This window comes from Amborella trichopoda, chromosome 9 (genome assembly GCF_054954075.1).
Source record: "Amborella trichopoda isolate Santa Cruz 75 chromosome 9, AtrichopodaSantaCruz75HAP2 v2.0, whole genome shotgun sequence".
In the NCBI taxonomy this organism is placed as follows: Eukaryota; Viridiplantae; Streptophyta; class Magnoliopsida; order Amborellales; family Amborellaceae; genus Amborella; species Amborella trichopoda.
In genome coordinates this window covers 36,976,960-37,049,048 of record NC_142344.1, presented here as the reverse complement: position 1 = coordinate 37,049,048, position 72,089 = coordinate 36,976,960, and the positions used below count along the sequence as shown (strand labels likewise).

At 35.3% G+C, this 72,089-nt stretch overlaps 1 protein-coding gene across 7 annotated transcripts; it reads right to left on the bottom strand.

Annotated features, from left to right (window-relative positions):
* Positions 1-16,023: 16,023 nt before the first annotated feature.
* Positions 16,024-57,913, bottom strand: LOC18425689 (DEA(D/H)-box RNA helicase family protein). 7 transcript variants are annotated; one of them, XM_006830238.4, is made up of 19 exons: positions 57,358-57,913; positions 54,972-55,151; positions 52,706-52,774; positions 52,441-52,547; positions 42,874-42,952; positions 42,117-42,290; positions 39,649-39,797; positions 35,002-35,097; positions 30,438-30,540; positions 28,848-28,910; positions 28,642-28,703; positions 27,677-27,773; positions 27,238-27,356; positions 27,050-27,092; positions 26,774-26,875; positions 23,854-23,949; positions 23,648-23,737; positions 21,946-22,226; positions 16,024-16,208 (listed from the first exon to the last, which is right to left on the bottom strand). In XM_006830238.4, the coding sequence occupies exons 1-19, from the start codon at positions 57,667-57,669 to the stop codon at positions 16,190-16,192; spliced, it is 2,241 nt and encodes a 746-aa protein (XP_006830301.2). In that variant the 5' UTR covers positions 57,670-57,913; the 3' UTR covers positions 16,024-16,189. The 7 variants fall into 7 exon arrangements, with proteins under 7 accessions (XP_006830301.2, XP_088703979.1, XP_088703978.1 ...); XM_088847853.1 differs by lacking the exon at positions 57,358-57,913 and having other exon boundaries at positions 39,649-39,805; positions 54,972-55,139; XM_088847852.1 differs by lacking the exon at positions 57,358-57,913 and having other exon boundaries at positions 42,874-42,914; positions 54,972-55,139.
* Positions 57,914-72,089: the final 14,176 nt, after the last annotated feature.

Genomic DNA, 72,089 nt, shown 5'->3' with positions numbered 1-72,089 from the left:
AACCGGACCCAAGCTCAATATATCTCTTGGAAGAGCAATAAACAAAGAACATGAAAGTCAAGGGCCTACTTCAGCATTAATTAAACACATTTACATTGTTGACAATGATGGGCCGTCACTTGGTGCGACTATAGTTAGTAAGTAGGGGACTTTTAATAAAAACGACTTACTTTAAAATAAAAAAAAATTTGTTTTTATTTTAAGAAGTCAAGTAAGAAAAGCGGATACAAAATACGAATCGGTAAAAATACTTAATGTTAAGATATCACTAATATACCGGACTAGGCTCAAAAAATTGGAGTAAAAAAATCAGATAAATACATATCAAAAAAATACACCATATCAAACGTACTTAAATACATATAAAAAATATATACCTTATAAAGAGAAGCTAGATCCAGCCGAAATATTACAGGGTTTGATAGCAATTCCCCCTTCTCTCTAGAAATTTTCGGATTCTCTAATTTTCAGATTAAACTTCTATGAAAAATCAAACTATTTTTTTAGACAGAGAGATGATTAACATTACTAAAAAACCTCAACTTTATCTTACTGGGATTGATTATGGGAAAGATACCATAATTCTTTATCCAAGATGAGAGGCAAAATCTCACGTATTTTTTTAGAGAGAGAGGGACTTTAAGAAGAAACTCAACTTTATCTTGGGTCTTGAAGAAGAAACTCAACTTTATCTTGGGTTTTGAAGAAGAAACTCAATTCAGGTTTGTAGAAGGTTTTGAAGAAGAAAAACAAATTTCTTTTTTTTTTTTTCTTTTGGTTTAGTTAGATTTCTCAAAATCCTCTTTGGATTAAACTTTGAATTTGAATTTTGCAGAGAAGATTCTAAGGTTCCAACTACGAAATAGTGAGAAAGATTCAAATCCATTAGAGCTCGAAATGGTACTTTTCGGGCTTGATCTATCTTATCTATAACTTTATCACCCACTCCCCTTCTTGGAACCTCAAGATCTGCCATTGATGCAAATTCAAAGCACTGTAATAGTAAACTAGCGCAAGACTCAGAGCCACCATTAAAGCCACTTTAAAGCTCCAAAACCTAAATCAAACCATTTTTTCGAAGATGATTTGATAGAGTTCTTTACAAAAGGGAAAAGGAGTACCAAGATTTGAGCTGGGCTTTTTCACAAAGGTTTGATAGCAGTTCCCCCTTCTCTCTCTAAAAATTTTCGGAATCACTAATTCATATTGAGAGTTTTTTAATTCTGTTAGGATAAGACCATTTTTTTACAGTGGTTATAGGAGAGAAACATAGCCCTTTCATTTTTTCACAGATATTTTTTTGGACTCGTTTTATTTATTTTTCAAAAAATCGTGTTTTTAATGGTATTATGAAAAATACACCTTTTTGAACGAACTTTTAAAAAAAACGACGTTAAAAACGTTTACCAAAAATTAGCCGACTTTTTAAAAAATTCGGCGATTAATCGCCGAATTGCTAACTATGGGGGAGACGATAACAATCTCAGGTAGCCAACACAAAAGTACGATTCGACGATAACAATCTCAGGTAGCCAACACAAAAGTACGGATTCGAGTCCTGGGAGTGGCGACCTTTTGTATGAGCCAAAAGTTATAACCCTTTCCAGCTCTCGGTTAAAGCCTTTATATTGTTGACAATGATAGAACTAATTTTTGGAAGGAATAGTTATTCATCAGTGGCACAATAGCCCGCTGACTCACCGATGTCCATCTTTGATAAAAAATCCACCGGCCTAAAATAATTACGGAGGATGTAAAAATATCCTTAAAAAATTACATTTTAAATGTTGAAAATTTTATTTTTTTCATATTCATAATCACCTTAACCTAGATAATGAATCTCTAAAATTGATTAAAAACCATCTTGAGGAAAGATTTGAGAGGGGACCCGCATATATACAATATGAGTCGACATGACTCGTAGAAACCCATCCTTTTTTAAATTTTCAGCAAATTCTTTGATAAAGTTTATTTTTTAACCATTCATTTTATTTCTTCTTAAATAATTTGCTTTTAAAGTTTAAATTGCATTTCTTTTCTTTTTTTTGTCAAGATTGTTGACATGTAAAAATTTTAATCCAATACTCACATCTAAGATGAATTTTCACACTTTAAACTTTTCTTTTATTATATTGGTAAAAGGTCCTATTTAAATGGAATCCCCCTCTAAACATCTATTCTTATTGATAGACTAAGTTGTGCATTTCGGGTTTTGGCCTATGATTTTGTGGCTCAACATCTAGTCCAGACTCCAGACCTCATGACCTAAAGAATAAAACAAATGCTGATGAACAGTCTAATATATAGTTTAAACCTAAAGAATAAAACAAATGCTGATGAACAGTATAATATATAGTTTAAAGAACAATTGTTTCATGCAGGCTGGACTGCATTTCTATATTAAATATGGATACAAATAGGTAGTCCATCTAAAAACAATTGTAACTAACAGTCCAAATGTTTTTTTAATATCATTATTATTTCTAGTTTTAAAAAAAAAACATTCATATTCAGGATCTCCATGTTAAAGATTATATATACTCTAAAAATTAAGATCAAAATTCGATTTCCCATTTTCAAAATTCAATTTTTTTTAGATGAGAATTTCAATGGCCGATATTATCCTCCTATATGTTTTTTAGGTCCAAAATTCGTCGAAAAGAATTTTGAAAGTGACCACACTTAGATAATCATTTAGAAAGAACGAAATTTAGATGTCGAAATTAAACCCATTGTGGTTAACATGAATTCTCCATCCTCAATTGGTTTTGTAAACCTCGGAGAGTCCCACAGCAAAGTGAAATGTGCTGCAATAATAATAAATTTTCCCTTAATTGGAAATTTCTGTCCGTACTATTTTTATTTCCCAATATAATAGAAAAGTCCACAAATATGTGTTATTTATGTGGAGGTCTTTCCGGGCAAATTTTTTTATTTTTCTCAAATTTATCTTCAGTCCGATGCTTCAAACTTTAAAACGCTTATTACATTTTTCTTTTTCTTTTTTTTTATGTTCACGTGATTGTCTATCGCCAAAAAAAACTTGGAATAGGCCCATGCGTAGGGATGTCCAGTGATTTAAACATCGGATTATTTATTACTATTTTTTATTTTTTTCTAGCGCGTTCCAGCTGCTATAGCAGCAAAAAATTCTTATAAATTTTGAAAAAACAAACAAAAAAAAAAAAAAAAAGCCCAAAAATATACGGAAATATATGTTTAATTTTCGCAAAAATTTAAAGGCAAAAAAAAAAAAAAGGAAATATTCAGTTTCTCCAAAAATTCATCATAGATTTTGGAGCTAAAATTTCACAGATATATATTCTCAATCGTTATGATCATGAATCCAAAAAATTAAAACATGAATCTTGAGATTAGAGTTTTTTATAGGTCTTAAAATGAAGGTAAAACCATAGCCCAAAAACGGAATTCGAATAATTTTTATTTATGAGAGTCAAATTTTCATTCTTGTTTTCAGATTCATTCTTGTTTTCATATTCATAAAATAATTGTTGTTGTTTTATTTTTATTTTAAAAAATGAATGCACATGAATTATTTATATTCCACGAATTGAGAGTTTAAATACCCAGTTTGAATCGGTCCCCCACCATATCTCTCCCGATAGATGATTCTCATACCGGAGAGCAACTCTCTTATGTCAAAAAAATATAAAAATAAACAATAAAACACATAAAATGAGATTCCATTTGGGAATTGGCCTTCGTGCATGCCGAAATACGATTGGAATCGGCAATTCTTTATGCACATCAACGATTTTCTAAGCTCTATTTTCAAATTTCAAATCTAAAAGCCATGTGGATTCAATGATAGCGTAAGGTATTGCTTCTAACAAAGTATTTTGTTCAAAGTAAGGGCCCGTTTGGATAGGAGATAATTAAGAATCTTGGATATCTAAAATCCAAGAAAATCCATGGATTTTCATTATGATTCTTATCATGGATTCCTTAAATCTCTTGTTTAGGTGATAAAGGAAAAATATTTCTATACACTAAGTTTAATTTCTCAATAGAACAAAGGTTTCAAAATATATTTCGTGAGATAGAGATCTCATGTTAAACCAACTTTACCTATCTTTTTAGACCAAACAAAAGTTCAAAACATATATCTTTTTTTTCCATTTCTTTCTAAACCCCTTTCTTTCAAAATATCTTTTTTATTTAATATTGAAAAAAAAATAGAGTGAGAGAGGTTTGGAGAGAAACACAAGAATAGTGAGGAATTTAGAAAGAACTATAAAAAATGATGTATTTTGAACTTTGTTTGGGATAAAAAGATGGGTAAAGTTGATTTAAAGGGGTAGAAGATATAATATATGAGATCTCTATATTAAGAAAATGGGCTGGGGTCGTGGTGCTAGCATCCCTAGATCTAGTTACCACGTCGTGTTATTCATTCCCACCACTGACACCCCCCAATTTATTGAAAAAAAAAAAAAACTTGGTTGTGTTGAGAAATGATACTTAAAAAGATAATGTATGGATATATTTTTTCTTAAATAAACTATACAAAATTCATGGATTCCTTATAATCATTTCCATGTTTTTTTTTTTTTGACAGAAGTTATCGAAATTTCATTGTTAAAAGAGAGATTACAATGAGGTTACATAATTTCTAACTAAATTAGAATCAAGAGTTACTCTTTTCTTGGCTAGACCATCCGCTAAAGAGTTAGCCCCCCTATAAACATGAATAAAAGATAAAGTCAAACCAGAAACCAAATCCATGACTTGGCACCAAATCATTCTCAAATCCCATGGTACTCTTTAAAATTGTTTGGAAACAAAATTTGATACAATTTCTCTATCTAAAATTTTAATATACTTTTTCTCTCTAAAACTCAAAATTTGGGATATTCTCTATCTAAAAATTTGAGATAGTTTCTCTCTAAAATTTTAATATATTTTCTCTCCAAACTTTAACATTTGAAATTTTTTCTAAATATTTTGATATAGTTTCTCTTTCTAAAATTTTCAAATGCTTTCTCTCTAAAATTTAATATTGTTTCTCTCCCTAAAATTTTAAGATACTTTGGCTCTAAAACTAAAAATTTGAGATAGTTTCCCTCTCTAATAATTTTGAGATAGTTTCTCTCTCCAAAAAAAATTAGGCAGTTTCTCTCTCTAAAATGCAATAGTTTGTTTCTCTAAAATTTTAAGACACTTTCTCTATTTAAAATTTAAAATTTGAGATAATTTCTCTCTAAAAATTTTGAGATAGTATCTAAAACTTTTTACGTACTTTCTGTCTCGCAACTTTAATATAGTTATTATCTCTTAAATTTTAATATGCTTTCTCGCTCTAAAACTTAAAATTTGATATACTTTCTCTATCTAAAATTTTGATATAGTATCTCTCTTTAAAATTAGATATAGTTTCTCTCTAAAATTTTAATTACTCTCTCTCTCGCTCAAACTTAAAATTTGAAATAGTTTTTCTCTATATAAATTTTAAGATAGTTTCTCTCTCTAAAAATTTTAGGTAATTTTTATTCTAAAAGTTGATATAGTTTCTTTTTCTAAAGTTTTTAAAATACTTTCTCTCTCTAGAACATAAAGTCTTTTGATAGATTCCCTCTAAAAATTTTGAGATCATTTCTCTCTTTAAATCTTTTTAGGTAGTTTCTCTTTCTAAAATTTGGTATAATTTACATCTCTAAAATTTTAATATATTTTCTCGCTCCAAAACTTAAATTTTGAGATATTTTCTATCTCTAAAGAATTTGAGATATTTCTCCCTCCAAATTTTTTTTTGATAATTCTCTTTCTAAAATTTGTTGTAGTTCCTCTCTCTAAAATTATAAGGATACTTTCTCTCTTAAAAACTTGAGATTTCAAATAGTTTCTCTCACTACAAATTTTGTGATAGTTTCTATCTCTAAAATTTTTAGGTACTTTATCTAAATTTTGATGTAGTTTCTCTCTCAAAAACTTTCAAGTATTTTCTCTTTCTAAATTTGATATGGTTTCTCTCTCTAAAATTTTATGATATTTTCTCTCTCTAAAACTTAAAATTTAAGATGGTTTCCCTGTCTCAAAATTTTGAGATGGTTTTTTTCTCAATGACTTTTTGAGGTAGTTTCTATATCTAAAACTTCATATAGCTTCTAGGGTAATTATTGTAAATATACTTATATTTTAGCTTAATTAAGAAAAAAAAAAGAAAACCCAACTTTCAAAAACCTCGTTTACACTTTTTTTCTTTATTTTCGGGTTTTTTTAGACAAAAATGACCTGCACGGTAGTCATTTTATCATATTCATATTAAGTTTTACGGTAATTAAAATATCATAATAACTTGAAGCAGTATTAAGGTAATTAAAATACCGTAATAACTTGAAGTAGTAGTACGTATTATGGTACTTTAAGTACTGTAGTAGATATCATTTTCTTTACGGCATTCTTTCTACTGTAATTAGGCACCATGTATGGCTTCCTTCTTGACCAATGAGGGAGAGGAGAGAGATGAGACTTGGGAGAGAGAGGGATTTTACATGTGAGAGAGAGATTTGAGAAAAAAGAAGGAGAGAAAAGTGGCGTGGAGTGAAACAAAGAAAGTTTATAAGCGGATGGTGATGAAATAGAGATAAGGACGGGCGCAGGAGAGTTGACAGAGAAAGAGATGGCTTGTTGGGGGGATTGAGAGAGATAGAGGATGAAAGTTGAGAGAAAGAGGGGTACATGAGATTAAAAGTACCGTATAAAATGAGTTAGACATTACGGTAGTTAAAGTACTGTATAAAATAGAAACATTACGATAGAAAGAATGTCGTAAAGAAAATATTATCTATTACGGTACTTAAAGTACCGTAATACTACTTCAAGTTATTACGGTATTTTAATTATCGTAATACTACTTCAAGTTATTATGGTATTTTAATTACCGTAAAACTTAATAGGACTTATGAAGGTTATTTTCGTCCAAAAAAACCTGAAAATAGGGTGTAGACGAGGTTTTTGAAAGTTGGGGTTTTTTTTACAAATGAACTAAAATATAGGTATATTTGCGATAATAACTCTTGTTTCTATCTCTAAATTTTTAATATATTTTCTCTATCTAAAACTTAAAATTTGATATAATTTATCTATGGAAAGTTTGAAATATTTATCACTCTAAAAAAATTTAGGTAGTTTCTCTGTTGAAAATTTGATATAATTTCTATCTCAAAAAATTTAATATACTTTCTCTCTCTAAAACTTAGGTTTGGAGATAGTTTCACTCTCTAAAACTTTGAGATAGTTTCTATCTCTAAAAATTTTTAGGTACTCTCTCTAAAATATTATATATTTTCTCTCTCTAAAACTTTAAATTTGAGATAGCGTCTCTCGAAAAATTTGATATAGTTTCTCTCTCTAAAAATTTTCATGTATTTTTTTCTCTAAAATTTGATAGAGTTTCTATCTCTAAAGCTTAAAATTTGAGATAGTTTCTCTCTCTAAAAAATTTGAAATAGATTATCTCTCTAAAAAAATGTAGGTACTTTATCTCTCTAAAAATTTAACATACTTTCTCTCTCTAAAAATTAAAATTTGAGATAGTTTCTCTCTCTAAAAAAATTGAGATAATTTGTCTTTAAAAATTTTGGGTACTTCCTCTCTCTAAAATTTTCATATCTACCAAATGTGCCATATGTTTTGGGTCGAGGGGGCCAAAAAGTGGAATCCATGGACCTTGAAAATTAAAAAAAATAGATCTTGGTGTGGAAACGGAATCATGGAAAAATTAGGTGATTTTTCAATATTTAATTTCCATAAAATTTTAATATCCTTGCCATTAAACAAACCAAATGATGGATTTCAATAATATCCAAAATATTAAAACTCTATGCCCCAAAACCCATGGGCCGAAATGGGCCCTAAGGTTTTTGTGTTATTATACCTAAGAGAGGCTACTGGTTGGAGGTATGGGACGTTCCTATCCCTTTCAAGAAAATTACAAATTTGCTTATGATGATGTCATTGACCAAAGAGATAACACAATTACTCCACTGGTGAGTCCACAAAAGCCCTAGTTTAAATTGAAAAAAGAATCCTCCAAAATATGTAGTTTCGGTATTGAAATACAAATGAGCGACAGGGTGTGTCAAAGGTGGATGTTAGGTTAAACTTAAAAACTTTGGTATTGCAAATTGTTCTGAAAATCAGACCACATGAGAGATAGTCTCCACCTATTCATAGAAGTGGTGAGTTAAATTTCGATGGGAACTCTTTGGGAACCCAATAAGTGTTGATGGGATAATCTCAAATTCTGATGTACTCCTTATTTTTTCATATTCATACCCTTGTGGTGAGAATACTGCTAATAAAGCTCAAATTTTGGTTTTGTTACGAGGCTTGAAACTTTTTAAAAGAGAGGTTGGGTAGTGAAAGGGGATTCTTCAAATGTTATCAATTGGTACAACCATATAAGAAAACCACCATAGAATCTAAGGGAAGCTTGGATAGAAATTCTAGATATATATCGGTCCGATGCCATCTCTTTCATCATATCCACCGTGAGGAAAAATGATAAGACATACTCTTTGGTTAAAGCAGCAGTCCTCTTACATGCTATAGCCATCACTTCTTTCAATTTGTAATTATCTTGTAGTTATCCTTTATCAATAAATTTTCAGTGCTCTTGTCAAAAAAAAAAAAAAAAACCAGCTTGGAAAAGAACTAGGGAGGTGTTATATGTCCATATTAGTGCATATGCGCACCCGATATTATTTGTCACTTGAGCTATCTGGCAATTCTTACGGCTGTTGGAAGATCGGACACAACCTTAGACGTTGAAGAATTTTAATAAGCATAAAAATACTACCCAAAGTTGAAACCAAATATATACATTTATTTCAAGGGTGCCGTTGGCATACGGATGCATCCGTAGCTGCAGAGGTAAGGTGCACCTTCAAATTTTATCATGATATATAAATTTGATGTAAAATGTTCCTATGTTTATCTCAAAATCTAATTTTGTATGTAATTATAAAATTTTAAATTTCAAAAATGGTTAAAATCAAGTAGATCTATAAACATATAAAATTTTTGAAAATGGACGGTGTAGGTAATATGTTGTAAAATGCACTATTTCTAAGACTTAAAATCTTTTTATTTTTCATGGTCATGCATCTCAATGTCGAGATGATCAATCAAAAGGGTTTTTCAACATTAAAAGTACCTTTTCCGATGGATTTTTTAGGTGAATCCGCAGTTCTACATTATAAGGTTGCATCTTTATATAAACTTTTTCCTTATATTAAACAAATAATAAAAAAAAGTTTATATAGGAAAATGTTTATATAAAGTGTCATCCTAGCATTATAGAAGTAAGGCGTACCTTAAAAACCCACAAAATGTTGTTTCGATTTAGAAAAAACCCTCCAATGATGTATGAATATAAAAAGAATAAAAACCTAAATCCTGAAAATAGTATGCTTATAACGCAATATCTGGATCGTTAATTTTCAAGATTTCAAATATTTGTTAGATCTACTTGATCTGCGCTATTTTTCTTGAGCTTTATATTCTGCTTTCCAACACTAAGTTGCATTTGAAGTTCACCTTACTTTGATTGTTTAGGACTGCCTTGTAGGAACCACAACAATTAATAACATTCACTTCCCTTGCAAACAGAAAAACTCAACCAAAGCAACTCAGACACGCCCCCAAGTAACTCGGATTCTCTACCATAGCAAGTCTGAGTATTCCTGAGTTGGGTGGTCCAAAACTTAGATATCTTAACAAAAAAATTAAGAACATTATAAAAATCTAAAAAATAAAAAAAATATTTTTAATATGTTTTGTTATATTTTCTATTATTTTGGCAGATTGTGTATTTGTTGAAATTATATCATTTTAATACCTTAAAATTTTGGTAATGTCATGGTTGTTGAAATCAGTGGGAGTAAAAGAATGACATGACTCTATGATCATGGCGCACTGGGACCACGAGTCATGAAACCCCGAGAGAGTCATGAGCAGGATTTTTATGTATGCAAAATGTTGAGAGGGTTGACGATTCTTGTAGTCATGGCCGATTATTGTTAGTGATCCTCATGATGGGCCAGGGTGATGTATTTTATGTGATTTATGTGAGTGATGATATGAGCCTCGAAGACCAAATTAGTCATGTATAGGAAGGTTAAGGCTAACAACGGGCATTGGCTTAAAACCCTGAATCTTAGAAGCTTCTCATAGCATGTACATAAAGAATCGTAAAGCATAACAAATTGTAAAGCATGGAAAGCTTCTCTTCTTGGGATCCACTTGTAAGAGGTATGCACAAGTGCCAAGAGAGCAACCCATGCACCATGAGTCTGCATATCCTCCAAGGGGTGCACCTGAAATCCACTAGTACTTGGGAATTCAGGGTCACTCATTGGTTTGACTTTGATAAGCTATATCATGAGCCCCTGATTATAAATTGTGGGTCATGCATTTGTTGGGCCACATCGAGGAGGTGGCTTAGGATTCCGAGTTAGTCAAGTGGAATGCTTTGATTCTTGATTTAGCTCCATATGATCCTAATTCCCCTTGGAAATATTTTTAAACAGATTTAAAATGATTTATTTTGATAAAAATAATTAAAATAAGTTTTTTGAATTTTTTTAGTTTTAGCAAAATTATTCTGGGTAAGAAAATGTGTTTTTGGAAATTTCTTATGCAAAATAACGATCAAAGGAAGATCCCCCAAGATCCACATGAAGCTATAGCGGTTCAGGGCCCGGCCAAGATTTTCAACTCTTCCTCTGATGAGAACTGCTTACGCGTTTCTCCCTCACAAAACGCGGGGAAAGCATAAACCACTGGTCGATTCATTTCCTTCCTTAATACGCCCGCTCCTTTATTCGTTTCCCCCGGTCCAAAGAAGGCATGAGCAAAATTCACGCTCAAGACAAGCCATATCAATGACAAGTTCTACCAAAGCCACCTCCCGCACGAACGACTACAAGAACCCAAGCTTGGAACGCTCCTAATGCTCCACCTAAATGGCCAATAGGTGTCTACGTGGGTAGGAGGGTTCCACATCAGCCCACAGTGGGTGTGATGTCAACTCCCATGGAGATCCCCTTGTCCTTTGGTGAATTCTTGTTTTAAGTAGTGGGCGTTTAAATTAGGAAATTTTTATATAGAGCTAAGGCTCTAAACAATCAAATTAGGGCCTACCTCAGAAATTTCACTAGAAGAAGTTGTTTTGATGCCCAAATATCCTCAAATTGATCATCTTGAAATCAATATGCATGGTCATGAGAAAAAAATGTATTTCAAGTTTTGGAAATAGTGACCATCAATTTTTTAAGATTTTCAGGTTTTCATAGATCTGCCCGATCTACACTATTTTTAAAGCTTTAAATTTTATAATTACAGATGAAAATATATTTTAAGGCTATAACAAAGATTTCTAATATTGAAACCACATTTCTCGACACTAGTTGAAGGTGTGCTTCACTTTGATTGTTTAGAACCTCGGCTCTATACAAACTGCACCCTTTAAATTATGCTATTTTAAAAACTAGAAAATTATTTTAGGCTCATGTTAATGTGAAAAACAAGTAGTATGTACAAATGTGTGAGTCGTTCTAGAAGGAGCATAGAATTTTATATTTCAATTAGAACCCCAAGTGTATGTGGTAATTGTGTAGTTCACCAACTTGCACATGTGACATCTTATGGTTGGCTACACGTGCTCTTTCAAAATAGAGAAAAAGTTTTAAATTTGATTTTTGCTAGAATTATGCCTATTACCTCACAGGTATACGTTCAGACTTGGTTTTAAGTTTAATTATTAGAAAAGAGTGAGGGTGTTTTTATTCAAGAGGAATTTGGAGTGAATTATAATTTTTAAAAAGATGTTTAAATCTATACAACCCATCAAGATGGCATGAGGGTAGATGATGGATTAGGATCAAGCCTCTATTTGTAGTGATAGGATGATGATGTGAAATATGTAAATTCATCTATCTCGAAGCATTTATACACTTGGTGACTAAAAGCCTATAAATACACCCTCACTGAATCATTCCCACACACTTGAGTCCACAGTTTCTCTCTAAGTAGCACACCACTCTCTTATCTCCCAGTGTGGCATGCCCAAGCCAATTTCTCTTTCTCTCTCTTCACCCATGAGATCAAACTTAAGTGAACAATCAATTCTAGTGAGAGAGCTTCATTGATGGCTCCATTGATGATCAAATTCAAGCTCAATTAAAGTCATGGATGATCTAGCCACCAAGTTCTTAAATTGAGTAATATCCAATCCTTCTTCCACTGATTTTGAAGTTCTTTCTTGTTGTAAAATCCAAAATTTACAACATTTCTTGATTTCTAAAGTTCTTGATTAATAATTAATTGATCCAAGATTGATCCATATAGTTAATGGCTTCTTCCATGCTTGATTGATCCATTTCCATGAGATTTATTTTGTGGCTTGTGGTGTTTAATTGACTGATATTTTTCAAAGATTCGACATTAAGAACAATCAATTAAAACTCTTAATTGATGGATCTAAATGATGATTTCACATCCATATAGTTGATGGTCCATGCTTGATTGATCTAGTTTTTATGAGTTTTTCTTTATGAATCAAGGATATTAATTGACTGATATTTCTTTGATATTTTGAAATCAAAATCAATCGAAGTATATATCATATTTGATGGATCTAACTGGTGAGTTTTTAAGGAGAGACTATGGAGAAATTTCTTCTTATCATACTGGTTTAATTTGAAACTGGTTTTATAATCTAGTGTCTCCTTTTTTCCCACGTGCCCACTATTAATTTGATAATTTTGATTTTTGAAAAGCCTTCCATCTTTTCAAGTATATAACAGTAGATGTTTCGCTTCCCACCTTTGATAAATTGAATTTGGCCAGAATATGAGATATGCAATCACATATCACTTATGGCACATAGCTAATACATAAGTGGGACTCAAGAGGTCCGATTGGCTTCCATTAATCATGTTGCACTGTTTACTTGAGCATTTGTGTATTTGTGATATGGAGATCATGATTTGGTGGGTTTTATGGTATTCCATGATGTATAATTTTGTAATGTAAAACTGTATGGTGCTAAATTTCTAAAAAGTGTCTCATACAAGTATTGTATGTAGATCTTAGTCTTTATTAGAGTATGTTTATCTTTATTGATATAGATCCTTATGAATACATAATGAGATATGTATATGTATGTATATATATATCTTTTAGGTGTCTCTTGGTTATGATAAGATTAGTTAATAGTTATCCATTACCGTTGGTATTTATCATTAATTATTACTGGGCATATATTTATACTATAGGTAGTTATCTTTAATTGTTACTGGCCGTATATTTATACAAGTCTTGTATATTCTTAATCAATCAATAAAGAGAGAGTTCTCAGCAGTATTTTAAAATAATCTTTCTTAGGGCTTAAAGCCCAAATATACAGAAATACAGTTTCTAAAATGGTATCAAAGTTGTCTTCAAAGCCAATCTCCGTCAAAGCAAATTGTTCCATCTTATCGCTTCCTCTCGAGCAACTTGGTACAACCAAGAGTTCTGAGCAAATAGAAACTTGCAAACAAAATCTTCTCATTCGCGAGCAATTTATTGCATCCTTTGCAAGCAATAGAAACAGTTGTAGCAGCGTGCGGTCGTGCATTGTTTGCGCTTGCTGCATCTGTTGAAGGTCCGCAACTGCTGCTTATAATTAGTTTGCTAGCAAATCTTGCAAAAGCTTCTCCATAAATCTATGCATCAAAAGACCGCAATTGCACCTATTGTTTTGCAAGCAAATCTTACAAAAGCTTCTTCATGGTGCTTTGCATCAAAAGACCTTTTTCTTTTAAAAGGAGTTGACGTCAAGCAAAGATTTCGCCTTTGCATCACTAGGCCCTTGCTTTACAAATCTCCATCAATTTTTGCAAGCAAATCTTCGTGTAGTTCAAAACTATTTATGTGCGTCTTATCAAAAGCTTTCTATTGACAATCTCTGTCAACAAACTGTTGCACCAGTTTGTGTGATCTTCGTCAAAGCTACGTGAATTCTTAGGTGGCTACAGAGGTGTTTGCTGCCCACAGTCTTCATCCACCTCTAAAAATGGCCTCTGAAAATGGCCGATATGCGCTATCCGCAGAGTCTTTTTTTTACTATCCACCGAATCGTTCTTCGACTATCCGTCGAGTCGTTCTTCGACTATCTGCCGAATTGTTTTTCGACTATCCATCAAGTCGTTCTTCGACTCTCTGCAGAGTCCTTCGACTCTGCTGTTTCTTCGACTCTCTACAAAATAGCCTTTGTCTTTATTCTGGCCTGTATTCTAGACTACGAGTTGCTGAATCTGTCTTGGATCCTTACCGCATTATGTTGGCTCTTCCAAGAGACCACTACTTCCTCTGTGCTTCTTCTTCAAGCAAGAGACCACTGTTTCCTCTGTGCTTCTTCTTCAAACAGGAGACCATTGTTTCCATTGCTCCTATTCGTCACGTCATGCACACTTAAAGATCCAACTCGTTCATTTATGCAACTTGTTGCTCTAACTCCAGCGGCTTTGTGTAAAAACATCTTGAGTTTGAAAGGGAGTGTTAGAATATGTTTATCTTTATTGATATACATCCTTATGAATGCATAATGAGATTTGTATATGCATGGATATATCTCTTAGATGTCTCTTGATTATGATAAGATTAGTTAGTAGTTATCTATAACCGTTGCTATTTATCTTTAATTGTTACTGGTTGTATATTTATACCATTGGTATTTATCTTTAATTGTTACTGCCCGTATATTTATACCGATCTTGTATATTCTTGATCAATCAATAAAGAGAGAGTTCTCTACAGTATTCTAAAATAATCTTCCATGAGAGCCTAAAGCCCAAATATACAGAAATACAGTTTCTAACTGTCTTAAATTGTCTTGGACAAGGAACCCAAATTAAATTGTATCCTCTTTATTTTGAATGTATAAGAAGTGTTTGATAATTGTAATTTCATTGATGTGCACGTAATTGAAGCTTGAAACCTGTAAAAATTTTAAGTTGTACTGTCAAGATTATCATTGTCGATGCAAGTTCTTATATTTTAGTTCTTACACTCGGTTTTAGCTATGAATATTTATTTTTACGTTTGCCCGTCTTATAAGATTATTTCTAAATAACCCCATCACAAATTGATTTTTTTAAGAATCCATTTTTTCCCTACTCTTTTTACCGTATTGTTTAGTTTAATTTTACTTATTCTCATACTTTTCCAATTTTTTGGAATTTTATAACAGTTTTTGGCCTTGCTGGCTGGACTCAACCCGACTTGGGCCGAGTCCGAGTTACTCGAGTGTGGAAAGGGGCCGAGAAGTAGCTTTTTTCATTGGCTGCCAGAGACCAGATTGCCACCCAAAACATTCTAGAGGACTTCCCAAGTATTTCTAGAGGCAAAACCTAACAACGAAGGGTGTAGTTTGTATAAGGTTGCAACCCTAAACAATCAAATTAAAGTGCACCTCCAAGTTTTATCACAAATACAGACTTCCCAATGGCTTAGAATCTATTTTCATCTCTAATTATTAAATCTTAAAAATCTTGAAAATAGACCATTCAAATAATATGCTGTAAGATACATTATTTTAAGACTCAAAATCTTTTTTCCTTTTCATATGTATACATTTTGATGTCAAGATGATCAATTATAGGGTTTTCTTTTTTTTGGAGTGTGCACTGATCAATTAGAGGGTTTTCCAACATTAAAAAGAAAACTATTATGATGGATTTTTTATGTGCACCTTGATTCTATATTTTAAACTTTTTCCAATAATAAAATATGAAATCAGGTCAAATTTTAAAAATCCAGAACGCTGTACATGACACTTAGAAATCAAGCTATGGACTTCATTCGATCATACACAACCTCAATAAGGGTTAAAAAAAAATTACCCAAACAAACATCATTGAATTCTCATTCTAGAGCTCCCATAGACCACCAAAAAATGGGAAAAAATAAAAAAAAAGAAAGGAAGGAAGAAGATGAAGAAGAAGAAGTAAATTATTTCTCAAATGAAAAAAAAACCAACTCAATATTGAGAAAAATTTTACAAAATTTGGTTAATGTCACAAGTTTTACTTCATTTTGAAAGAGCTTGCAGTCATTATGCATCGCACTTCATCGAATGCTTGTAATCAATCACATGGGCATAGCCGCTAATACAAAACATCTACTTGCGACGCTTATACCTACAAAACAGAAAGTTTAACAGTAAACTGTTACTACTCAAGGACGGAAACAAGAAGTGACTGTAGAAATAAAGAAACTGAGAAAAAGAAGTACAATGTGTCTACTAAAGCTACAATTCTAGCATAAAAGAGTGGCAAAAGGCAACTTTGATGACTTCTTTTATATATCAATGCAACTCGATGACAACTCGAGCACAAACAACAGCAAAATTGACTGGGCATTTTCTGATTAAGCCAAAAAGGTATCAAAACTATAAACTCAGATGAAAACTTCGGCAAGTAATGTTTCAAGGGAATTCTGAAGCCAATTGACATGTAGATATTGACATGTTTAGCAATCGAATACACGGATAAGAATCAATGGATCTTAGCTAAACCTGCCTATCTATTATATGTCGTTTTTTACGATGCCAGCAGCTGTCATGCACAAAATTCGAGAGGCTACAATAAGAAGTTGTGTATGGGGCATTTGAAGGACATAAATGTCATCATGTTAAATAGCCGACTCTCTGAACCATAGATTTGGGGAGCTTGCTTTCAAATAGCTGAAGGAGATGAACCTTGAATTCTTGGAGATGGTTATGAACGTTTTGTGGTGGCTGAAAATCAGCTTTGGAAATTCCGAAAGTCTCGGATGGTTTCAATTGGCTCAACAACCCTTGGAGACCATCTCCCAGGGTTTCAGGGGCTTCGAGCGAAGTGCACAAAGTCCGCAATGCCTTCATCAACAGCATTAAGTTCAATATAGGTGATGGAACCAAAATTCGCTTCTAGAATGACCTATGGTTGGGGGAGGAGTCAATAGAAGGTCCTAGCCAACCTTGTAGCCATTCCAGATCATGTAGAAGAGCTGTGCATTGAGAAGACTGGTGCCCAAAATTTCGAACCTAGAGACTCAAAAGATCAGCAAGCTAGAATCATTACAGAGTTGTTTGCAGTAGTCAGGAGGAGAACACAACATTTTATTGGGCCCCTACTGGCAAGTGGGAATCTTAGTCAAGTCCTTTTCACAAAATGCTTAACCAATCTCAGCAAAGCCAGGTGTTAGTTAGAAAAGTGTGGGATAAACCAAGCCCACAATGGGTATTGGCCTTCTTGTGGTTGGCTATGCTTGACAAACTACTCACCACAGATCATCTACAAAGAAGGGTTTGTCTATTCCTAATAGATGCACTCTGTGGAAGGAGAACTTGGAGTAAGTTAACCACTTGCTCCCACACGCTTGCCGGCCTCAACCATTTGCGCATAATTTAGTCAGTCATTCGGTTTATTTTAGGCTTGCTGGGCCTAAGTTGAGAGCTCCTTCACTGTGGTTCTCACCGCCAATGTGCCCACAATGGTACTCAATGTGGAGTACTGGAAATGGCAGCCATCTAACAGTTGCTTTGATCTGAAGAGCATTCAGTTGAAGGCAAATTATCTAGAAGTAAGTCGATAAGTTCAAGTCACTGATTTTGTCCTGGTTGTCGGTAGGAAAGAATTTTGGAGAATGTTAACAGTGTATCTGGAACTAGAGTGAAGGAGAATAGCCTAGAGTAATATCTCTGGGCCAAAACACCCCTCGAATGGGCAACTGCCTCCAATTGTCTCTACAAAGTTAAGACTTTGATGGTGTTTCACTAGGAAACCTGGGGGAGGCAAGTATAGAAGGCATTTTCAGGTTACACATGAGATCAGGTCCATCCTATTCCGCTTCTCAGGTCCAACCAAACCATGCGATTCTAGCAAGGTAGAGGTGAGGCTTTTACTAACAGGAATTAAACTATACCAAGCAGAGTGAGTTCCGTTAGTTGTTGGAGGAGATTCAAAAAGTGCGCTCACGTGGGTCAAAAAAGAAATAAGGTGCCCTTGGACACTATTTCATCTTCTCAATGGAAGTTTTGAAAGATGAAATTTTGAGTTCTCATTTACAGAAACATGGTGCGAGCCCGATGCACTGGGGGTTCTTTAGTAAAAGAGGGATTCGCCAGAACGCAAATTGTTTGTGATTAGGACAGGAGAACCAACTGCCCTACCTTGGTTTTTGATATGGTTATTTTTATATTTTTGCATTTCTACTGTGTCTATATTCAGAGGGTTATCCATGTAAATCTCATAAAATTACATCTCAATAAATTAGCTACAAAAAAATAGATCGACACCAGGATGATAAAAAGCTTAACACTTATTAAGTAAAAAAGTCATCTTATTCAAAACCCCAATTATGACATCCCTTCTCTCCCACTTCAATCCCGGAACGCATTGTTCTTATAGAGAGAAACACGCTTCCACATCTTAAACTGAATGTCCAAGGAGAGGGAAGGTTCTTTTTCTGGGTTACTCTCGGGAACAGGTCCAGTGGAGACGGGGTGGGGCCTGTAGCTCAGAGGATTAGAGTACATGACTAAGAACCACGGTATTGGGGATTCGAATCTCTCCTCGCCCACAACGGCCTCAAAAAGGATGGCTCCTTCCTTTATCTCTAGGGTAGGAAAATAAAATAATGATCAAGATAGCGGACACAAAGCTATGGAACTTGGATGTGGGTCTTTTGTTTTATATTTCTAATTCCTAGAAATTAGAAATTTAAATTCTAATTTTATCGTTAATCACTGCATATAGTATTCATGGTTCGAATGAGTATGTTTGTGTTTTACTCCGCACAACTCTTCGTCAACCAGGCTAGCACAAAATCGCCGCACAAGTATTAGTAATGTCTTCCTTGTCATTAATATGCTTGCTCGCGGTAATTGTGGCCTATCGAGAGAATTGATGACTGCATCTTTGATGCACTGCTAGTACATCACTTGATAATTATGAATTGGCTAGTTCTAAATAGCCCTAGGGCTATCAAACAAAGATTATCCCTGGATCTACACCGAAATATTGCCTTGAAGGTGATTCTCAAATATAGCAGAAAGAGGAAGTACCACATGAGTAGATATATAGGAATCCAAATCTGCCGAATCACTCATCCTACAATTTTCCACATCCTAGGTTTCACATTCCGTCATCTAGCTTATGTTCTTCATGTAGCATTCAAACCGAATGACTATGAAATTACGTCGACACTTCCACATATTATGGGTAACGTTGGAGACATCTCCATTTTCCCCCAGGGGATCTTTACAATTGTCATTACTTAGCTTTCAACCTGCCTCTGACCATGAAAGGAAATGTGAAAAACCCGTTCCCCTCTCTTAGAAATACGGGGCTTCTACAGCTGTTTGACCAAAATGAGGATCCCAAATTACATGAGCAAATGGGTCTTACATGTGAAGGGTCTTGTACCCATGACTCAAAATTTCCTTGCCAAGCCACATGAAACAGATTTCCAAAGTCCACAGAAAGATTAGTGATAACTGACCAAAGTGAGCAGCAAACATATTTTGATAAAGACCTTCCTCAGTGATATCATCATGACTCTCGAAGTCATGTGCAGTAGTTAACCGTTAAAAAAAAAACAAGGATTTAGAAAACTGTGCAAATCTTAACCTTTGTGAGTGCACATGTGAAAGAGTTTTGCACGCATTTGCACACACAATTTGCAACATGACCTCCAACAGGAATGCCTGCATTATATAACATTAACTTCTACAACAAACAACAAATATTTTTGATAGTCTATATTAGACAATTTGCACAGCAAGCTATCAAGCCCATCAGAACCAAACTAGCCACTGCAACCAAATAGCTAGTTCAGCCAGTGGACAGAAACCAAACTAGGATTGGATGGTCTCACAATATAGATGTAAATGTGCATTGCAACAAAGTTCACAATTAATATTTGATTTACTAAATTGTTTAATGCATAATCAAAATTTTGAGATCTTTGATCAACATATGGAAAGGCCCAACAAGAATATGGGGCCAGAAATTGCAGAGGCGCAGGATCCAAAGCAGTGGCTGCTACAAGAATGGAATATCCCAAAGAATAGAGGCAGCTTTGCTCATGCATAAAGGGCTAGCAAGGGGTAGGGCTGAGTTCCAACCAAACCCATAATGAATGGAGAAAAGTTATCCAATAACAAAATCCAAAGTAATTTTATTTCAGGAGACATGATCCTTGATCCATAAGATGGCTAATAAATAACGAACTGGGTCATGACCCGATTGGAAAACTAGATCAGAAAACAGAGAAACTAAAAGATCACAAATTTTAACCTTCATTAAGACCCACTTCCAGACATGTTGGCAATTGTAGTGAAGAAACACAGCGAAGGGAGCTGCACTACGAAAAGCAGTAACATTTTACCATCACAATGTGGGATGTTGTAAAGCTAGAGATACATTTATTCCTCATTGACATTTATGTAATTAATATATCAATCCAAAAGATCATCAGTTGAATGAGAAAGGAATGTCTCCCTTGATTTGCAAGAATAAGGTTATTAGAGAACAAAAAATAGGATTGCACTTCAGAGTACAATACAGTCTTGAAGGTTGCGAAGGCCAAGACAATTCCCAGATGATTTCTCCGCCTCAACTGTTTTCATTTTCCAAAACAGGTTAGTGCATGATAAAATTTGGAAGTGTTCCGTGTTCATCTTAGCATCAACTGGTTTCAATGATGTGCAACACAAAACAGCCAAGCATTTGGATAGTTTAGACTGGCTCGAAAAACACGCTGATGCATTATATTTTAGGCAAGGTGCCACATGATTTCAGCCATTTGATTTCAGCTGTTTCAACCAGTGCTAAGCCCCATAGTCCATCAATTAAAACAATACCAAAGTGGCCTTGCTTCCACCAGTTCACTATATTTGGGCAACCCCCATTGAAAATCTAATTTGCGTGTATAAAGAGAAATTATTCCAGAAGCAACCACAATTGACAACATAGATTAGCACAGACATCAACATCAGCAAACTCTTGGAGACATCATATGCTGAACCTAGGGTATAAATTTCGAGCTATGTTCACATGTTACGGCATTTACATATAAACCGTGATTTAAAGGCAGGCGATAGGGCTTTACTAAACTTCTGAAGTTCACCTATGCGTTGTGAGAGAGAAACTGACATCCATATTCCAAAATAAAGCATCTTAGTGAACCCCTAGTTTTAGAATATGACTATTGGAGGTGACAGGTATATCATGATTGATTAATAAGTATGGCCTAGAAAACATTATAGCAAGGTTCACATGCCCTAACACTGCATGTAAATGATGATCCTCAGCCTTGGTGTATATAAATGAGGGTATAATCAGTCAATGGCCTTAAACAGCATCTAAGAATTGATCTGCTGGATAAAATATGGTTGTCTATTTAAGTGTCAATATGATAAGGAAAAATCCTTCCTTCAATGGAAATTTAAAACTGATCCCAACTCACTAAAAACCTGCTTAGTTACCCAATTAATTCTTTTGCACACCATCATGCAAATATTGTCTTGAGTTGTAGGTATATTCTACATATTTTTAATTAAAGATATGATTACACACCCAACAATTCTGAACCACCCAACAACCACATACCATATTTGGTAGTATAGCCCATCAACACATTTTGGCACAACTCATTTACATTAATTCTTGTTTCAATAAATCCTTTTTATGCTACCAGTGAAATACAGTAATTATCAAAAAAAATGAGATCGAACTATACTCTGCAGTTAAATCGAATTTCAATAATTGTGATATAATTATCGAACTTCACATGGAAACTACAGGTAAATCAAATTTCATATGGAAACTACAGGAACCGGGAAAGTCCACCAAGAACATATACAGAATATTTGTGATATAAATATTTTACCGTGATTTGCTTTTGAACGCGTTCTTTGACTTTTTCCTTCGTCCAGCACCACGTGCATTTTTCTTAGATCCATGGAACTGTTTTCTTGCACTCATGTCGGACTGAAAGAGTTCTTCATTCTCTTCTTTCCTACTTTGAGTTGACTGGGACGGGCGTCTTGATGATTTATCTGCCTTTTTAACAATCTTACCTGCTTCACGTGCCTTCTGGATTGCCTTCACTGACCTTGCCCGTTGATAAGCCAAGTCCACAAGGGATTTTCCAGATTTCTTCTCACCACCCTTCTCGTGGACAAAGAACAATGGTTAACTCACAGCGAAAGGATCAGTATATCACCAGGATTTCTTTAAATTTCTTACATATGCTGAATGAAGTATGTCACATGTGCCAAACAAAGAAGCCATGTATTACAATATTTATGAGGTGACAATTAACACTAGAATAGTGAACAAATTATCAGGTTGCTCAATTATACAAAACCATCAAAGAGACATTGCGAGACATATAAAATTACAATAATAGAACATATTTTTGTACTTTTGATGGGTTACAATATAGATCGTCTTGCATCGCTCTGCATAGGTTTTGAATTTCACAAAGATTTAAATGCGCAGCACCTCAAATTTAAAAATTGACAAATTCAACAGTAAAGTGGGAATATGCCAGCTAATGAAAAGCCAGAGACAACGTCTAGGATAGAAAACCTAAGGAGAAACAGTAGACTTCACGATATTGAGGAAGGAAATCCTTCCCTCCTTCCCTCTCTCCCTTCTCCATATTCCATTCTTGTACATGGCCTATAAGATCCCTTCTCTTTTTGACAGCTGCAGGACCCTCTTCTCTTTTCTGTAGTATACTCTTCACACACTCTTAGAGCAATAGACTTGTGGGCTGCCTTTTAGAACCCACAACTCATTGGTTACTTCGTTGAAACTATTTCAGCAGCATTAATATATAGTGTCGCCATTTCAAAAGATAAAATTTTGGAATTTGGTAACACTTGTAGGCAAAGTCTAAATGCGGTAACACAAACACACACACACGTGATGTATTTTGTCCGTCATCATCATGCAATCATGACTTTCGATTTTGAGTGATTTGATCATTAACTGTTTGAAAGTTCCGATACAAATAGATTTAGGTGCCATTTGAGAACCCTAATCAAGAGGGGCATGAAATTTTCCCTCTCTTTCTAGTGTCCTAATAGATAAAGCTTTCATGCATACATAGGATTATGGTAAAGTTTTTATTTTTATTCTTTAAAAGAGTAAGAAATAAGACACTGTCTTAGTTTTTTATTAGTCATTATGAATTTTAATTCTTTAAAAATTTCCGATTTAAAATAAGGAATCTGAAAATTAATTTATCCTTTCACAACAGAGTCCAAACAAATAAAGTTCAAAAATTCTAAAAATTATCCAGGATCCCTTAGTTTCCTATTTCTCAATTAAATTAAGGAATATTTATAAGCAACTTTCTTTTTCATATTTTAATTAAGAATCTTTGTTATTTCTAAAACAATTTTTATAGGTTTAAAATATGAAATCCACAAATCATTAATTTGATTCGCTGCACATGTACGTTGCACAGGGTGTGGGATAGTTAGTATGAGTATATGTATATAAAGAACATGTAAAAAGAAAACAGTTGACAGCATATAGATTTAAAAGCACCAGATGGAGAAGGACAAGCAGCAGATTACCTCGTCCAAATCATTATCAACTTCATTTTCATCCTCCAATTTCTCTTTAGCTGCCTCTAACCTCCGCCTCTTTTTACGTGGCATACTTTTCTGCTTATTAGATATCACAACCAAAACATAGAAAACTGTTAGAAACCCAAGAACTCATGGAAATAAAAAAAGAACTACAAAACCCAAGAAATACCTATCTAAAACCCAAGAAATACCTCTCGCTCACGGCGCCTCTCTTTTTTCATCTTTAGAATATCTGCTTGTTCAACACTCATCCGCTCATTTGCACCACTCGTGTTCCCCTTCACAGCCTTTAAGAATAAAATAATAAAACATCCGCACATGTGGTCTTATTCAAAAATCAAAACAGTTTTCCAATCATTCCCAATGTGATAGTATCCTTCTATTGAGGTCACAAGGTACAGTGTGCATAATAAGCATGCTTGCACCAGAATGAGATACATGTCTCTAAAATAATTAACACAAACCAACCATGCAGAAATATACATAGAAAGAAGAACAGACTAGTAAAGGTCTGATCTCAATAAACAATCATACGAAAGAGTAAACCATGGACCAGATTGCTTTTCGATGCTCATTGTAATTGTCGTACAAAGATTCCAAAGGAACATTACAAAGCAGCTCAAAGACATACATAGATCATGGCTGAAAGGTTCACATTAAGGTAGCATTCATACCAATCAAAATGGATGTGTAACTAAGGAAGCAGCTCAAAGTCAGATATTTGGAAATAATGGACCATAGCAAAGACTAGAAGGAATTACCAAATTCTACATGGTCAAGTTTTGTAATGGATGGGGATGGCCCCCCTTTATAATATGGACTTCGGAGGGAAGCTCAACATTGTAATCAGTAAGCACCATTTATAATGTGGAACTCAGATAGAAGCTCAGCAGTGTAACCAGCAGGCACGAGGGTATGCTCAAGGAAACATGTAGCCCAGTATCAATGTGCAGAGGTACAGGGAATAATGGATAGGTTGATGACGAACAATCAAGCCATATTGCAGGGGTTGAAGCTGATCTCAAACTTTCATAAATTTATCATGGAGGGAATTTCTTAACACAATCCAGCCAACTAAAAGGCGAACGATATAATTTCAGACCAGACCACACAAGTAATCTTTGGATCACCTGATTAATTTTAACTAGGAACTTGGTCATGCATATCTCATCGAGTCCTCGACTAGGGAAAATTGAATTCATCCAAATACATCATGCATGGATTTCAAATTAATGGATGTTTGGTCTCATTGTTTAATTTTTCAATGTTGACCCATAGTAATTATTTTACTTCAGTACGGTTTCAAAAAAAATGACAAATGAAATAGTCGGAAAAACTAAAATTCAATTTTAAAAGCAAATAACATTTTGGGAGTTTTCAAATAAAGCCTCCAACTACTCAACAAACCCCTACCTCCCCCGTGTTTTGTTTTATATGTGCCGACTCATGCCTAGGGGGGCGCCTACAAACTTCTCAACACCGCATGAAGACCTTGATGAAGAATTGTAACTAGAGAGAAAAGACCCATCTTAGGTAAAAGAATAATAGAAGAAGAGCTCCAGAAATGTACGAGTTGAAAAGTGAGTTTCTTAGATGAAGGTCCCTCTCTAGTTCTATAAAAAGCACCATAGATTATTTTGGAGATATGCATCAAGTTGTACCACATGCAGAAAGATAAGAGACATACAAGAAGAAAAAGATGGAAAAAGGAAAGAAAGATGAGATGGCAGAGGTCAATGATTATGGCAACAATAGTGAGCATTGCCAATGTCATCATGTTTTCATAGAAATGGTGACTGATGTAATGAAGGGTTGAAGGTAATGGTTAGAAATGGTAACTGATGTAGTGAAGGGTTGACGGTAATGGTGAATGGACTAGTCTTGGGGACTTTGGGATGAGGGTAAATGGAAATCAAACCTAGAGGACCAAACCTAGATTCAAATGATTAGATCACAAAATGAAAATTAGTGGCTACCTGCCCAACCATTAGTAGCCCCAATTTTTTTTTTTTTTTTGAATATGTTAACTCTAAAACCCCAAGTTATTGATGCAGTCAGGCCAATCGAGCAATGTAGACTAAACTTCAGGGCCGGCGTTCAGGCATTTTGAGGCATTATTCAACCTAGTCTGCTGGGCAAAATCCACGTGGCAATATGGGGTCATAATAACGATTTTGATATCAAACGGAATAAGTTAGGCCAATGCGAAGTCAAGGCTATTTCTTAGGATCATTTTAGGACGAGTTTGTCTTAATGTATTTCGACACGGACAAAAGTGCTAAGTTCAAGTCTAATGCTATTTAGGAGTGGTAATAGCATCAGAATTAGGATTAGGAGGTCTAGTTAAAGTCTATAATAGGGGTAAAGTTAGGGCTTGGTTCTGATTTGAGTTGCTATTTAGAAACATGTTTCCTTGAGTTCTTGTGAATTTGGCAAAGCCATTGTAGCTAGGCTTGTTGCCGTCCTTTAAATTTTGAATCAATTTATCAGTGTTTTTTTAGTTGAAAGCAAATCAAAATGGAATGAAGTTTTAACATATGAAAGAAATCCAATAGCATCTGTAAGTGGCACAGGCATATGCATAATCCATCCCAGAGAGATGAAAGAATATTGACTAGCCTCAAGAATATTGACTAGCCTCATGGGAACAAGATGCAACACCGAGTACTGCGAAAGACTATAATGGGTAACATCAATAAAACATCGAAAAATTTTATATAAAGTTGCCATCTTAAATTGTAGAAGTATGATGTACCTCAAAAGTCCATTAGAAAAGAGTTTTCTGAAGTTGGAATACCTTCTAATTGATCATCTCAACCTCGATATAAATGGATATAAATAAAACGAAAAAAGAATTTCCAGTCCAAAAAATAGTTCATCTTGTAACAAGTTATTCGGTCATCTATTACCAAGTGTTTACAAATTTGCTTGATCTATTCCATTTTTGGAATTTTCAATTTTATTACTAGGGTTAAATATAAATTTTCAAGCCAGTATAAGGTTTCTCATACTAAAGGTACATCACCAGACAAAATTTAGAAGCACACCTTACTTCTACATTACAAGGAGGCAACCTTATGTAAACCTCCCCCATAAAGCATAGAAATCTACCTTTGCAGTTTTGGCTGTGAGCTTCTTCTCCTTTTCCGTTTCAAACCAGGTCTTTCTTGGGCGTGCATAAATTTCATTCTTATGCTCAATCATATTTTCTGCCTGTGGATTCCCAAGAGTTCTGCCTTATTAGCCATCGGATAATTTTAAAAAACTACCACCCAGAAAAAGTACCCCAAAACTTTTAACATGGGCCAATAAAAAAGAAAAACAACTTTTAACGTGGGACTGCAAAGAAGATAAAATTCATATGAACGAGTGGAAAGGGTTCCACACCTTTGTTGCTTCCATCTCTGCTTTCCTTAATGCTCTCTCTTCCCTGGACAAGATTCAGAATAACAAATATCATGTATCACATCTTACACAACATCAGTATTATTGTGCATAAATGTATCTGTGCAAGTGATTATGTGATGCGCATGCATGTGAAATAGCAAGATCATCTAGCACAAAAATGTCAGGACCTTTCCTCCTCAAGGACAGCAGCAACTTGATCTTCCATCTGTTCAATAATCTGGCCCCAATTAATAACAGATGACTCTGCCACCATTCTACTCAAAAGCTTTGAACCAGCCTTTCTTGCCTGTTCAGCATTCAATATTTCATTCACATTTTAAAATACCATGCCAGTAATAGATTAAAACTCTTCGATCAACATCTGTTAAGATCTTCTATTAACAGTATCCTAGCTATGTGCATATAAAACCATGTTTGCAATGCAACAATTAAGAGGGAGTAATCAATCTCCACTCAAAGAAAGAATTTCTACAATTAAACCAGTCAAAGAAAAGCTTACATGGCATCGCAGACACTCACTCAGCTAGTAGATGCCAAATTAGTGGTCGGACATACACAAAAATACATTATGACCATACAAAGAATTACGGGTCTCCTATTACTGACCATGGCCTTCAAGAGGGGACGATCTCTTTCAGTCACAAATGTGACAGCATATCCTTCCCTCCCAGCTCTAGCTGTGCGTCCCACTCGGTGGACATAACTGCATCATAAACCCCCCTATAATTTTATAAACGGAAGACAGCCAGTGCCAAATGCAGCAATGAAGAAGAACAAAGCAACCAACGCCAGAAATCTCAAATTGAATATGCAGGGTAGTAAATACAAGCAAAATGAAGCATGATGTAAATGTACATCACTCAACAATGGCTTTATATATTTAGATTACGAACATGCAGGCACTAAAATCTATGAGCATGGTGTAAATGTACAATCAAAACAAAAATAAACCAAGAAAAATTAGCACCCGTGGTACACCAAAGCCAGATACTTCATAGTTCAGATAAAAGAAGCTCATACATTAGAATCTAGAAAAAATAAAAACATACAAATATCTGACAACTCAGCTGTATAGTGAGGTGTTTCACAAAGCTCATACATTAGAATCTAGAAAAAATAAAATCATACAAATATCTGACGACTCAGCTGCATAGTGAGGTGTTTCACAACGTTAATTATGTCTATGTTATTCCCTGTGTGGTGTTTCCGACGATATCTGGAATATGTCCACTCCCAAACAACATAAACTGTGTCAAGAGCACACATAAGTTGCATGGGAGCACTCACTCCAGCGCTATATTAGTATAAAAGCCAAATATGTATAATGCATGTCTATATTTTCATTTTCATCCAAGGTGAATAAATAAAGGCATGCCCTAGGAGAGGAATTGCTTCTGAACTTGCGGATGCATCTATACATCATCTTGAGAATTGGCTAACAAAGTAACAATAACAAACATGATATTTAATAAGGAATATCTCATGAACTTTAATGGATAGAAACAATAGCAGCACAAGAAACTTCACAAGAAGAAATGAACCATATTCAAAGCCTTCTGAAAAGCCATCACCTTGTAATGTCTCTAGGGCATGCAAAGTTTATAACTGTTTGAACACCAACAATATCAAGGCCCTACAAAATCACACAAAGTGGATCAGTAAGCATGACATTCTAGGAGCTGTATTCTGGATCTTTGATGATAAAGCCCCAAAATATTAAGAATTACATGCTAACACATGGATGTCAATCACAACAGATAAAAGGGCCTTTACTTACACGAGCGGCAACATCAGTAGCAATCAGAAAATCGACCTCTTGCTTCCTAAAAAGTTCCAAAGCCTACAATACATTGAAAATAGTATTAGCAAAGTAACATGAAAGGATGGCATCCAAGAATCCAACTCAATAAATTCTAGAAATCGTGTTTTAAGTTCACTGCAAGAAAAGCTGCCCACACTGACAATTCAAACATATTTAGTTCCATTGCAGGAATAAATACTCAACAAATAACATGACTTTAAACATAAAGCCCTAAACTATCAAAAAAACGAGTGATTGAATATACCAAATCAATCTCCATGACCTTCATCATAAAGAATGACAATCTAATAAATGTTATACCTTTCACAAGCTATCAGGACATTCTCTGCAAGAACCAACTGAAGTGCAATACAAGCCAACCTTAAGTACTACAGCTATTGGATGTAGCATTCAAGGTACAACAGTGGTTCATTTGTAAAGCTATCACCAAATAAATGGCTCGCAAATTGAACTGCAGATGCAAATTTAAGGTGGTGGAATTGGTGTCAGCAAATCCCAAAAATGCTTTAAGAGCAGTATGTCCACAGAGATGAAAGAACAAAGAGACAAGTGAGGATGCTCTGGCTGAGAGACAAATTACAACTTGGAAGTAAACTCCAAGGTAGACAAAAGTAAATATGGGTGTCTGTGGATGTATTCTGGGACTTAAATAAGTAAACAAACAAAGAATCTCTATTAAAAACATATCAGAATAAAAAGAAGTTTTAGACATTAATTCCAGTTGATATCCTTTGCTGATTGATAACTAAAATTTGTTCTAGGTATGAAGTTCTCATAACCAGAAGATTTTTTACAGGACATCTTTCTGTCTGGAATCAAAATCAGCCTTCAACAAATCAATACAACTTCCCAGGGACATTACACAATATGTCTTTTATATAGCAATATCCTATAACATTGCCGCCTTGACATCTGGACATTTAGGTGAAGAAAATCATTATGTAAACCTCATCCACTTGCTGGTGTCACTTTTTAAGTATGTGGACTTCAGAAATTCTAACAAACAGGGAAGGAAAACCAGTAATCAGTGACCTATTATACAAATCAAATACAGGTCATCCAGCAAACCAGAAATGACGAAAAATATCAGCCTCAGTTCATGAGACTTTTACTTTCAAAGTTCTCCTTTGATAAGTCATGAAATAAGAAAGGCCAAAAAATACGCTGCTCCTCATAAAATTCAAAGGCACATTAATCATAGCATTTTTTTATGGACATCTTTGAAAATCTCAAAGTACAAGCCGCACCTTATAAAATTAAAAAATATAAGATCCCGGAAGAGAAAAATATGAGTTCTGACAAATGCATTGCAAAAAAGGAACCCCAACAAGGACCTATAAGAAAGTACCATGTTAAAAAAACAGAAGTGCAAATCAGATCTAGGATTGTTCTATTTATTGGCATCAAATAGATAAAATAACTGATGTATGGAAATACAAATAAAGACAGAATGCGCCACATTATTTGACCATCTGACCTAATATGAACAGATGGAAACAACCAGAAGAGCACAAACTTCATTTTTCTGAAGGAAAAACAACTTACATCAAGACGCTGAACCTGCGTGAGATTTCCATGAAGCTCAGCAGCTTTGAATCCGGACAGGCCAAACAAAATTCTCAACCGGTGGGCTGCCTGTTTAGTTCCACTGCCATGGGAGACTTGCCATTAATATCATACGGATTCCAATGTTGAAGTTCTTTAAAAAACATAACAATTTTTATATTATGAAGTGTCCATTTTAAACCAGCATAAAGCCTAAAACAAGCTGATGTCAATTGCATGTTATATTAGGATAAGCATTACTATTTCAACAAGAATATGCAGATTCTGGGGCAGATTCTATATTATCTATATTAGGAAAATTGTTTCATGTGGCAGGGACCGCATTTCTACATTTGCGGTCCCCAAGGTATAAAGCATCCATCTTAAAGATGGATGCAAATAGGTGGTCCATCTAAAAACAATCGAAACTAACGGTCCAAATGTTTTCTTAATAGAATTATTATTTTTAATTTTCAAAAATTATTTATTTTTCATATTCATGATCTTGGAGATTACATGTCCTTAAAAATTGGGTCCAAATATCCATCCCAAAATAGATTTTTATGAGGTGACTCATTTCTACATGGACTCATAGAAACCGTGTCCTTTATATTATCCCATTAAATGGTTTTTATTACTTTTTTATTCATTATTCTAGATAATTTTTAGTACTAACGTTGCTTTTCATTTCCCTTCTGTTACCTTGGTCTGCCTCTTTGTCTAGGAAGCACCTCTAAGATCACTTGATAGAAAAATTTACTTCCAAGTTTTCTTCCTAGAAAGGCCAATTCTTTCTTTCAAGGGTAGACTAACCTGTATTAGAGCCACACTTGCCAGTATTCCCATATATTATATGTCCCTCTTTCAAATCCCATTATCAATCATCCTCCAATTGGAAAAGCTCATGCGAGATTTTTTGTGGTCTTGAACGGAAGGTTCCAAAAAATACCACTTAATTGCCTTTGAGAAAAAGTTTTATGTCCCAAAAAAGCAGTTTGGGAATAAAAAATTTAAGAACCATGAACCTTGCCCTTTTGAGAAAATGGTAGAGGAAAATTTCTTCACCACATCCCCTCCTATGGAAACAGGTCATCTTCGCTAAATATGGAATGGGTTTGAAGAGTGGTTGCCTAGATCCCCACCTCATAGGTCCTCTGCTGCATGGAAAAGTATTTCTTCCACCAAAAATGCCTTCCTTTATCGCACTAGATTCAAATTAGGCAATGGTCTACGCATCAAGTTTTGGTCAGACCTCTGGATAGGTCACACACCTCTCAACATATCTTTCCCCTCTCTTTATTTATTGGCTAGAAATCAAGCAGCTCACATAGCTGAGTATGTAGAATTCAGTGGATCCAACCTTGAGTGGACTGCAATTTTCAGGACAAACCTCTCAAAGCAGGAATCAAATTCCTTTACCTCCCTCCTCCAACTTCTACAACCCATATTCAGCCCATTGGCACGAAAAGATGTCTTGATTTGGTCCTAGACCTCCTCGAGCTCTTTTTCAGTCTCTTCTTTCTATAATTCCTTACTCCCACTTCAAAACTTCCAACCTCTGTACAACAAATCTTGGTCCCTTCCTATCCCCCATAAAGTCCAAGCCTTCATTTGGGTCCTCCTCCATGGGAAGACACTTACTTTAGAACAACTGCAATGTCGAGGTGTATCCTTCCCCAACAGCTACATTCTTTGCCAACAAGAAGACACTAATCTTCACCTATTCATTCACAGTGGTATCTCCATGGGAATCTGGTCATCCCTCCTTAACCTTTTTGGTCTGCAATGGGTCACTTGCCCGACCTTGACTATACCATTTGAATCCCTTTTCCGGGCCCCCTTTCACAAGAAATGGTAAACTTTTCTGGCGTTTATCTATTGTGGCTCTGCTTTGGAGTTTGCGGATAGGGAGAAACACTAGAACTTTTAGAGGCACGCTTAAAACCCAGCAATCAGGTTTTGAAACGGTCTCAACCCTAATCTTTCTTTGGGCCAAAATGATACCCATTTTTTCAAACATCCCAATCTCCAACTTTTTGATAAATTGGGATTGTTTACTTAATTTATCTACCTCATCAAATAGACCTCAACCTCTCTGTACACCCCCAACCCCAGGTTTCTTGAAACTCAATGTAGATAGATGGCTCCTCCATAGGGAATCCAGGCCCTCTGGTATTGGAGGGCTACTTACAGATTCAAATGCAACCCTTTGGACCATCTTGAAATTCATAGGAATCAAAGATTCCACATTTGCCGAGGCTTGGGCCCTACTTGAAGGCCTAAAGAAGGTTGTACTAATGAGATGCAATCCTCAGGGGATAGTTGTAGAATCGGATTCACAAAAACACTATCCTTTCGGCCACACATCAAAAGGATTCCCCATGGCAGCTCAGCTCAATTTCTGAACATATCTCTTTCCTTTTGCAGAAACCCCCCATAGATTCAATTCAGACTGATTTTTTGAGAGGCCAACGCAAAGGCTGTTCGTCTGGCAAAAGAAGGTGCTACCCAGGGCATAGGTACATTGTTTATCCCTTGATACCTATCCCTCACTCTTTCTTCTCAATACTTCCAAATCTTCTCCCCCCTTGCTCAACTCTCTCCCACCCACACCCCCCCCCCCCCTTGAAGACCTAAAGAAATTGTACTAATGGGATGCAGTCCTCAGGGAATAATTGTAGAATCGGAATCCAAAAACACTATCCTTTAAGCTACACATCAGAAGGATCTCCCCCATGGCGGCTCAGCTCAATTTCTAAACAAATCTCTTTCCTTTGCAGTAACTTCCCATAGATTCAATTCAGACTGATTTTTCAAGAGGCCAACGCAGAGCTTGATCGTCTGGCAAAAGAAGGTGCTACCCAAGGGACAGTTACATTGTCTATCCCTTGATACCTATCCCTCTCTCTTTCCTCTCAACACTTTCAAATCTTCTCCTCCCTTACTCAACTCTCTCCCACCCACTTCCCCCCCCCCCCCCCCCCGCAAGTTTAGCAGGAAAAAAAAAAGGGGAAAAAAAAGGTCTTTTTTTTTTTTTACTTTAGTCGGTTTTTTTTAAACAAATCTTTCTATTTCTCTCTATCTCTTAGTTTTTGTCTTCTTTTCTTCCCTATTTTCCGTTCATCCATCTTTAGGGCTCTCTTCTCTATCTTAGGATTTGCTCTCTTTCTCTGCTCCTCCTCTCCCTGTTCATCTAGTTTCCTCTCTTCTTGTAGCCCTCTCTAGTCTTACATCTCTCTTCTCTATCTCTCCCCCTCCTCTTCACCCCTCCCTCTACTCTCCCCTCTGATCTCATCCTCTCTGTCTATCTCTTCCTCTCACACCCAAAGAGAGACTCTTAGCTGCTGAAAGTTGTAGCAGAGGTTTGCCGTGCATTGAACCAGCCCACAATCTCTCTCCCCCTCCCCCTTCCTTGACAAAGTCATTATACGCCCTGCTAACTGGATGCTGCAGTGGATACCCCATACTCACCCTCTCCTACGCTCACTCCCAATGAGCAACTCTGATAGCTAATGCAGAGGTCCACTGCGTGCAGGAACTGCCCACTATCTCTCCCCTCCACCCCCCCCTTCCCTCCCCTCCCCACGCCTCCCCTCCCCTCCCCTCCCCTCCTCCCGGAGTCTATTTCAGCCCAGCTAACATGTTGCTGCACAGAATGGTTATTTTGAAGACCGGTTCAGACCACTCAACAGATAGTCTCTCCCATCTTCCCCCTCTCTCGTTCTACCGCTGTCTAGTAGACGAGATGCTACTTACGAACTCTACTCATCAAGACTTTATCCTCACTAGAAGCTTAGCTCGAAGACCAACAAAAGCATCCCTCTCCAGCTTTTTTGGATATTTTCACATCTTTACTGCAATTAGGCAGTTCTGCTTTTTAATGCATTTTAAGGTTTTTGTGGACCACCTTGACGGGTCTTTATTTATTACTGAACCCCTTCCCCTTCCCTGTATAATTGTCTAGTTCAATATTTACTTCTTGCTTATGTAGTCTGAGCACCCAACCTGTGGATGGCATCTGTTTATTAAACTCCATGTAATTTCTATGCTATATATAAAAAGTCAACATATTTCAAAAAAAAATGTACAAGTATGGTTCTATATACAAAATACTCATACAAAAATGTCCAAGAAAGTACAAAAAACCCCACTTATCATCAGTTGCTTATTCTCCAGAGTTTTTATATATGACAAACAAAGAATTGCTTGCCACTCCCTCTCAAGCTAGGGAGTCAACCAACTCATTGGATTCTCTCCATAAATGTTCGATGATTTGCAATTTTGCAGTAGCATACATTACTTTTTCCAAAATGTTCGCCAGACGCCAAGGCCACTTTTCTGTTCTACTAATTGAAGCTTCAGCAATGAGCAAATCTCACTCCACTAAGAAAAAGACCAATTACAGTGCTCAAACATTGGCCTTGAAGTATATTATTCCAGTGAATAAATTGAAGTCCATTTTACTTCATGTTTGTATGCCACTTCGAGTAACACAAATAAAATGCAACACAATAACATGTTTCACCCAGCACACCAAGAAAAAGAAGTTTAACTCTTTCACAACCTGAAGATAATCACTTTAGATGTAAATGTTCGCGAGCAGAGTGCTAGAAGAACAGCTTCCTGATTTGCTTCTCGCATTGGCCTTATCCTAATTACTCTGCATGGGAATAAAAACATTTGTTGGTGAAAAATGCAGGGTGATAAATGCAGCACATTATAAATGTAAACACAAAAAAATCTTAAAAGAGAGCAGAGCATGAAGACAGCAGAATAATGCTGAATGTCATGAAATCAACTTCGATATATCCACTTACCAAAGTAGCAATCACAAGGATCAACCCTGAAGCGATAAATAAATCTTAAAAAGTGGTACAAAGAAATCATTGTATGAACTATTAGCCCTCACCAAAACACATTATACACACAAACATGCAATTTACTGAATCATATGACAAGGTGAGGAAAAAGCTGCTCAGAACCACCATTTGCTTCAGAAACTATTCATTCACCTTAATGCAACAGCTGTATCCTTACAACACAAATGGCACTGACCTCATTTTCCTAAACATGGAGAACGTCATAGAAAGTGCATGGTAATCTGAGGTTCAGAGTAGACACTCAGAGTCAATGGTTCAAAGAAGGATCGGTGTACCAATTCCTTTCAAACTATGCAATTAGAAGGGGTTGGGCTCTGGGGTTGAATTATTAGGGTGTTGACAGTTATGGCACGCATCCTAGGCTGGAATCTTGTCTTTAACCCATCCAGGAAAGGTAATAAATGGAAAAGAAAAAAACACGAATAAATTAGTATTTAACATGATTACTAAGTAGCAAAATTTTAATGTCCATGGTAACCAAGGTTATCATGTTATGAACAGGTATCCTCAACGCAGCCTTGCAGCAACACAAGTGGCATAGTGTCCAAAGATAAGTCGGATGGAAGAAACATATCAGCAGGGTCAATGCCCTCAATCAAGAGGAGAACTGATTTGATTCATGTGCCTTATACCCTGGACAACGATGCCAACGTCACAATCTGTAAATGTTTGAGCAAACAAGGAGCAAGCCAAGCAACAACATGAGAAAATGGAGGATGAAAGTGGATGATACATTGGAAAAGTGCATAGCTCTAAATCCTCTTTCTTGGATACATCCATTGTTGTTATCCTAATTCCAGCTACAAGATATTGCAAGGTACACCTTCGGTGCACCATGGGTAGGAAGCATTGGTTAGTTGGTATTAAAGCTGAACTTCTACAGCATTTCAGGAGGGAAACTACTGTCCTCCAGTTTTTTCAGCACAATTTTTGAAAGTAAAAAGTATTTTTTGACACTAAGAAGTATCAAATTCAGATAGAAACAAAGCATAATAAGAGTGTCCGAATCATGATAAACACAAATGCCTGCTCTTTTCCATAAGGAAATTTACATAGGCCACCAACATACCTCTTTCCCTACAAAGGACCTCCAAACTTTTAAGAGGAATAAAAAGAAGCCCCCAAATTCCAACATTCAGCCAAATAAACCCCTGAATAGGACTTCTCTAAAATTCCAGACCAAAAATGTGCCTACAAACCTCTAATATTCATATGCAATGTAAAAGGGCAACGCATACAAAACAAATACCTCATTGGCAATTATATTTTCTTGTATTGGTAACAAAAGTTTTATCAACATTAAAAAACAGTAAGGAATAACCAGTGACATATTATAACTAGGAAGAGGAACGGAAGTGCCAATACACCCTTGAGATACATATGATACATAAAACGGCAACTCATACAAAAGAAATGCCACATTGGCAATTATTTTCCCTTTTTTGATTGGTAAGGAAAGTTTTGTTAACATCATATAACAGTCAAAGAAGGAACAAAGATGTTAAATATGCCAAGGTGGCATAAGTAACATGCAGTGAAAACTCCTATATAAACAGAGCAGCCCAGTTGATTAGCTACTATATCAGCGTCAGTATTGGCCTCGAAAATTTTGGAAAGAGAGGAAACAACTTAATACAAAATTTTAATCTTATCAAACATCATCACCAAAAGCCAAGGATGGGAAGCCTTCTACCCGCCCATGCATTAAGGTCAACCACTCCACAACCAGCAGGGACTTCCACCCTTTGAAGGCATAAGTGCAAACCTACCAACAATGCAAAACTCTCTGCAAAAGAGGAAAAATAAAATACCACTAGGCATTAAAAAAATAAGATTGTCCTTCCCTTAAAATTGTTGCTCTTCATAGAGCACAAACGAGTCAAAAACAATCCTTTACAAACTATATGATACACGACCATGACACGAATAATCATGTAAAGTTGTAAACAAGGAAGCATTATGACAAAGTAAAAAGTAGTTGACACGGGTAATAATGTAAAGTTGTAAACAAGGAAGCATTATGACAAAGTAAAAAGTAGTTGTCAAAATGGGAACCGACGCATGTAATGAAATATGTGTACGAATGGGTTGATTCATGATAAAGAACATGCAGAGGCCCAAAGATAGAGAGAACAGACATGACAGTGATTCCCTTATGACCCCCATCATAAGGTTTATATTACCAAATGTATTTTTTTTTAGTGAATTATGTTCCCAAATGTTTAAAAACAATACTGGTAACTTAGCAAACAAAGGTTCAAGACAACTCAGCAAAGACAACCAACACACTTCTCAAACTTGCTCTGTATTTCTCAAAGTTTACTCTTGAGGAAATTTCCAAAAGACTTCACAAATATCCAACCAAGGCAACAATTAAACAAATCCAGAGACATCAAGTAAAATATTGCTCCATATTTCTAAACTGACTGACATATTTTAAGTAATATCTCTACTCTACCAAGGTCGAAGAAGGGTGAAGATGTTAAACTTTCCCCTAACTAGTCCCAACCCAAAGAAAAGGAGGTGGTTTGTATTAGGTAGGCAGCCAATATAAAACTTTGCCAAAACTTTCCATGAATCTTGAATCTACGATGAAGATGATCAACCTGAGTGATCTTTTCAGTATTAAAGTTCACAGCTAAAAGGTGTGGCTATGTGGAACTCAAGGTATTAAATTTTCAAAAATTTCCTTTTACTTTTATTCCAAATACCTGAATTTCACTTACATGAATTTCACTTACATGGACCACAATATGTTGCTGTAAAATTAAAATAATGCTCTAGATATAACCTAGGATTTTTATTTTTATTGTCAAGAAAAATAGAAACTATCCAAGAACTCTAAATTAACTTCCACCGTAATTTTTAGCACAAAATAAGTTCCTGAAAATTCACAAAAAATGGAAAATAATACTGAAAATTAATTAAAACTACTGGAAAGACTTACTGAAAGATGTTTACAGTTACCCTACCAGGACTTGGTGCTCCCTACACCCGATTCCCTGACCAATGACACACTTTTTCTCCTTTAGGTGTTGCTGAAATTCTAAGATATGGAAGTTTTGTAGGCAATACTTATTTTTCTGGGGTTTTAAAAAGGGGGAAATATCATCGTACCCCCTATTTTTGGTTTTCATATCTCAATAGACCCAAAGATTCAAAATATATCTCTTAACCCCCTGACTAACTTTACCAACTTTTAACTATTTTTTTAGCCCTAACAAATATAAAAAAGACATGTTCATTCTAAACTCTTCTTCTCTTTACACGATATCTTCCCCCCACATTTCTCTCTCTAACATTCACCCTCTTTGTCTCTTTAAAGGGAGAGAGAGAGAGTGAGAGACACGGGGGGAGAGAGTGGGAAAATAGGTAGAGAAATTTAGGGGAAAATCACGCGAAGAGAGATAAAGGATGGTGTTTAGAAAATATATGCTTTTCTTATATTTGTTTGGGGAAAAGGTTTAAAGGGGATAAAGTTAGCTTAGAGATTTAAAAGATATAAAACTTAGAATATTTATGACTCAAGATATGTTTTGAAACCTCGAGTCTATTGAGATATAAAACTTAAAAATGGGGGGTATGAAGATATTTTCCTTTTAAAGAGCTCAAAAATAAACTAGGGTTTATAGAAACCTTATGGGAACAAATTAGAGCTGAATCTGTGAGTTGATCTCTCTCTAGGTTGGGCTTTCTCTTCTTTCTTCAAAAACAGCAAACCCTAGCCCAAGAATTTCATGTGCCACCATATTTGTCTTTAACTTTTGGGTGGTATGAATAGAAAAATAGAGGTGAGAGAGGGTGGCATCAGAGAGAGAGAGAGATCCCCATTTTATGTGCATGAAGGAAAAAATAAAGATGGGAGAGAATCGTGGCATGACAAGGAGAGACTTCTCTCCCCTTTGTTTGTACATGAAGGACCAAATAAAGAAGGGAGAGAATTATGGCGTGAGAGGGAGAGAGAGATCTTAGGGCATGAGAGAGAATCTTGTTGTAATGAGAGAGGGATCGAAAATCTTGTTTTAAATAAAAAAAATCTATTTTTTATTTTGAATAAGATTTCAATCTAAATATACCTTATCCAATTTCCTGCTAGACATTTAGGATAAATAGGAAATCTGTGGGGTGACAGATTTAATCGGAGTCATCCATCCTAAAAATTAACCATCATAATTTTGAGTGGAAAGATAGGAACCTTATCCCCTTAGACCTTGATCCGTGTCTAACTCTTAATTAAAATAGAAATATAATAAATCTTTATCATAGATCCCAAATCTAATTTAAATTAGATTTCCTATATAACTTATTTTTATGAAAAGAAGTGCACATACTCTTCTGTGAGGGTTGACGGGCGTTTGGTCGATGGATCAGCCGAAAGACGCACAGGACTAGTTAGAGATAATTTTATTAGCTCATCAACTTCTTCCGTCATGGTTGCTGAAAAAAGCATAGTCTGACGACGTTTAGGACAGAGGCGAACCTGCAACACTAGAAACATGAGCATGTCTTCATTCCCACAGAATTTCATGACCTTAATACCTTATACTTGAAGTTCTATTTGTATTGGAAATGCATACTAAGATGATTTACTTTTAATATAAGGGGGTCAAAATCATTGTTGACCATTAAATGTGAAATCAGGGGGTTGTGGATGCCTCATTGACCAGGCACAAAGTCCAAAATAAAATTTCTCAAATGTTGTGAGACACTTCAGTCTATCGGATTTTACATCCAATGGCTAAAAGTGATTGTAACCTCCATGCTCCAAAAGTGAATAATCTTATAGTATACAAGCCCGTTTTGTTTTTTATGGTTACAGTTCTATGTGCATCTTCTATGACAATTGTCTAAAGCAGATTGGCCATCCATTTGTCTTCAATTTTTATGATACTCCTTGAACTATAACAAAGAGGAATTCACCAGTTAAAGATAAGACAACCAACTAAACAAAGTTCTCAATCCTTAGAAGAGCAAATTTTTCAATCAGTATCCTAGAATAATGATCTCAAACTCCTCTAGATTTTCAAAAGAAAAACATTAGGAGAGTTGGGAATGCGCTTTCCAAGCTGCTACAGTAGCTAGCTCTCCCATACAATGAGCTTGGCCAAACATGACCAAAAGGAAAAGATCCACTTGTTTTTTTTCAAGGTCTAATGATCTCATCCAAGAAATTTGTCGACCATGGTTATTTTGGAAACAAGCATCAGTGAGGTCCACATTGATGATGTTATAATCGGATGAGCTGGTCCGAGTCGCAAAACGTTGTGCCAGCTCCACCATATTGGACCAAACAATCCAGTGAACTGGCATTGGACAAGTGGAGCAAGCTAGTCCAATGTCTGGATAGGCCGATCCAACCAGCCCAATGCCAAACTGACCAGTACTAATAGACATTAAAAAGACAAAAATAAGCCTTTTGAGTGGCTTTTTTGGTCCTCTTAAATTTATTTTGGGGCCACTTTGTTAATTTTCATTATAAGGAAAGATTTTGGGTTAGAAAGATGATTTTTAGAGAGAGACCACGTTTGGCAATTCCTCATTTTCTCCACAAAAACCACCATCTCTTTGGTGAAATTCTGATGCTTTTCAAGGGGTAATACGGCAATCCATCCTTACTTTTTTGAAGCCCGAAATAAGTATATTTCAACCCTTTCTTCATTGTCTGATTTATTGTTGAGAAGATAGAAAAAAAAAATAAGAATATTAGGGTTTTGCAAGAATGATATTTTTATCATTTTGTACAAAACAAGGCAATAGAATGTTTTGTTTCTTCATGTCAATGGTTGTTTTGAATTGAGATTGCCGGTTTTTGCTTAGATGGTAGCTTATATGCATTCTATGTTGTATAAAACTTAGTTTCTTGTGGTTTTATGCTTTCAATTGCTTTTCTATTTTATTTTTGTTTATTTAACACTTCCATGGAATTAAAAAGTATTTTCATTTGTTAGAAATATGTCAGGTTTTTCTTTTATGTGTAATACCCATATCATGGATATAGAACATCTTCATGTTAATGGCTGTTTTTTTCATGATTGTTTGGCATTTCCTTTTGTTCATTGTTATTTTTGGCAAATGAAACATCCCTTATGACCGCAATACTCATATCATGGATGTTGGGTATTTCCATGTTTTATGTTTAAGTGAAATTTGACTTTTATAAACCTTTTTTTGTTTCTTTAATGCTAAAATGCAACTAGGGACAATGTTGAACTATTGAAACATTTTTACAATTAAGGTTTGACTATTTGAACTATTGAACCATGCTAATTATATATGAACAATTCACTATTTGTTGTTCAATTGTTTCATTGTTTAAATCATTTCTTCATACTCGTTCAACATTTTTGTTTGTAATAATTATTTATTTTTTAAGTTTTTTCTAGATTTCTCTATTTTCCATAATTTTCTATTTTTTCTCATTTTCCTTTTCTCCATTTTTAAATTTTTTTAATTTATTAGACCCATCCAACCAGTTCAACTAGTTGGTCCGATTGAATGGTGCCCTCACAGCCACCGTTTCTAGTCCTAAAAACATTGGCCTGCAATGAAGCCTCAAGGTATCTTTCTTATGTAGCCAACTAAAGGCTGACAGAAGATGTACAGCTCCTAGTATTTATACACATGCCTCACTCCAAAGGATTAACGTTACTAGACTCTCCACCTATAATAAGACTGGGTTTTCTCTCGACCCGTCACTCCTTCATTGTTTCACTATTTACAGATTACACTTGAGAGAAAAAGAGAGAAATGATGACAAAATTCAAATTAAATACACCGCACTCCTATGGTTTAAAAATACCAGCTCATGAATCTCAGCACTGAATCCAAGTTCCAAAAGACGATCTGCCTCGTCAAGAATCAAAACAGCAAGATCTTCCAAGCCTACTGACTGTGAATTGCGTAAATGGTCAATCATTCGCCCTGGGGTGGCTACAACAACATCGGGTCTGGATCTTAGAGCTGTCTCTTGGACCTGATAAAAAATAAAAGGATGAAAATAAACACTAACAGGATAGAGAAAATTATAGATCTCATAGATACAATAAGATAATAGTAATAAATAGTTAGGCAAGCGGTTTAAATATATCACAAGAGACAAACATTATTGTGACTTCCAACTAATTGCTGGGTACTTGAATCAAATCACCACGATGACATTGTAATCGTATAATCCATGTCACAGAGAGCAATTAGAGTCAGGAATTTGAAAGATGACAAAACGTCCCCCCAAAATATATGACTTAGATAATATTTCATTCCCCATGCAAAATATTCAAACTAAACCTAAAAATCCTTATTTCAGAAAAACAAGAGCAAGACTGAAAGCCATTCATATGATAAATCAACCAAAAAGAAACCCAGCCAAAATATAGAAACACATGACAAAATGTCATTCAAATAGTACCCATTTGGCTCCATCCATGGCTGCCTAATAACATGTTTTCAGATTTAAAAAAATGGCTATATTTGTTTTTGTTAACACATAGAGAATGCCATATCTGGTATAACGATTACCATTTAACACAGTAACTGATGGAAGCATATAATAAGCATACCTTCATTGAAAGGCCACCAAGAACCAAAGAACACCGGATATCTGTGAATTGTGCAAGTTTCTCAATCATACTATGAACCCTATAAATAAGCCAAAGCATACAAGTACTTTTAGTTTCAACAATTAAGTGTTTTTGAGTCAATGCCACCAGACAAAAAGAAATTAACACGAATTAAAATTAATCAAAAGCATGATACCCCAAGCCAATCACCAAAAAAAAGATTAATGCCGATTAAATGGACACTGAGGAATCCAATGAGATTATGTTTGACATGACATCTACAAAATGATATCTCTTTATATCAAATCAGAATGTATAGCAATGAGAATACTATTTAGGGGAAACATTATTTATTTATTTTTAACATTATCACATGACTCTTATTAACTATGAACAAATAGAGTTAGGGAAAATATTATTTAATGCATCAAATGAAATCAGCAAGGTTATGGACGAGTTAACCATGCATCTACATGATGAGGCACCATAGTATGTTGTTCGCAGAGGACATAGTTTTGATTGATGAGACTAGAAGCAGCATCAATGCAAAGTTAGAACTTTGGAGGGATGCTCTAGAATCTGAAGGCTTTAAAATTAGCCTGTTTAAGACAAACTATATGGAATGCAAGTTTAGCCATAATAACAGTAGAAACGATGTAGTAGTAAAGACTGATGGCTAACAAATACCTAAAAGAGATTTGTTTTATATCTGAGGTCGATAATCAAGGAGAACTGAGAGATTTAGAAAGATGTCACGCATAGAATCAAAACTTGGTGGGCAAAATGAAGATGTGCATCCAGAGTTTTATGTGATCGCCACATTACCAATGAAACTGATGGGGAAGTTTTATAAGACGGTTGTAAGACCAGTCATGTTTTATAGGACGGAATGTTGGGCGATCAATAAACAAGATATCCATATGATGTGTAGCTGAACTGAGGATGTTGAGATGCATATGTGGCAAGACAAGAAAGGACAAATTCGGAATGGATACATATGAGGGAACTTAGGGGTGGCTCCAAAGGGAGATGAGGGAAAGTAGACTTAGGTGGGTTGTCCATGTGCAGCGTAGACCTAATACAACACCAGTTAAGAGGAGCGATTTGGTTCAAGTGGAAGGTTCTAAAAGGGCAAAGGAAAGGCCCAAAAGGACACGGATGGAAGCAATGACGAGATATTGTGATTTATGGTCTGACTAAGGGTATGTCTCTTGATAGAACAGAATGGCAAAACAGGATTCATGTAGCCGACTCCAAATAATTGTGATGAGACTCGAATGATAACGATGATCATCATAATCATCATCATTTAAGGCATCAAAATCCCATACAAAATCATTAGAGCGGTCAAAACAAACCAATTAACACTAGAATGTTTTGTAATTTTCATTTCAACTCTTTAAAAAATATCTTTATAAATGTACAAATTGCCCTTTGACAAACCCTAAACAAGCAGGGGTATTTCAATAATTTGACCTACCTAAGATGGCCCAACCAACATGCCTGCTCATTCAAGGTCTATCATATTAATGAGGCGCTCATGAAAGTAAATTAGTAAAATGAAAAACAAGTAAAACCTCCCTTCTAATAACTTTGTAAGGGGTTTTGATGATATTTTCACTAGTTTTTAATTCTGGCTACATATTTTTGCTTCAGCTCACAAGATAATCGAAAAGAAAAGGAAATAACCCTTAATGATGAATATAGAGTGCCATCCCATAACAATCACCACGGCACAAATTGGGGGGAAGGGTGGGAGAGGATTCCAGGGGGTCCCAACACCCAAAGCTTTAGCAAAACATAGATTAGCATTCACGATACCTCCTACCTACCAAAGTGCTACCAGACATGCCATCTTGTCCATGCTCACAAACCCATGGCCATTGGAACAGCACACACTACAAACATATTGGTCACCTAAAAAGTGGGAAATAACAATATATATAAACTCTATGAGTCCAACTAGGTCTCACCCAAGGCATTCGGTACCAGTGGCTAGCTAGTTAAAGCTTATTTTGATACGAGTCTGACCGGAGTCCATCCAACTTGCACTTAGTCTGCCAAACTTTGTCCAAGACTTTGGAAAAACAAATCTTTTTATGAATGGCAGTATCTTGATATAGAAATATCAAGTTACTCAAATGAGCATACAAACTAAGGACACATGGTAGGGGGCGAAGAAATTGGAAGGACAGTGGGAGCAATTAAGCCAAGGAGACGAGGGCAGGGGGACAATTACATGTCCTCCCTTGCATTTACAGGATATGCAATTGAGTCTACAAAGTCATTTGCATTCACTCCACAATGATGAATCTACAAGGAAATCTATGAGGAATCACTCTAGGACTCAGGTGAGTCAGCTCAAGCCAGGTCCTTCCTAAGCTCATGAAGAAAGCCTAAAAATTCCTAACAATTAGGGAATAGGGGGGAAAAAAAAGAATATGAAAAGAACTATGAAAAAACCCTAAACTAGATTTTTTTTTTATTTGGCTTCAGATCTAGTAGATAGAAAGATCTTGAAATTTTTGGCCAAGCCATACCTAGATATTGCAAATCTCATAAATTAGAGATTTTGAGGTTTCTTTTCTTTTCTTTTTTTTTTATTTTTTGGGGGGTTGACTCTAAGCATGGGATTCTATAGAGACAACAAAAATAGGCCAAGCGACAAATTTCCAAGGTAAATGAAGCTCGGATTGCAAAAAACAAGCAAGAAAAGAACTTCTGCCAAACCTTTTAAAAACAAAAATCTCACGAATCTGAAATTTGAATGTTATTTTGTTGAATTTGATCTTTGGAATTGATTGACAATAAGAAAATATAGGGACAAATTTTGTGAGAGATTGGAGAAAGAACAACAAAGAACAAGCAAGAAAAAGGGCTCTAATCATCCCCTCCCCACCCTCTCCTTTTCCTTCTTATAGAAAAAAGAAAAGAAAAGTGTTGGACTAGCAAGTTTTTGAGGACTCGCATGAGGCCCCTAAACTAGTTCGACTCTGATGTTAACTCAACTGAGTTAATATAGCAACATAAGCGAGTAGTGCTACAATACAAGCCCCCAACAAGCTGGGGGCCCTCCAAACTCAGTAGGCGGATTAGGTGAGATTTGAAACACTAATGAAACGTAACCATATTTCCCTCTCAAATATCATGGATCTCCAGAGTGTTGGCACCTCCCCACATGACCAGCCTTTCCTCACCAGCCAATCAAATCATATTCATAGAATCTCCCTTGAAAATTGAAAAGGTTTGGAAGAAGATCTTAATTCCTTTGAGAAGGGCAATTGCATGAGCCTTTTTAGCATTACCAATACAAAAAAGACCCGCATGGATAATGCAAGTAGTCCTCAAATTGTCTCTAATAGATCCCCAACACCAGAGGGCCCCAAGTCTCCAATGAGCTACTATCAGGTTCAGCTTCAGAGGTCCTTCTAATGGGGGAGTCCATAGCACATGTAAGCCACTTTGCGTCACTCAGTTATCAACCACCATTCCTCTGCTCCCTAACTGGCTATTGTGAATGCATACCCTTAGTAAACACCCAAGCAGTAACCAGGATTAGTGTACCATATGAATTAGGTTCTTCCTAGATTAGTGTAGGAACTTAATTCATATAGTACATTAATAAATGCTTAACATTCTCCCCAGTCCCCAGGTATATAGTACATTTGTTTAGTAATTGTACTCCTCTATGTTGTAATGGTTCCCTATCAATACCTTGTTAAGAACAGCCAGCCAGCCAAAGCAACATACCTCAGGGGTGGCAGGACATTCCACGTGATCAAAGTTAGCAAGTCGGGGAATAATAAAATATTGGCAGACCAAAACAGCGGTAATAAATCTGTTTTATTTCAAAATGTCGGAGGAAAAAAAATCGGGTCAAAAATATGGATCTCTAAAACCTGAGGTAAGTTGGAGAATCGTGAATATTTTGGATTTGGTTCAAAGAAATATAGTGAAAAAATCAGATATGTAAAGATGATACAATATAGGATTATGATTTCCAGCCATTGTATAGATACAATAAAGCCATTAAACAATAATTGTATAGCCTTTCTAGTGACATTAGAGTAATCCTCGATAATTTTTTGTTGAAGCTTTCAATAAATCCAGCAACAATGCTTACTTTGTTGTCACAGCACAAAACATATCGTAGATTTATTGGGAGCATAAAATGAAACAACAACAACAATACTAAACAAAATTACTACTTAGCAAATAATAAGAATTGTGAACCAAGGTATAGGATTAATTTTCAAAGAAAAAAAACAAAAAAAAATTCAATATAGGTTGCAGTTAATTAAAAGAAAACACAAAGACCCAAATATGTAAAATAGTGGTCCACCCAAAATGCTATGTTGTATACACTAATGAAATAAAAAACACAAAATAAAATATGAAATTAATCAAACTTCTTTATGCATAAAAAAAGCTAGAAAATACTTGAGAAAATTTGAATCTCGCACTAAAGTCCTAGCTACCTAAATCTTTAGTATCATTGAATCTCTCTATTGCTCTTTATAAGGATGCTATGAGTTTAAAGAAGAACAAAAAAAATTTGATTGGGTTACTCTTCTTCTAATTCTACTTATTATTCTGAGATATACGATTGTTTTATTTTCTTCTTTATTTGGGGAATATTTTGGTTGTATTTTTTCGTAAACGTTTTTTAAGGGAACTCATTGGTGAAATTTTTTATTGAATTTTTTGTTAAATTGAGATTCTTAATCTACTCGCACTGTTAATGTACTTATATTTAAACCAAAATTCAACAATATCAAGTTAATAAAGAAATAAAGTTATAAGGAAGAAGTTTTTTTGAAAAAAGATAAAATACATATTTATATCAGTTCCATTAAAAAAACGTGAATTTTTTAAGATCTTTTGAAACATTCGAAGTTCTTAACGGATTTCAAAAAATCATAGATTTTTAAAAAAATCGTGTTTTAAACGGAGACTTTCTAACTATGCTTTGGATGGAGCTTTGTCCGAATTGAAGAGTATCCTAAGAATGATTTTGCAGAGAACAACCCCTTCTCATATCCCCAAGCGAGCCAATCTGCCCTGTTCTTTGGGATATACAAAGTTGTCCATGAGTTCAAGGATACCATAGTTTGGTCTCATGATCAGCCAGATCCCTTCAAAACACAAGGCAAATACTAGTTAATCCCCTCTTCTCTCATCGAAATCATAGGCCAACGCCTCTTGGTTAGTAGCCACCCCATGAAGTCTTGAAAGCCTCTCCCAAAATGGTATATCCCCACACCTTAAGTCATCCCAAAAGAAAGCATAATTCCCTATACCTGTACTTTATTTCTGATGCCTGCCCAGTTGAATTGGTGACCTGTAAGACATCATTCCACATTCTAGAAACCCTTAGAGTATTGCTTGGAACCATCATTTCCCGTTACTCTCTTTCACTCCCATATTCACCTATAATAACTCTTTTACAAAGTGAGTAGCATGCCATGTGGCTAAGTACTTTGTTTCTAGGCATAGGCTTACTGCTTACACACATCATCTGACTTAAGCAGGTGGAACTTCCTTGTTTCATTGTTGCCAGGCCATAAAAAGCACCTTTTCATATGCTCAATTATGTCAACAGCTGAGCATGAAGCCCGCAAAAGTGACACATAATTAGTGGAATGGAACTCAAAGTAGCCTTAAGTAATCCTCCCAACCATCGAAGGAAATAGCCCCTTCTATGGTGCCAACCTCCTTTCAACCATTACCACAACAGGACCCCATATTCTCTGATTGGTTTTTCCAACACCTAGAGGAAATCGGAAGTACCAATTTGCAGAGTTTTCCACTTTACACCCCACAGATTTGCAAGAAGTCCTAGAAGATCCGGTGACACATGGACTCTCGACATAACACTTTTACCCAAGTTGATTCTCAGGCGTATAGCAATTTCAAAGATATACGGGATACGGTTTAGTTTTTGGTTTTGCTCCGCTGAGGCATCACATAAAACTGTAAATGTCACCAGCTTAACATAAGCGAACTTCTCCCATTTTTGTGAAAAATAAAATAGGAATAGGGGTTCCCCTTGTCGAAGTGCGCCTCTAAAGAAACTGGGATCAATTTATCAGTACCACATAAGATGTTTAGGATATGGAAGCATAAATCCACCGACTAATCAATCCCATCAAGGTCGTCACTAATGTAATATCTTCTCAATGCAGTTATAAGCTTTTCAAACTTTAGAGCAATAACTGGTTTAAATTCCCTGCTCCTTGAATCTCTGCATTTGTTGGCCATCAAACAATGACGAAACTAATTGGTCTAAACTCCTTGGCAACTTCAGCACCTTCCACCTCTGGAATAAGAGTAATGAAGGTAGCATTTAAGGCATACTTATGGTAGAACAAAGCAAACATCTCACTGATATGATACTTGAACAAGTCCTAATTCTCTTGAATGAGGCTATTGTAAAGTCATCCATCTAAGAGCTTTGTCCAGTCCTAGACCTAGAGCAAAAACGAGCCTCCTAAATTTCATTCTACTCGAAAGGCTTCCAAGAATCCTCTGCCATCTCTGATGTGATCCTATCAAATTCCACACTATAAAGCAGGGGCTTCCAAGTTCCATGAGCTTCGTATAATTTCTGATAAAACTCACTTTTAGCATTCCTCACCTCTGGTTCTCCGTTCCTCCTACTCTCAACCACAATATCGTTTATCTGGTTATTCCTTTCTCTGAGCATTTACAATCAAGTGAAAGTATGCTATATTCTTGTCCACTTAACTCTTGATTTTTGTCTCCATCTTAGCTCTTCCAAATACAAGGTGTCACTGCATTGTATCTCGAGTGAAGCCCAGGTAAGACTTTCTTCTAATGAGTGCATATATGTTTCCTCCTTTCCATCAAGTTCCGAGATTTCCTCTAAGATCTTGTGCTTTCTTTACAAAATATCTCCAAAAGTTTCATTTTGCCAATTCTTCAATTTGACTATGATTTGCTGCAATTTACCACAAATATTCCCTCATCCCTCCAATCCAATGTTTCCCACCAAGCTTTAATCATGATCTTAGAGCCAGGATGCTCCATCCACATAAGTCCAAACTTAACTGGGATTGGCAACATTCTCTAATTGATTCCTGGATAATGAATTGCCATGATCCCCCATAAAAGGAACCATCAACTCTCATGAGCACTAGATCACTTCTATTATTGGACCAGGTGAAGCTTATGTGTCCCATGTGTAACGAGCTCACATTGGCACACAAAATCCAAAAAAAATTATGCTACTCAATTATTCTACTCCCCCAAAGAAAACTGAATTCCATTAAAATCCCCCCACACAAACCCCCCCACCCCCCCACCCCCCACAAAAACACAAAACCCCAACCACAAAAAAAAAAACACCATGGTAGATCCCAATGAGTTCTCACCCCATCTAATTTATGCCAAAATTTTACTTCTACATCTTAGATTGCTGCTAAGACCCTTGCAAAGGATAGGAACATTATTCAAAAAGGGATACAAATTGAATAACACTCCATCTGGAATTTTTATGAAACTTTTGCCATCCCAGATAATTACAATGCCACCAGAAGCACCAATAGACAGTAAGGCTAGCAAACTGCACCTCTGCTTTCCCCGGATAGATTTTGTGAGTCAACTATTAAAAGTTTGCACTCCAGAATCAATATGAGCTTTGTTTTGGTGTATCATTGCCTAGACTACACTCCCTCTACAAGCCTTACCCAGTCCTCTAGCATTCTAAGAGAGAATTATCATGGAGATAAAAGGGCGCTTTGTCACAGGGCTTAACTTAGCATGCTGTTCTTACAGGGACCACCTCCTGCCTCATCATAGTTGATAGAGGACTGGAGATTTTTTAGATCCCAATGCCCTTTGGCCTTCCCATGCTTAAGTGTCCACTGCACCACCTTCTGTCTATGTTTGCTATAAATAAACCACAAATCGTGGCGTATAACCTTCAACTAATACTCCCACAACTTTTTTTAAGGGATCTCTGAAACTTGATGACCATCAAGAAGTTCTCCCTCATTTCAAGCATCAACAAGTAATTCAAACAACTTATTTCTTATGTTACGTCTTGAGTCTCCAAAACCCATTGAATATTCTTCAAAAAATATAATTTCCTAAAAATCGACCTCCCCATGCCGACTCAGGACTTGCTGAACCGACAGACTAGGCCCTGCCCAGTTCTGTACCCGGTTCCATGGTTTAAAACAAAGGCAGACCAACATAATCATCCTCATAAGTAGCTGACTTGGAAATTACAAATTGACACACAATCAGCATGGGTGTCCAAGCCATCCTCACTTTAATAATCATGCAATCTTGAAACTGGTTGAGCAACCAAGTACCAATCTCCTTTATCATCAAGAACCTCCAGCAACCATAAAACTCACAAGGAAACCCTTAATGGACAGTCCAAACTCAGCTCACCAAATAAACCTAAAATTTTATCTTCCTCAAGAGTACCAGATAAAGACTAGCATGGCAGATACAAGCGCTTCCTCTAAATATACATTCTAAAAGTTAGCCTGAGGGAATCCAGCTGATAAAGTTTGATATTCCCAAATCTATAAAGTTAATCTTATGTCAAACCCCACATAAGCACATTGCAAATGTACCTCTAATGGCTCCTGTAAAGTTCTAGAGTATTAACTTCACAGTCCAATAAATATCATAAAATAACCAGGAAGGGATAGAACTCTTAACAATTTTCAGATAAATGACTCCAAATCATGGCTTCGGCATCAACAATTGTTGGATTCAGGAAAGTCTAGTGGACTCAGCAACTAGCCCATGCCTTTAAAATGCTCAATAAGTCCAATCGCCAATTTCCTCTCAAGCAAGTTTTGAGTTTTAAGGACTCACAAGTAGATTCCAGGGATCTAGGTATCTAAACAAATGGTTTAAACTTTTTTCATACGGCTAAGCACCACTCTACTCCTCCCAATTCTCAAATTTGAGATCCATAATACCTAACAGCAACCCTTTTCAAAACCCTACGAAGAAACCAAACTCTCATCTTCAATGCTCTCCTGCTAACTCGTTAGCCAGCTTTCCATTAACTATCATTTTTTTGTCCTTTTAGGGTGGATGGGGGGAGGGGGAGGGAGAGGTGTTGGTTGAGTGGAAATTATACGTTAGTCCTTCAAAACTTTCCAATGCCCATGGAGCAGTTCCCACAACCCTTACACTGAGGCAGAACAGGCATGCAGGCAGGATTGTTTGTCTGGTCTAGCAGCTTCTTTGTACATTATTTTTTGCTACCATTATAAGCTAAGGAAGAGTTTCCCCTTTTAGAGTATGTTAGCTAATTCTTATTGTATAGAGTCACAATTCATCATAACACTATCTTGCCCATGCACAAGTGTATCAGCCAAGTTGCAGAACATATAGTTTTCACAGAAGCAGAAGAATGATGTAAGCTTCAATGATAATCTTCAGGAATACAGGTATGAATAACACCAAGCAAAAAACTTAAATCACAAGTTACAGCAACTGAAATTTAAGAAGGAAGGGAACCAAGAGCTCCTAATAAGTGATTATGCATAGATGTATAAGGCATAAAATACAACTTACTGTACAGCCAACTCTCGTGTCGGAGTAAGAACAAGTACTCTGATGGCTGGCACACGCTTAGGACGGAAAAGGAGTCTCTCCAACACTGGTAATCCGAAGGCAGCAGTCTACAACAACAGAGAACAAGAAATAAGTGAACCAAATCAACAAGAACTAACCAAGTTGCAAATATCACATGCACATGCATAAACACAGGCAAAGGTAAACACTTCACATAACTAATAAAAGATCATTTGCCTATGATTCATGGAAAAAAAGCATTTACCTTTCCAGAACCTGTGATTGCACTACCACAGATATCACGTCCCGTTAAGGCTAATGGTATGCATGCTGCCTACAGCAATCCAAAAACCGAAAACAAAAGGAACAAAATGATAATTAGCAATAAACAGGCAGAATAGGCCTAGAATATGTGGTTTACAATAGAAACTCAAATTTCCTGATATAACATATTCTGGCAAAAGATAAGGTGCCAACTATATAAGCTATATGTAACTTAATGAACAAAATGAATTGGTTGTTCAAGTTTGATAGGAACAAAACTTTTGATACTTGGAGTTCAGGAAAATGGCGGAATTGGCAGTTTTGTGGGGAGAAAGAATATTATATCATTTGTTTGGGTGGTGCAAATGTGGAGGATTCATGTAGAGAGGCAGTAGAACAAAATTGAGAAAAGATATTGTTTGTCACAGTAGACTGGATGCAGTCTGGAAAGCATCAGTGGGATTCCAGCAATGGGACCTACAGTAGAAGGTGATAATTCCCTCATAGGATCAGTCCCCGGGAAGAAAAAAACAATGGTGAAGGGTGACAGGAAACCACAACATGGGAGGTCTTTAGCTCAATGACCTCTGAGGCTAAGCTGGACAGTCCTCTGAGGATAGATATTACCTACGCCATGGCCATAGGAGCAACACTGTCATGACTTTAAGTGATTCATCAGTTGCAATTATGGAACCCTGCAAGATTAAGATAGTTCCCTGCAGTGGTTGCTGTAAGGTACCATTGACTGGTCAATAGCAAGATCACAGAGATTGATAATCCTTATTGAGTTCTAGTCATGGTGGACGATGGGGAATCTTAGACAATGGGCCTGAAGATGGAATTCCAGAATTTCAGGAAAGTTAGGAGCAATGGAGGACTAACAACAGCAAGGGCTCGTGAGGTTCAAGAGATCAATCGGGCGAGTAAAGGGGCATTAAAGAGATGAGGAAGCCAGTAAAGTTGTAGTATTTGAGGTAGGGGGCAGAAAACAGATTTTGGAATCTCCAGAGTACAATTGGTCAAATGAGGCGGTAACCTAACAGGTAGAAGATGATATCTGATAGAGAAATTTGAAGAATAGTACAGCAGAATTTGAACCAGAAAAGGGCTACACAGAATTGGGGTAAGTAAATACACGCCATGTAGCATTGAATTATAATACTTGTGTTCCACCAGATTTTCCATATTTCAAATTTATTTCCTGAATGAGACAAGTTTGTGTGGCCAAAAGCCTTAAAATAAAGGCCCTAAAATCCATAAACATAGTCACCAAGAAAATTAATACAAAGGAAAATGGACAGCATTTTCACACCAACAGATACATAGATAAGATCTGTAAAACCCTTAAATTTATATACATTAAGAATCAGAAGTATTGATACCATGGAAATATGTGTCAATGAATTTTCTCGGATCTAAAATTTTACAGAGATCTCCCTAACAAATCACACATGGGATGCTCAAAGTTAAGGTTTGGTCTTACCCCACCATGACTAGGACTGAGAGAATAACTCATTCTCCTTGAATAAACTCCTTCCCTTCCATACAGAGTTTGCATGGGAATAATAAAATAAATATCCTAATGCTACTCATACGTTAATGTACATAATAGGTGTAGAGTACAGAATAAGGTAAAATTATAAAGGTATTCATGACCCTTGTAGAAGAAACATCCATACGGTCTGTCATGTTCATATGTAGATTAGTAAGGTTTTTGGTGCTTTGGAAACTATTGACATCTCAATATCATCAATGAAGTAAAATAGTAGTTTTGCAAGCCAAGAATATCTCAGTATGGGTCCCTTCACAATCGTTTAATACTTGTCATATGTGTCAAAACTCATGTTCAATATTCCCTCTATCAGGAAAAGCAAACAAATAAATAGCACCATTAAACCACCAAAGATGTTGATCCCAACCTATATGGTATGAGCAAACAACAATCACACTAAGTTGCCGAAGTTACATAGAAAATTAAAATCATTGAAAAGGGTTATCAACAAGGTTTCAAAAAACGCTAGGCGGCCTGCCTGGTGCCCAGCGCCTAGGCGGGCGCGCCGTAATTTAAAAAAAACAAAAAACGCCTAGCCCGCCTGGGCGCCTGCTCAGGTACATCCGCACATGTAAGGTTGCCTGGGTCTAGGCAGGCGGATTTTTGGTCCAGGCTGCCTAGGCGCCATGTGGACCGTTTTTTAAAACATTGGTTATCAATTAGAATAAAGAGAGGCAGAGCATGTACCACAAAGTAAATGAAGAAGGTGCCTTACCTGAATTGGAGTAGGCTTCTGATACCCCAATGCCTCACAAGCTCTCAATAGTGGACGAGAAAGATTGAGCTCAAGGAATGAGTTTGCTGAAAAAGAACTGCCTTCCGATGATGAAAAAAAAGACTTAGGGGCTTTGTGGGCTTGTCCAGCATCAGCATCTTCCACTTCATAATAATTTTCCTGAATAAAAAGTAATAAAGTAGGAAACCAACTACAAGCACATTAACATAATGGTATATCAAGACAATTGTTGTCATCAAAGTATCAAGAAACAAATGATTAACACTAGCACCACAAAACGGGCTACACAAAATTTCACCCAAATATTGGACAACTTGCTCAGAAACCACTCTCATTTTCATGACTCTTGCCGTATTCTCTAGATGAGCTCAATTCAGTCGGCAGTAGATTTTCTTTCTTTTATGTTCCTTTGGGTTATTTTTCCTACTTTCGGTATCTTTCCTCTATGTCATATGAATGATAGGTTCATTGTAGGACCAACTAGGTCCAAATGTTGGCTCCTGATAATGGGGGTCTAGATGGAGATAGTACATAAATCATGGGCAAATGCAAGGAATCACTGTACCCAAGGAGGTGGCAGAACAAGCAATAGTAAGGTATTACAAGGTTTATCTTAGAAAAAGGTTGTAAAAGGTTGAAGGAAAAGAGCCGGGTTAAATACAAAGGGATAATATTGGGCAAATGAGAAGATAATAGATCAAGGAAGCATGAAAGTGGCTTCTCGATTACATGATGAGGGGGAGTGAATTCCTTGCATGAAACTTGGAGGAAGAGAAATAAGCAGTCAAGGGGAGGGATTCCATAACTCAGGAACAAGTTGCAGGAAAATCTGGTCGAGAATCAAACAAGGGAAGAGGGTCAACAAAAATAGGTTCCTAACAAGACCCAGACATTTTTTAAAAATTGTGCCAAGTGGAAGATTCCATGCTTAGAGCTTGGACCTTCCAAAAGGAAAGGATGAGAAAGAACTGAAATTGAGGATGCAACCCTGCTGAGGTTTATGGATTCTCTAATGTTCATGTAGCAACATAGAATGGGAGGAACAAGTGTCCTAGGACGCATGCTGCTTACAGTAGAGAAAAGTGGTTACCAAATTCAGTTGACAATGCCAGGAATAAAGAATAGTTAACAAAGAATGGTGGAAGAGTCGAAACTGAAAACAAAAAGGGTAATGTTATTTTAGTAAGGCCATATTGGAAAATCAGAAAGGAAGATAGACAGCAAAAGAGTAGATTTTTTATGAACTTGAGAGGACAGTAAGGATTGATCCATCATGGATAAGGAGAAGAGGGTAAATCCAAAGGAACCAATGGCTCCTATAGGGTGGTGCAGATGCCACTAATTTCCCACATAAGGTACTTTTGACCAAATCACCCGATTCGGAAGCATAAGACCCCACCAAATGACCCATCACATGGCAAACATTGGAGTGAACATCTTCAATGGGAGATACATCTTCCCCTATGGAATTTGTGTATCTCAAGGAGGAGTTTGGAAATGCCAAAGTAGGAGTATGGAAACATGTTTGAATACCATGGAAGGCTAGGAAGTTGGTGTATTCTGATCATTTCTGTGTAAAATTTTGGGGGAGATATTTCTCATCAATGATTAGGACTTAGGAGTAGTGAAATGATATTACATTTACATGTATATATATATATATATATATATACTTCACTGGGTATTAAAACTGCCAAATGTCTATATTTATGGGCAAGCAAAGACAACTAAAATCTTCAGGTTCTTTTCAGTGAGCTTCAAGAAAAGCAACCAAGAGGCACACAGAAAGCCACACCCCCCGCCCCCCCCACAAAGAAGACACGTGATGACTTCTACAAAGACCATTAGGTTCAGAAACAGTGGCCCAAAACCAACTAATGCAACCAATTGTGCTAGCACATCAGTCACTCTTCAACCTTCATGATTACTTCTCAAATCCAAATTGTAGGAGACCTAAATGTCCCGAACTATGAGTTCATGCATATTACTTCTTCAATATCACTCAGTGAAAGTCCAATTTCACATGGTTAGTCCCCTAAGACAGCAAATGCCTCCACAACTAAGTTTCATATTCTATAAGACAATTAAAAAAAGACATACGAACACAAATTTGTACTAAACATAGAAACCAAGGTTTTGGTGTCTGTATCAATGATTAAACTGTTAAAGCTTGGGGAACTGGAGGCAGACAATGAGATGAAGTTTGTGAAATTATCCTTATCTTCTTAATATCTAACAGATTTTCGTTACCATCGAAAGAAATGGAGAGCTTTAAATTCCATTATCTCTAACACTTCCATAACTGAAATTGATTCAAATTAGAAGTTCCGTACAGAGGAAGCTATCAAAAAGATGAGAACTTTACTCTCTTGTCTGGCTCAGAAACAGCACTCTCGTTTTCCTCTGGGTCTGGAAAAGAGAAGTTGGGTTGCTGACGGGCTCTCAGTATCTTATCTTCGACGGAAGTGGTGCTCCTCCTGGCATGCTCTTCAGCCGCTGATTCAGAGTAAGCAGAGAACTCCCATGGTGACTGACGAGCTCTCCTCGGCCGACTTAGGTGCTCCTCCTCCTCTTCGTCAACTTCTTCTTCTTGATCCTCTGTTTCTTCAATTTCCTCTTCTCTCTCATCTTCCTCTTCCTCTGAGCTGAAAGCGTCGAAATGGAAGCCCGACTCCATTACAGGATTTCAAAAGCGCGGGGAAAGGAGAGAGGTGAAGCCTTATGGTGGGCAGTGGAGAGAGAAGGTGGGCGGGTAGGAAGAGAGAAGGGAAAGAAATCAACAAAAGAGCAGGGGAGGAAGAGCTGCGGCGAGGGAAAATATCATAAACGGGTTTGAAACCCTCGCAGCATCACCAAAGGTATTTTTGCCTTTGGATTGATACCTTCGGTTTTCCATATCAATCCGTACCGTTGTCAACAAAAAAAATAAAAGAAATAAAATATATATATATATAGAGGATGCGGTTTCTATAAAGTTGCAACTTTAGGTTTGTTGTAAAAAATACTTAGTATTATCTTAAAATCTATTTTCTTGCCTAATTAGAAAATTTTAAATTTCAAAAATAGCTAAAATTAAGTAGATCTATAAATACATGAAAATAGACAATCTAGATAATGTGTTTCAAGATGCACTATTTTCGGGACTCAATAACCTTTTTTTTTTAATATTCATACTTCTCGATGTCAAGATGATCGATTAGAGTGTTTTTCAACATTAAAACAACATTTCCGATAGATTTTTGAGTTGCATATGTTGCAACCTTATAGAAACTTTTCCCATTACATATATATATATATATATATATATATATATATATATATATATATATATATATATATATATATGTATATAATATATATTATTAAAATAAACATGGGTGAGTGTTGAGAAAAATACATTTGTAAATATGGTTTGGGAAAACTACCAATTTAAAATACATTTGTAAGTCCGACCATTGTAACTTTTCCCATAATCAATTCTAAAGTTTGGGTACTCTAAATATAAAGAAATTTTTTTTTAGAAGAAATCTTATTTTTAGTGTTATTGATTTCATAAATTATAGGTTTGTCAGTAAATGTGAATTTAACCTTGTGCCATTCAATACTAGCTTCTATCCCTGTATCATTAATTTTAATTGGATAGAGCATATTTAGAAAGGGAGTCCCTAGAATAATAGGTTGACTTAAACCTTTTACCATTATGAAGGGGAATTTGAAACATACATCATTATTGCACACTGCAGTATCTGGCAGTTTATAATTGATAAGCATTTTAAATTTTTAATTCTTACATTACATTCATGATTGTTTATATTGATGATGTACTTGTTTTCTCTTAATCAATTGATCAACATTGGAAGCATTTAAGTACATTCATAAAAGCAATAAAAAATGTTGGCTTAGTAGTTTCAGCGAGAAAAACAAGTCTATACCAGACAAAAATAAGGTTTTAAGGACATAATATTTTCCAGGGAAGAATTGTTCCCATTGATAAAGCAATAGAATTTGCATCAAAATTTCCTGATATAATTACAGGAAAAACTTAATTACAAGGCTTATCAGAAAAAGCTCATCACCCTGGAGTTGTTCGACCGTTTATGTGGAAAAGGCCTCCGAAATAAAAAGAGGGGCTCCAAGACTGGTTATAAATTATAAATCTCTCAACAAAGTCTTGAGATGGAGATATCCGATCCCAATCAAAAGTGACCTCTTGGATAGACTGGTCAATGCTTGTATATTTTCAAAATTTGATCTCAAATCAGGCTACTGGCAAATCTAGATTGACGAAAAAGAAAAATATAAAACTGCTTTTAATATTCCCTTTGGACAATTTGAAGGGAATGTTATGCCTTTCGGATTAAAAAATGCACCATCCGAATTTCAAAATATCATGAACAAAATTTTTAATCCTTAGACCAAATTCATGATTGTTTATATTGATGATGTACTTGTTTTTTCTGAATCAATTGATCAACATTGGAAGCATTTAAGTATATTCATATAAACAATAGAAAATGCTGGCTTAGTAGTTTCAGAGAGAAAAATAAATCTATACCATACAAAAATAAGGTTTTTAGGACATAATATTTTCCAAAGAAGAATTGCTCCCATTGATAGAGCAATAGAATTTGCATCAAAATTTCCAGATATAATTACAAAAAAAACTGAATTACAAAGGTTCCTTGGTTGTTTAAATTATATTTCAGATTTTTATAAATATTTGGCTTTAGATGGAAAACCTTAATTTCAAAGGTTAAAAAAGAATCCTCCAGAATGGACCGAAGAACATACCAAGGCTGTCAAAAAAATCAAAACAAAAGCTAAAGAATTATCATGCTTAGCTCTATCAAGTCCTACAACTTTTAAAATAGTGGAGACAGATGCCTCAGAACAAGGACTTTGTGCTGTGTTGAAACAAAAGGTAAATAATCAACAACAGTTAGTCTGGTTTACCTCTAAGACCTAAAACCCAGCTCAATAAAATTATTCAACAGTAAAAAAGGAAATACTTACAATTGTTCATGCTGTTACAAAATTTCAAAGTGACATGCTTAATCAATCATTCCTCATAAAAACCGACTGCAAAGCAACCAAGGACATCCTTCAGAAAGATGTAAAAAATCTCTTGTCAAAACAAATCTTTGCAAGATGGCAATGTATTCTTTCTGCCTTTGAATTTACTATCGAACATATTAATGGTAACACCAATTATTTGCTTGACTTTTTAACACGAGAATTTTTGTAGGGAGGGTAGAAGGACCCAGCAAAAGAACATGATGGAAATAGTCCCTAGTCCAGGATCATCCCTGGCATCACCATCAACACCAAATGCTCTAATAAGAAGGCAAATACAAGATATTGATATATCTTCCCTTCAAACATCAATAAACACTCAAACTCATAGTGTTAAATCTATATACTTGGAAACAACATATATTCCTTTGCTGATCATAGAAAATGAACATCAGTCAAAAAATCCGACTAAAATGGCTGCTTTATATCGCAGGCAGCATATGCATATTAATATGGGGGACAGATACAGAGAATGCTACAAAAGTATCCTTATGGAAACAAGGTCAATTTTCATATTCCATCATTATATAAATAATGATACTGAAATAGCATATTTAAAATTTCAAATTAAAAACGTTATTTCTTACAAAGAATGGGATCCGGACCCTTTAAAGCGAAAGATCATGAACGCGAAAGGATTTAAAATCAAATCCTATCACTACTATGAATACATAAAGGCTTGGGATGAAGTCTTCTCATACCAGAATACAAAAAATTCCCATAACTAGTATATTCAGTTCAAAATAACTGAGCCAAATAAGTTTTCAAACTAGTTTAAAAATTGGTTTTCTATATGGGGATCAACAAACCAGATTCTACCAAGAGAACTACAAATTTCTCAAAGAAAATTCTTTGAGTATAATAGATAAAGTCTTAAAAGAGACTACCACATATATTTTATGATCTTATATTAGGTCCCGTGAATTTTAAAATGGGATTATCAAGTCTCAGTAGATGATATGGACAGATGGGATTATATCCTCGAATTAAGACGGCAGATCCATATCAAATGGTGGGATAACTATAAAAATGAATCCCTAAATCTAGACAAAATAAAAATGAAATTTATACCTTCAGTTCACCCCAAAAGCAAAAAATGGAAATATCATAATATGTTGCAATATTATAGTAACAAAATCCCAACCTATCCAAAGAAGATCTTAAAAGAAAGCTCTGGAGCGCAATAGAAGATAATGAGGAAAAAATGTCCACTTTTACTCGAAGTGACGAGCAAGGAGATTACAGTTCAATGAACGGTGACGATTGCGCCGGAATCGAATTTTCTTCAAATTAAAGAAAATTCAGGGGGGACCAGAACGACTCCAACCTATCAAGGACACGTGTCCCAATCACTGTAGCTACCAGCATGCTTATTTTTAAGCCTTGTTTTTACCTTTTCTGCAAAAAAGTGTGGTAGACCAGCAATAAATTTTTCTTTCCAATGGTCTGACTTACTATCTTTCCTTGATAATAGTCTTGAAAAAATACATGTTTGTACCATTTGTAATGAGAGAGTGTTGGACATTTTAGATTTGATAATAAATCTTCGGATCTTGTTGTCAACGAAGCGGTACTCCCTACAAAATTGAGGGTGATAGTATATATCAACGTATTAATTGTATCTCCTTCTTGCATTATATTAGCTTGGCCATCTTCACTTTTGATTATCCACTGTTTTGAGGCATTTAGTATTTGATTTTTTGATTCCTCATCCATATGAAAATCCCACCAGCCTCTTAACCATCATGTGAATCCACATATTATGGCTTTGGCTATCTCATGGTCTTGGTTTTCACTTGCCTTGCAGGCAGTAGCAGACATGGTCATATGTTTCATGAGATCTAAGATCTGATTTTCTACCATGCCATCTATGTTCCAATTTACTATGGATTTTCCTGAATAGGAGACCGAGGCAGAGATTAGATCTTCTTCTATCTGTAGATTTACTGGGGTAGGTTTAGGATAGTACATTCGAGTTTGGGACATCGGTCTTACTTTTCTCTCATAATCAATTCTATTGATGTCTAAGCTTTCAGTTTTAAAAGCTTTTTCCATATCATCGATTTCTTTGTCAGGTGCCTTTTGCAGGACATGAACATCTCCTTTCATGGAAGGAGGGCCTTTTTCATTGATGTTTAGCTTCTTTAGTCTTTTAACCAGTTCATCTATTAACTCACTATGTTCCTCTTTTTTCTTTACTCCTTGCATGTTAAATTTTCCTACCTCAATAGTTGGAGGAGGTTTGAACATGACAGCTTCGTTTTGCGTACCAATTCTTTTGGTTTCTGCAATTGGACTTAACTTATTTACTGCATTTTCTATTCTTGTAGTTTGTTTTCCTATTGTCTGGTGAAAAATATTTGTATAATTATTCTGTTCAATAATATGGGGTATTCCTTCAAGTTTAGCCATATTATAGTCACTCTCTTTAGGTCCTATTTTGAAGGGCGAGGCTTTAATTTCAATTTTCTCCCCGGACGTTTCTCCTTTAAGTTGTAAGCTAGTCTCAGGGGGATGAATGGACTCAATTGTTTCTCCTTTGGTAGTTTGAAAGGTCTGAAAAGATTTTTCAGCCTTATTTACTTCAAATTTTGGAATTTTTATTCCATAATCTTTTGCTATATATTTTAACCATTTAAAAAATTTGACAGTTGCCTTGTGCTTTATCATGAAACAATTTAATTTTTGGTGGAAGGCATCTCTAAGAGGTTCCCTAAATTATTTGAAGAACCATTATCTTATCTTTCTATTTTCTTCAGAGTATAAATCTTTTATGATCCATTCCTTATCAATTTTGAATTCTTCCTTTGGAATAACACATATATCAAAGTCAATATCTGAGGGTGTTGGTTCTTGTTCCTCTATCTCAGAAGATCCTGGAGTATCTATTCTATAAACTGGTTGCTGAACTTGATTTGGAGTTCTATTAAGTCTTTCAATAATAGTTCTCTTATGAGTGAGTATTCTTTCATATTCAGATTGTGGTACATAAGAGGTTCAGCTTCTAGGGGGATCCCTAATGCTTGATTCACCAATCCTTAATGTAGTTCTTCTAGAGGATGGGAAACTGATCTCTATTTCTCTATCAGAGTATTCTATGATTTGTTCTGGGTCTTTGTTTTTAGGATTTTTAATCGTGATTCAGTTTGTAAAGACCAACGCTCTGATAATTTTACCTTTGACCATGCCACGGATTTTAGTATGACTAAGTTTGATTTTCCATGTTTATTTGGAAAAATATGGTTTGACCTTGTAAATCAATTTGTCTAGCATTTGGGCACATAGTATTCATTACTTTGTTGCATATTCTGTAAACAAATGCCAAGTTTTGAGAACCTGGGTCCATATCAAAACCTTGAGTTTTAAGGTTTAGGGTCAGAACTTTTGATAAATTTAGGTCTGTTAAGGCCACCGACAAGTTTGAAAAACAATTAAAATAAATGGGGCTATTACAGAGACTAGATTCAACTATTCCTAGCAAGGAATCAGCGAATCTTTTGTGTCTACTGGCTCTTAAACAAAGCATAAAAGAATTATTTTATCATGTCCTTGTTAAAGGTTTGACAGCTAGTTATTCTAAACTAATATGCAAATATTTGTAATCTTTCCTTTTGTGATCTTCAATCATTCTTGGGGAAAGTAATTGGAATTTATCCTGAGTTTCCATAACAGAAATACTTTGCTCAATGGTTTTAATAGAAAAACTATTTTTTTGAAATCAAATGTTCCTTTACTATAAACATCGATTATAGGTACCTTAGTTATATTCCAATTTTGGATTTGTTTGTATATATTATCTATTATTACTTCTTCTCTATTATTAACACGTAGTGTATTACTTGTAGTAGTTGACCTATTAGATAAGGTTCTGGTGAAATTTGCCATTATAGTTCGAGTCAACTGGAAACAGTCCCTACACTTTTCTGGCTCTTCCTGGCCTTAGTGATCTTTAGGTCACAGTGACTTTGATCTACTACTACAGATTTTTCAAAATATTATTTATAGTTCAGTTTTCTATTAGAGATACAGTTAGACTGCTATAATGTAACCTTGGCATTTGATATCTTTGATACTCCAAATAGAAGAGAGTAGAGAGAGGACTATTATATATATTTTAATAATATTCGATATATATATATATATATATTATCCCGAGCATATTTTAATAATATTTATTTTTAAAATAAACATTTTAAAAATATCTCGAGTTTGGGATAACTATGGTTGAAAAAATATTTTATTAAAATAGGATTCACCCATTTATATTATTATTGATTTAATAATATAAATCAAACTTAATAATTGAAGCAAACTCACATTTCACAGATACAGAAGTTGGTAAATAACTTCAGCTACTCTGGGATATAGTCAAGGACTTCCTTCCAAAAGCAATCACACATGCCAGTTTAGTCTTTACACTTTGTATAGAAAGGAAATTAAATGGCTACAAGCACTATTAGATATACAGCAGAGAGGGGACTGTAGAGCAGAGAGCAGAGAGAGGACTGTAGAGAAGAGAGCAGAGAGAGAGGACTGTAGAGAAGAGAGCAAAGAGAGAGGACTGTAGAGAAGAGAGCAGAGAGAGGACTGTAGAGAAGAGAGCAGACTTCAAACTCAGGAAAACTCCGGATGTCTTGAATGAGGGGAGCCCTCCCCTTTTATAGCCTTCGAAATAAAACGGATTTGAAAACGTTGGAAATCCGCACTGACACCTTATCTGCTATAGTAAAAGATTCCGTCGGCTCGTGGCTACAATGGCTGTTGGCTAGTGGCTACAGTGGTTGTCAGCAAGTGGCGACAGTGGCTTTGTTGGTGGTGGCTACAGTGATTGGGACACGTGTCCTTGATATGTTGGAGTCGTTCTGGTATCTTATCACTAATATGAATACATAAAGGTTTGGGATGAAGTCTTCTCATACCATAATACAAAAAATTCCCATCGCTGGTATATTCAGTTCAAAATAACTGAGCCAAATAAGTTTCCAAACTGGTTTAAAAATTTGTTTTCTATATGAGGATTAACAAACCAAATTCTACCAAGAGAACTACAAATTTCACAGAGAAAATTCTCTGAGTATAATAGACAAAGTCTAAAAAGAGACTACCACATATATTTTATGACTTTATATCAAGTCCGTGGATTTTAAAATGGGATTATCAAGTCTCCGTAGATGATATGGACAGATGGGATTATATCCTCGAATTAAGACGGCAGATCCATATCAAATGGTGGGACAGCTATAAAAATGTGTCTCTAAATCCAGACAAAATAAAAATGAAATTTATACCTTCAGTTTCACCTCAAAAGCAAAAAATGGAAATATCAGAATATGTTGCAATATTACAGTAACAAAATCCCAACCTATCCAAAGAAGAGCTTAAAAGGAAGCTTTGGAGCGCAATAGAAGATAATGAGAAAAAAATATCACCTCCACTCGAAGTGACGAACAAGAAGATTACAGTTCAATGAACGGTGACGATTGCGCCGGAATGGAATTTTCTTCATGCTTTCTGTCCAAAAAAGCATTGGGGATATCAACACATATGTTTTTCTCCATATCTGTTTTTAGGGATTTAATTTTATTTTGAATCTCAGGAAGAGATAATTTTTCTTCCACATTTTTGCACACTGCAGTATCTGGCAGTTTATAATTGATAAGCATTTTACTGCCATCAGCAGTATTAAGAACTTGGGTAGTCTTGCTGAAGTATTTAGTAGGTACTAATCCTTCATTTGTGCAATTCAGCTCCTCAATTTTCTTAGGGCGGTAGTTTGGAAACTATATTCCTTTTGAACCACAATTTTGATTTTGGTAAACCATTTTTGTGTTATTGTTTTGTCTACTAGGTATATATATTTGCAATTTTGGACCTTTTCTATCATATTCATACTTGCTTTGGAGGTTTCTGGTTTAGGAAGGGTATCTTCAACCCCATGTAGTAAAGGAATGGAGGGTGATAGTATATATGTAATAATCCTAATATTCATAAAAAAAAAAAGGGAAAATAAACTTTTAATAAGTGATGGTCCATATGAGCATGATGGTCCTTAGAGACCATCACTATTTTTAAAAGCTTTTGGTTTAAGCTTTTCTTATCTTATGACGTGGCTTGTAGTTTCTCTTACGTGTTGGCCCTTGATAATCCACTATGACGTGTAAGTAAATTAAATGTGCCATCTTCCAATGGTATAACCATGAGATGTGTCTTTTTAACTGAAACTTTTATCACTAAGCTCTTGTGCATACTGATTCCATAAGATCTACCGTAAACGGGCGGCCTTTTAGTGCCCCAACCAACATACACCAAAAGCATCAATTTCGTGAGTGATTAAAAGTAAGTGCTATCGTCTTCCTGAAAAATAGTCTGTTTTTAATAAATAGTGATATTTCCGTCAGGATCTTTATTTTACAAGTTTTGTGTGTAAGTGATTTCATTATCTTGAAAGATAATCCGTTCTTTTTTAAAATGAAATGAAATAATTATTTCTACTTATTATCATGAATTTTAGGCACGATAAATTTTATGCGCAAGTGACCTCATTATTTTGAAAAATAATCTGTTTAATAAAATTGTGATATTTTAACTATGTTAGAAATTTTAAATGCTGTAAAATTATTAGAAATAAATATGATATTTCTACTGTTAGTAAAATTGTAAGATTTCTTTCTACTGTTTTTGAATATTTGTTGTAAATTCCATGTGTAAATGACTGCCTTGTTACTTAAAAATTGATATTTTTGCAATTGATTATAGCATTGTTGTAAAATGTTTATTTGTAAATTGATATCCCATAAATTGTGATAATTCCGTATTCTTGAAATTCTATAAGAGTTTTTCTATTCATATTAAATTGGCAATTATACTAGAATGTCTTTACAAACTGTTACCTTTCTAAATTTGAGCCCAAAACAATTGATTGGTTATTTTTGACATGTTATTGAAAGTGACTGTTATTAATGGTTTCAATGAAATTCATATTAATGATTTCAGTGATATGTTGAGTACATGATATTTGTTGCTTTCGAATGTTTAAAGAGATTTAGAAATAATTTAAGTATGCAAGTGGACTCATCTGGTTCGCCGGTGAGGTATAAGTGGACCTATCTGGATCGTCGGTAGGGATTAAGTGGACTCATCCGGTACGCCGGTGAGGTATAAGTGGACCTACAGAGATTAAGTGGACCTATCTGGGACACCAATAAGGATTAAGTGGACCCATCAGAACGCTGATGGGGTATATAGGTGACCTACTTGGGACGTCAGTAGGGTATTTTGTGAAATCCATTGAATTATGCACTGCCGTTAAAGTGTTATATGCATTTCAATTATTCGGATTATACTTAATTATGCATTTATTGAAAGTGAAACTGTTGATGCATTTATGTTAATAGATCTCCTTTTGGAAAATATTGATATCTTCCAACCATGATTATTTTTAGGATTATGATGATCACTTACTGAGTAGCCAAACTCATCAAACTATGGTAAACATTTTTTCAGGATAACTGCGGATTCATTTTGAGTGCTAGTCAAGATCAACCTTGGAAGATATTGTTGTTGTGCTAGCTTTCTTTATTTACTTTGTAAGACCTCGCCACTGTAAATGTGTCCTATCAAGAAATATATATATGTTTTGTCTGTCACATCTCAGGAATAACAGTATTGTAAATTCTTGGGGTGTGACAATATATCAGCGTATTAATTGCATCTCCTTCTTGTATTATATTGTCTTGGCCATTTTCACTTTTGACTATCCACTGTTTTGAGGCGCTTAGTATTTGATTTTTTGATTCCTCATCCATATAAAAATCCCACCAGCCTCTTAACCATCCTATGAATCCACATATTATGGCTTTAGCTATCTCATGGTCTTGGTTTCCACTTGCCTTGCAGGCAGTAGCATACATGGTCATATGTTTTATGAGATCTAAGATCTGATTTTCTGCCTTGCCATCTATGTTCCAGTTTACTATGGATTTTCCTGAATAGGAGATCGAGGCAGAGATTATATCTTCTTCTATCTATAGATCTACTGGGGTAGATCTAGGATAGTACATTCGGGTTTGGGACACCAGTCTATTTAAGTCTTCTGTTGTCCTAACAAAAGAAGACTATAGTTTCCAAGACAATCTTAAAAGAGTACAAAATAAAACACAAAAAGAGAAAGAACCTTCAATATCTGAGTTAAAATATGAAATTAATGAGGTTAGAAATGAGTTAATAGCTCTAATCAAATTTTAGAACTAACCCAAAACCCTATAAACGAAGAAATTGAAGGAGAAAACATAGAAAGAGAATTTGGTAAATCTGGCAACTGAATATAATATTCCCTTACCACATGAGGTTGAAGATACCCTTCCTAAACCAGAAACCTCCAAATCAGGTATGAATATGATAGAAAAGGTCCAAAGTTGCAAATATATAAACTTAGTAGACAAAATAATAACACAAAAATCGTTTACCAAAATAAAAAATTGTGGTTCAAAAGGAATATAGTTTCCAAACTACCGCCTTAATAGATTCAGGAGTTGATTTAAACTACATAAATGAAGGATTAGTACCTACTAAATACTTCAGCAAGACTACCCAAGTTCTTAATACTGCTGATTGCAGTAAAATGCTTATCATTTATAAACTGCCAGATACTGCAGTGTGCAGTAATGGTGCTTGTTTCAAATTCCCCTTCATAATAGTAAAAAATTTAAGTCAATCTGTTATTCTAGGGACTCCCTTCTTAAACATGCTCTATCCCATTAAATCTGATGATACATGGATAGAAGCTAGTATTGAAGAGCATAAGGTTAAATTCACCTTTATTGATCATGAAATCAATAACATTAAAAATAAGATTTCTTCTAAAAAAAAATTTCTTTATTTTCTGAAAGAAGAAATAAAATAAAAAATTGTGGAAGAAAAATTATCTCTTCCTGATATTCAAAATGAAATTAAATCCCTAAAAAAAGATTTGGAGAAAAACATATGTGCTGATATCCCCAATACTTTTTGGGACAAAAAGCAACATATAGTTGAACTTCCCTATACACCAGATTTTTTAGAGGGAAAAATTCCTACTAAGACAAGACCTATTCAAATGAACAAATTACATTGGCAATTTTCTTCTTTTGGGTTATCTTCATCACCATGGTCTGAATCAGAAATGCTGATAATAATATCCTCATCATTAATTTCTCCAATCAACATTTCATCTTCTGAACAAGAGGAGTCAGAGGTTTCATCCTTTATATGGAGTATTTCAAACAATTGTTTTTTAACATCCTAATCTATTTCCAAAGAGTTAATTTTTCTTTTAACTCTACACTTATTCCTGTAATTGCCTATTTTTCCACAATTATAACAGACATGAATTTTTTTTTTCCCTTATTTTTAAAAAATGGTCTGTCTTGTAAGAATTCTTTGGAAAATTTTTCTTTTGTCTTTGCAGAATGTCTAAATTTTTTTTTTCTCAATATTTCATGTTTCCCTTTATGAAAAAGCTTTGAAGGGGATAGGGTATTAAATCCAAATTGTTGGCAGAAGTCTCATATATATATATATATATATATATATATGAGTAATATATATTAGAAATTCACAAATGGCTCCCATTCAATATTGGAAAGCAATTAGGGATATTTTTATAATATAAGTTTTGCACTAGTCATCATTCCATTAACATTCTTTGGAGATATATTTATTAAAGTATCTTTGAGTATAGGCAATTCAAAAAAAAAATTTTAACAAGTTTTTTATGAATAATTTATTGATATAAAAATTTTAAAGCACACACACAAGTGTAATTTGTAATCTTTTGAGCCATTTAGTGATATTGTAAGGGGTTTGGACCCCTTATTTGATATTTTCCCATAAAAATAAGTAGATTTTTCAAGAGAGATACAAAATTTTATGTGTTAAAAAACAAGGAATAGTCAAATGGACTATTATTTTATTACAAAATTTAAAAATTAGCCTATTTTTTTTTATACTTAAATGGCATGTAGTTTATTTTAGTTTTAATTTTTTTTGGTTAAGCTCAAATTTGGGACATTCATTTTTCTCACTATCATAAACCTATAAAAGGTCCAAAAAAAATAAAAATGAAAAAGACCAAAATTTGCTCGAGATTTAGGCGTGTGATTGCTCCAAAAAATGTGTCGCCTTAATTAAAATGTTTTAAAAAAATTAATACTCCAAAATGAACAACCAAAGCACAAACACAATCAGAGCTAAATTCGCCCTAAGTTTCACATTGTAGAAACACAGGGTTTTTACAAATATGTACTTGGTATTAAGGATTCTAGAGTATTAAACCTTTGTTACAGTTTATATCAAGATAAAAAGCTAGGCTGACTACCCTTGATGCGGGCCTTGAAGCCTATACATACAATTTTAAGAAAGGAAAGCATACAGACGAACGGAAAATAAATCAAATACCGTGGGCAATATTGGCCCATATACCTGACTACTTGCAGGGGCTACCATCCGTGGTCTGCTTCTTCTTCGAAATCGGGCCTCAAGTGAGTCTGCATTCAATAGCTTTTCTCTCTCTATCGGACTCTTGCATTATAGATTAAGGAATGGCAGAATCAATAACTGCTCTTAACTGACAATGGATACAATCACTTTCTTCTATCTCTCATGCACAAGGGTCACACCAACATAGTGCGTGAATCTCTCTATGTATATGCTCAATCTCTCTCTGACCAAAGCAACCAATCCCTTCCTCATTGAGGAGTCATGCACTATTTTGATGAGCAAACATAATTGATCGAGAAGTTATTATATAAAAGGTTTGTCCATCACTAGTTAAGTGACTTCTTCACTACCTCACTAAAGATACTAAACTCCAGCACACATGGGGAGGTTTGCTCCTTTTTAGTCTCGATGTCCTTCCTACTAGTGACACCCATCCCTAATTTTGGCTCTAAATCCCTCTTTCCTGCCTTATGTCATAAGCTTTCCAATGCCTCATTATTCACGTGAAAGTTGGCCAACTTCTTGATCAATTGTTCTTCCAACACCTCATCAATCATGCAAAAGCTTTTCGACACCTCAAAGACTAAATGGGAGATGTTGGGGTTATGTGGTCATTGAAATGCCTTATGAGAGCATGTGAAACTATGACTGTAGTGGAATAAAAACTCTAATGAGAATATGGTCCAGAGGGACCAAAATATTATGGTCAACAGGGACTGAGGTTGGCGATATCGTTGTTGAGACTCAATATAGGCTCTACGAGCTAGGCTAATCGAGTACCAAAACTCTAAATATTTGGGTACAGAGCAATACTGATACTGGTTAGCATGATCAGCCCTTGATGATGTCGGAGTTACCTAAGGTAGAGACCCAAGGGACTGTGTGACCCTTGTCTATGACCTGTGAACTTGAAAGAACGAGGGCCAAAGCTTCATCGTATACTATCACACAACATGTACACATGATAGACATATCAGAAAGAATACTATTGAGGGTGGTATGTGTACATGTATGAGATATAACCCCCCATATGCATCATATACGATGTATGTACACAAGTCTGTGTGACCTTGGACTTGTCCCTAGGGGAAACTGTAATCTCTAGACTAGGATTTTGTCTCATCACCTATTGCCTGACATTGGTAGCCCAATCATAAACCCCTGTGATGGACTGTGGGTCATAGGAACTACTAGGTCAGCTTTCAAAAGCGGGTGCGGATTATAGTCTCTACTAGAAGATGGAGTGCTTCAACAATTTTGATATTTCTTAATATATTTTGACCCAAATCCCATCAAATTAATTTAGAATTAATTCATTTTATCTTAAATATTTTTTAGATTGATAAAACATATTTTTAAAAGTCTGTGTATTTATTTTCTCAAAATGGATTTATAAATAGTCTAAAACGGAATTTTTAGTACTTTAAAAATTAGAGAGAAAAATAAAATAACAATCATTTTATAAAACACATGGGCCCTATTATTGTCCATGGTCCCTGCCATAAGGTTGCATGTGGGAGGTGCATGGGGCCTACTTTTTGCCTCATG

Bases quoted from the DNA above. Each gene is read 5' to 3' on its own strand.
- LOC18425689 (XM_006830238.4), bottom strand. From the start codon at position 57,669: ATGGAGTCGGGCTTCCATTTCGACGCTTTCAGCTCAGAGGAAGAGGAA. The intron at 52,548-52,705 runs GTAAATGCTTTT...CTGTTGTTGTAG, and splicing joins CAATCACAGGTTCTGGAAAG to ACTGCTGCCTTCGGATTACC. The intron at 30,541-35,001 runs GTTGTGAAAGAG...CTCCCATGGCAG, and splicing joins TCTAAAGTGATTATCTTCAG to TGGAACTAAACAGGCAGCCC.